Genomic DNA, 70,645 nt, shown 5'->3' with positions numbered 1-70,645 from the left:
CCTGGGGGTTACTAGGTGGACTCCCATCCAAGTACTATCCAGGGCTGACCCTGCTTAGCATTCAAGATTAGATGGGATTTGGCACCTTTAGGGTACTCAGCCCTAAGTCTTCCAAGGTCCATGTGTTGACCTTCAAGTTGCCAGTTCCTTCCTCTAAAAACAGAGCCTAAGAGCACCTGGGGGTTACTAGGTGGACTCCCATCCAAGTACTATCCAGGGCTGACCCTGCTTAGCATTCAAGATTAGATGGGATTTGGCACCTTTAGGGTACTCAGCCCTAAGTCTTCCAAGGTCCATGTGTTGACCTTCAAGTTGCCAGTTCCTTCCTCTAAAAACAGAGCCTAAGAGCACCTGGGGGTTACTAGGTGGACTCCCATCCAAGTACTATCCAGGGCTGACCCTGCTTAGCATTCAAGATCAGGTGGGATATGGCACCTTTAGGGTCACTCAGGCCTATGTCTTCCATGGTCCATGTGTTGACCTTCAAGTTGCCAGTTCCTTCCTCTAAAAACAGGGCCTAAGAGCACCTGGGGGTTACTAGGTGGACTCCCATCCAAGTACTATCCAGGGCTGACCCTGCTTAGCATTCAAGATTAGATGGGATTTGGCACCTTTAGGGTACTCAGCCCTAAGTCTTCCACGGTCCATGTGTTGACCTTCAAGTTGCCAGTTCCTTCCTCTAAAAACAGAGCCTAAGAGCACCTGGGGGTTACTAGGTGGACTCCCATCCAAGTACTATCCAGGGCTGACCCTGCTTAGCATTCAAGATCAGGTGGGACCTGGCACCTTTAGGGTCACTCAGGCCTATGTCATCGATGGTCCATGTGTTGACCTTCAAGTTGCCAGTTCCTTCCTCTAAAAACAGGGCCTAAGAGCACCTGGGGGTTACTAGGTGGACTCCCATCCAAGTACTATCCAGGGCTGACCCTGCTTAGCATTCAAGATCAGGTGGGACCTGGCACCTTTAGGGTCACTCAGGCCTATGTCATCGATGGTCCATGTGTTGACCTTCAAGTTGCCAGTTCCTTCCTCTAAAAACAGGGCCTAAGAGCACCTGGGGGTTACTAGGTGGACTCCCATCCAAGTACTATCCAGGGCTGACCCTGCTTAGCATTCAAGATCAGGTGGGATATGGCACCTTTCGGGTCACTCAGGCCTATGTCTTCCATGGTCCATGTGTTGACCTTCAAGTTGCCAGTTCCTTCCTCTAAAAACAGGGCCTAAGAGCACCTGGGGGTTACTAGGTGGACTCCCATCCAAGTACTAACCAGGGCTGACCCTGCTTAGCATTCAAGATTAGATGGGATTTGGCACCTTTAGGGTCACTCAGGCCTATGTCTTCCATGGTCCATGTGTTGACCTTCAAGTTGCCAGTTCCTTCCTCTAAAAACAGAGCCTAAGAGCACCTGGGGGTTACTAGGTGGACTCCCATCCAAGTACTATCCAGGGCTGACCCTGCTTAGCATTCAAGATTAGATGGGATTTGGCACCTTTAGGGTACTCAGCCCTAAGTCTTCCACGGTCCATGTGTTGACCTTCAAGTTGCCAGTTCCTTCCTCTAAAAACAGAGCCTAAGAGCACCTGGGGGTTACTAGGTGGACTCCCATCCAAGTACTATCCAGGGCTGACCCTGCTTAGCATTCAAGATCAGGTGGGATATGGCACCTTTAGGGTCACTCAGGCCTATGTCTTCCATGGTCCATGTGTTGACCTTCAAGTTGCCAGTTCCTTCCTCTAAAAACAGGGCCTAAGAGCACCTGGGGGTTACTAGGTGGACTCCCATCCAAGTACTATCCAGGGCTGACCCTGCTTAGCATTCAAGATTAGATGGGATTTGGCACCTTTAGGGTACTCAGCCCTAAGTCTTCCACGGTCCATGTGTTGACCTTCAAGTTGCCAGTTCCTTCCTCTAAAAACAGAGCCTAAGAGCACCTGGGGGTTACTAGGTGGACTCCCATCCAAGTACTATCCAGGGCTGACCCTGCTTAGCATTCAAGATCAGGTGGGATATGGCACCTTTAGGGTCACTCAGGCCTATGTCTTCCATGGTCCATGTGTTGACCTTCAAGTTGCCAGTTCCTTCCTCTAAAAACAGGGCCTAAGAGCACCTGGGGGTTACTAGGTGGACTCCCATCCAAGTACTAACCAGGGCTGACCCTGCTTAGCATTCAAGATCAGGTGGGATATGGCACCTTTAGGGTACTCAGGCCTATGTCTTCGATGGTCCATGTGTTGACCTTCAAGTTGCCAGTTCCTTCCTCTAAAAACAGGGCCTAAGAGCACCTGGGGGTTACTAGGTGGACTCCCATCCAAGTACTATCCAGGGCTGACCCTGCTTAGCATTCAAGATTAGATGGGATTTGGCACCTTTAGGGTACTCAGCCCTAAGTCTTCCACGGTCCATGTGTTGACCTTCAAGTTGCCAGTTCCTTCCTCTAAAAACAGGGCCTAAGAGCACCTGGGGGTTACTAGGTGGACTCCCATCCAAGTACTATCCAGGGCTGACCCTGCTTAGCATTCAAGATTAGATGGGATTTGGCACCTTTAGGGTACTCAGCCCTAAGTCTTCCAAGGTCCATGTGTTGACCTTCAAGTTGCCAGTTCCTTCCTCTAAAAACAGAGCCTAAGAGCACCTGGGGGTTACTAGGTGGACTCCCATCCAAGTACTATCCAGGGCTGACCCTGCTTAGCATTCAAGATTAGATGGGATTTGGCACCTTTAGGGTACTCAGCCCTAAGTCTTCCAAGGTCCATGTGTTGACCTTCAAGTTGCCAGTTCCTTCCTCTAAAAACAGAGCCTAAGAGCACCTGGGGGTTACTAGGTGGACTCCCATCCAAGTACTAACCAGGGCTGACCCTGCTTAGCATTCAAGATCAGGTGGGATATGGCACCTTTAGGGTACTCAGGCCTATGTCTTCGATGGTCCATGTGTTGACCTTCAAGTTGCCAGTTCCTTCCTCTAAAAACAGAGCCTAAGAGCACCTGGGGGTTACTAGGTGGACTCCCATCCAAGTACTATCCAGGGCTGACCCTGCTTAGCATTCAAGATCAGGTGGGATATGGCACCTTTAGGGTCACTCAGGCCTATGTCTTCCATGGTCCATGTGTTGACCTTCAAGTTGCCAGTTCCTTCCTCTAAAAACAGGGCCTAAGAGCACCTGGGGGTTACTAGGTGGACTCCCATCCAAGTACTATCCAGGGCTGACCCTGCTTAGCATTCAAGATTAGATGGGATTTGGCACCTTTAGGGTACTCAGCCCTAAGTCTTCCACGGTCCATGTGTTGACCTTCAAGTTGCCAGTTCCTTCCTCTAAAAACAGAGCCTAAGAGCACCTGGGGGTTACTAGGTGGACTCCCATCCAAGTACTATCCAGGGCTGACCCTGCTTAGCATTCAAGATCAGGTGGGACCTGGCACCTTTAGGGTCACTCAGGCCTATGTCATCGATGGTCCATGTGTTGACCTTCAAGTTGCCAGTTCCTTCCTCTAAAAACAGGGCCTAAGAGCACCTGGGGGTTACTAGGTGGACTCCCATCCAAGTACTATCCAGGGCTGACCCTGCTTAGCATTCAAGATCAGGTGGGACCTGGCACCTTTAGGGTCACTCAGGCCTATGTCATCGATGGTCCATGTGTTGACCTTCAAGTTGCCAGTTCCTTCCTCTAAAAACAGGGCCTAAGAGCACCTGGGGGTTACTAGGTGGACTCCCATCCAAGTACTATCCAGGGCTGACCCTGCTTAGCATTCAAGATCAGGTGGGATATGGCACCTTTCGGGTCACTCAGGCCTATGTCTTCCATGGTCCATGTGTTGACCTTCAAGTTGCCAGTTCCTTCCTCTAAAAACAGGGCCTAAGAGCACCTGGGGGTTACTAGGTGGACTCCCATCCAAGTACTAACCAGGGCTGACCCTGCTTAGCATTCAAGATTAGATGGGATTTGGCACCTTTAGGGTCACTCAGGCCTATGTCTTCGATGGTCCATGTGTTGACCTTCAAGTTGCCAGTTCCTTCCTCTAAAAACAGAGCCTAAGAGCACCTGGGGGTTACTAGGTGGACTCCCATCCAAGTACTATCCAGGGCTGACCCTGCTTAGCATTCAAGATTAGATGGGATTTGGCACCTTTAGGGTACTCAGCCCTAAGTCTTCCACGGTCCATGTGTTGACCTTCAAGTTGCCAGTTCCTTCCTCTAAAAACAGAGCCTAAGAGCACCTGGGGGTTACTAGGTGGACTCCCATCCAAGTACTATCCAGGGCTGACCCTGCTTAGCATTCAAGATCAGGTGGGATATGGCACCTTTAGGGTCACTCAGGCCTATGTCTTCCATGGTCCATGTGTTGACCTTCAAGTTGCCAGTTCCTTCCTCTAAAAACAGGGCCTAAGAGCACCTGGGGGTTACTAGGTGGACTCCCATCCAAGTACTATCCAGGGCTGACCCTGCTTAGCATTCAAGATTAGATGGGATTTGGCACCTTTAGGGTACTCAGCCCTAAGTCTTCCACGGTCCATGTGTTGACCTTCAAGTTGCCAGTTCCTTCCTCTAAAAACAGAGCCTAAGAGCACCTGGGGGTTACTAGGTGGACTCCCATCCAAGTACTATCCAGGGCTGACCCTGCTTAGCATTCAAGATCAGGTGGGATATGGCACCTTTAGGGTCACTCAGGCCTATGTCTTCCATGGTCCATGTGTTGACCTTCAAGTTGCCAGTTCCTTCCTCTAAAAACAGGGCCTAAGAGCACCTGGGGGTTACTAGGTGGACTCCCATCCAAGTACTAACCAGGGCTGACCCTGCTTAGCATTCAAGATCAGGTGGGATATGGCACCTTTAGGGTACTCAGGCCTATGTCTTCGATGGTCCATGTGTTGACCTTCAAGTTGCCAGTTCCTTCCTCTAAAAACAGGGCCTAAGAGCACCTGGGGGTTACTAGGTGGACTCCCATCCAAGTACTATCCAGGGCTGACCCTGCTTAGCATTCAAGATCAGGTGGGATATGGCACCTTTAGGGTCACTCAGGCCTATGTCTTCCATGGTCCATGTGTTGACCTTCAAGTTGCCAGTTCCTTCCTCTAAAAACAGGGCCTAAGAGCACCTGGGGGTTACTAGGTGGACTCCCATCCAAGTACTATCCAGGGCTGACCCTGCTTAGCATTCAAGATTAGATGGGATTTGGCACCTTTAGGGTACTCAGCCCTAAGTCTTCCACGGTCCATGTGTTGACCTTCAAGTTGCCAGTTCCTTCCTCTAAAAACAGAGCCTAAGAGCACCTGGGGGTTACTAGGTGGACTCCCATCCAAGTACTATCCAGGGCTGACCCTGCTTAGCATTCAAGATCAGGTGGGATATGGCACCTTTAGGGTCACTCAGGCCTATGTCTTCCATGGTCCATGTGTTGACCTTCAAGTTGCCAGTTCCTTCCTCTAAAAACAGGGCCTAAGAGCACCTGGGGGTTACTAGGTGGACTCCCATCCAAGTACTATCCAGGGCTGACCCTGCTTAGCATTCAAGATTAGATGGGATTTGGCACCTTTAGGGTACTCAGCCCTAAGTCTTCCACGGTCCATGTGTTGACCTTCAAGTTGCCAGTTCCTTCCTCTAAAAACAGAGCCTAAGAGCACCTGGGGGTTACTAGGTGGACTCCCATCCAAGTACTAACCAGGGCTGACCCTGCTTAGCATTCAAGATCAGGTGGGATATGGCACCTTTAGGGTACTCAGGCCTATGTCTTCGATGGTCCATGTGTTGACCTTCAAGTTGCCAGTTCCTTCCTCTAAAAACAGAGCCTAAGAGCACCTGGGGGTTACTAGGTGGACTCCCATCCAAGTACTATCCAGGGCTGACCCTGCTTAGCATTCAAGATCAGGTGGGACCTGGCACCTTTAGGGTCACTCAGGCCTATGTCATCGATGGTCCATGTGTTGACCTTCAAGTTGCCAGTTCCTTCCTCTAAAAACAGGGCCTAAGAGCACCTGGGGGTTACTAGGTGGACTCCCATCCAAGTACTATCCAGGGCTGACCCTGCTTAGCATTCAAGATTAGATGGGATTTGGCACCTTTAGGGTACTCAGCCCTAAGTCTTCCACGGTCCATGTGTTGACCTTCAAGTTGCCAGTTCCTTCCTCTAAAAACAGAGCCTAAGAGCACCTGGGGGTTACTAGGTGGACTCCCATCCAAGTACTATCCAGGGCTGACCCTGCTTAGCATTCAAGATCAGGTGGGATATGGCACCTTTAGGGTCACTCAGGCCTATGTCTTCCATGGTCCATGTGTTGACCTTCAAGTTGCCAGTTCCTTCCTCTAAAAACAGGGCCTAAGAGCACCTGGGGGTTACTAGGTGGACTCCCATCCAAGTACTATCCAGGGCTGATCCTGCTTAGCATTCAAGATTAGATGGGATTTGGCACCTTTAGGGTACTCAGCCCTAAGTCTTCCACGGTCCATGTGTTGACCTTCAAGTTGCCAGTTCCTTCCTCTAAAAACAGAGCCTAAGAGCACCTGGGGGTTACTAGGTGGACTCCCATCCAAGTACTATCCAGGGCTGACCCTGCTTAGCATTCAAGATCAGGTGGGATATGGCACCTTTAGGGTCACTCAGGCCTATGTCTTCCATGGTCCATGTGTTGACCTTCAAGTTGCCAGTTCCTTCCTCTAAAAACAGGGCCTAAGAGCACCTGGGGGTTACTAGGTGGACTCCCATCCAAGTACTATCCAGGGCTGACCCTGCTTAGCATTCAAGATCAGGTGGGATATGGCACCTTTAGGGTCACTCAGGCCTATGTCTTCCATGGTCCATGTGTTGACCTTCAAGTTGCCAGTTCCTTCCTCTAAAAACAGGGCCTAAGAGCACCTGGGGGTTACTAGGTGGACTCCCATCCAAGTACTATCCAGGGCTGACCCTGCTTAGCATTCAAGATTAGATGGGATTTGGCACCTTTAGGGTACTCAGCCCTAAGTCTTCCACGGTCCATGTGTTGACCTTCAAGTTGCCAGTTCCTTCCTCTAAAAACAGGGCCTAAGAGCACCTGGGGGTTACTAGGTGGACTCCCATCCAAGTACTATCCAGGGCTGACCCTGCTTAGCATTCAAGATTAGATGGGATTTGGCACCTTTAGGGTACTCAGCCCTAAGTCTTCCACGGTCCATGTGTTGACCTTCAAGTTGCCAGTTCCTTCCTCTAAAAACAGAGCCTAAGAGCACCTGGGGGTTACTAGGTGGACTCCCATCCAAGTACTAACCAGGGCTGACCCTGCTTAGCATTCAAGATTAGATGGGATTTGGCACCTTTAGGGTACTCAGCCCTAAGTCTTCCACGGTCCATGTGTTGACCTTCAAGTTGCCAGTTCCTTCCTCTAAAAACAGAGCCTAAGAGCACCTGGGGGTTACTAGGTGGACTCCCATCCAAGTACTAACCAGGGCTGACCCTGCTTAGCATTCAAGATCAGGTGGGATCTGGCACCTTTAGGGTCACTCAGGCCTATGTCTTCCACGGTCCATGTGTTGACCTTCAAGTTGCCAGTTCCTTCCTCTAAAAACAGAGCCTAAGAGCACCTGGGGGTTACTAGGTGGACTCCCATCCAAGTACTAACCAGGGCTGACCCTGCTTAGCATTCAAGATCAGGTGGGATATGGCACCTTTGGGGTCACTCAGGCCTATGTCTTCCATGGTCCATGTGTTGACCTTCAAGTTGCCAGTTCCTTCCTCTAAAAACAGAGCCTAAGAGCACCTGGGGGTTACTAGGTGGACTCCCATCCAAGTACTAACCAGGGCTGACCCTGCTTAGCATTCAAGATCAGGTGGGACCTGGCACCTTTAGGGTACTCAGGCCTATGTCTTCGATGGTCTATGTGTTGACCTTCAAGTTGCCAGTTCCTTCCTCTAAAAACAGAGCCTAAGAGCACCTGGGGGTTACTAGGTGGACTCCCATCCAAGTACTATCCAGGGCTGACCCTGCTTAGCATTCAAGATTAGATGGGATTTGGCACCTTTAGGGTACTCAGCCCTAAGTCTTCCACGGTCCATGTGTTGACCTTCAAGTTGCCAGTTCCTTCCTCTAAAAACAGGGCCTAAGAGCACCTGGGGGTTACTAGGTGGACTCCCATCCAAGTACTATCCAGGGCTGACCCTGCTTAGCATTCAAGATTAGATGGGATTTGGCACCTTTAGGGTTGTTGTTGTTGTTCATTCGTTCAGTCGTCTCCGACTCTTCGTGACCTCATGGACCAGCCTACGCCAGATCTCCCTGTCGGCCGTTACCACCCCCAGCTCCCTCAAGGTCAGTCCAGTCACTTCAAGGATGCCATCCATCCATCTTGCCCTTGGTCGGCCCCTCTTCCTTTTGCCTTCCACTTTCCCCAGCATCATTGTCTTCTCTAGGCTTTCCTGTCTCCTCATGATGTGGCCAAAGTACTTCAACTTTGTCTCTAGTATCTTTCCCTCCCGTGAGCAGTCGGGCTTTCTTTCCTGGAGGATGGACTGGTTGGACCTTCTCGCAGTCCAAGGCACTCTCAGCACTTTCCTCCAGCACCACAGCTCAAAAGCATCGATCTTCCTTCGCTCAGCCTTCCCTATGGTCCAGCTCTCACATCCGTAGGTTACTACAGGGAATACCACGGCTTTGACTAGGCGGATCTTTGTTGCCAGTCTGATGTCTCTACTCTTCACTATTTTATCGAGACTGGACATTGCTCTCCTCCCAAGAAGGAAGCGTCTTCTGATTTCCTGGCCACAGTCTGCATCTGCAGTAATCTTTGCACCTAGAAATACAAAGTCTGTCACGGCCTCCACGGTTTCTCCCTCTATTTTCCAGTTGTCAATCATTCTTGTTGCCATAATCTTGGTTTTTTTAGGGTACCTTTAGGGTACTCAGCCCTATGTCTTCCACGGTCCATGTGTTGACCTTCAAGTTGCCAGTTCCTTCCTCTAAAAACAGAGCCTAAGAGCACCTGGGGGTTACTAGGTGGACTCCCATCCAAGTACTAACCAGGGCTGACCCTGCTTAGCATTCAAGATCAGGTGGGATATGGCACCTTTAGGGTCACTCAGGCCTATGTCTTCGATGGTCCATGTGTTGACCTTCAAGTTGCCAGTTCCTTCCTCTAAAAACAGGGCCTAAGAGCACCTGGGGGTTACTAGGTGGACTCCCATCCAAGTACTATCCAGGGCTGACCCTGCTTAGCATTCAAGATTAGATGGGATTTGGCACCTTTAGGGTACTCAGCCCTAAGTCTTCCACGGTCCATGTGTTGACCTTCAAGTTGCCAGTTCCTTCCTCTAAAAACAGAGCCTAAGAGCACCTGGGGGTTACTAGGTGGACTCCCATCCAAGTACTAACCAGGGCTGACCCTGCTTAGCATTCAAGATCAGGTGGGATATGGCACCTTTAGGGTACTCAGGCCTATGTCTTCGATGGTCCATGTGTTGACCTTCAAGTTGCCAGTTCCTTCCTCTAAAAACAGAGCCTAAGAGCACCTGGGGGTTACTAGGTGGACTCCCATCCAAGTACTATCCAGGGCTGACCCTGCTTAGCATTCAAAATCAGGTGGGATCTGGCACCTTTAGGATACTCAGGCCTATGTCTTCCATGGTCCATGTGTTGACCTTCAAGTTGTCAGTTCCTTCCTCTAAAAACAGAGCCTAAGAGCACCTGGGGGTTACTAGGTGGACTCCCATCCAAGTACTAACCAGGGCTGACCCTGCTTAGCATTCAAGATCAGGTGGGATATGGCACCTTTAGGGTCACTCAGGCCTATGTCTTCCATGGTCCATGTGTTGACCTTCAAGTTGCCAGTTCCTTCCTCTAAAAACAGAGTCTAAGAGCACCTGGGGGTTACTAGGTGGACTCCCATCCAAGTACTATCCAGGGCTGACCCTGCTTAGCATTCAAGATCAGGTGGGACCTGGCACCTTTAGGGTACTCAGACCTATGTCTTCGATGGTCCATGTGTTGACCTTCAAGTTGCCAGTTCCTTCCTCTAAAAACAGAGTCTAAGAGCACCTGGGGGTTACTAGGTGGACTCCCATCCAAGTACTAACCAGGGCTGACCCTGCTTAGCATTCAAGATCAGGTGGGACCTGGCACCTTTAGGGTACTCAGGCCTATGTCTTCGATGGTCCATGTGTTGACCTTCAAGTTGCCAGTTCCTTCCTCTAAAAACAGAGTCTAAGAGCACCTGGGGGTTACTAGGTGGACTCCCATCCAAGTACTAACCAGGGCTGACCCTGCTTAGCATTCAAGATCAGGTGGGATATGGCACCTTTAGGGTACTCAGGCCTATGTCTTCGATGGTCCATGTGTTGACCTTCAAGTTGCCAGTTCCTTCCTCTAAAAACAGAGTCTAAGAGCACCTGGGGGTTACTAGGTGGACTCCCATCCAAGTACTATCCAGGGCTGACCCTGCTTAGCATTCAAGATCAGGTGGGACCTGGCACCTTTAGGGTACTCAGACCTATGTCTTCGATGGTCCATGTGTTGACCTTCAAGTTGCCAGTTCCTTCCTCTAAAAACAGAGTCTAAGAGCACCTGGGGGTTACTAGGTGGACTCCCATCCAAGTACTAACCAGGGCTGACCCTGCTTAGCATTCAAGATCAGGTGGGACCTGGCACCTTTAGGGTACTCAGGCCTATGTCTTCGATGGTCCATGTGTTGACCTTCAAGTTGCCAGTTCCTTCCTCTAAAAACAGAGCCTGAGAGCACCTGGGGGTTACTAGGTGGACTCCCATCCAAGTACTATCCAGGGCTGACCCTGCTTAGCATTCAAGATCAGGTGGGACCTGGCACCTTTAGGGTCACTCAGGCCTATCTCTTCCATATCTATGTCGTTACCTTCAAGTTGTCTGTGGATTTGTAGTGCCCCATGAATGTTGTAGGCTTTCCTTAGGCAAGGAATGGCCAGAGATGTCTTTGGTCAGCTCCTTCCTTCCTTCCTTCCTTCCTTCCTTCCTTCCTTCCTTCCTTCCTTCCTTCCTTCCTTCCTCTGCAGTTCTACAACATGTTTTCCTGCGTGATGCGCTACCTGCCCGGGAGGCACAACCGCCTCTATGACCTGTTGGAGGAGCTGAAGGCCTTCGTTGCAGAGAGAGCCCAGGCCAACCTGGAGACGCTGGACCTTGACCACCCTCGGGACTTCATCGACTGCTTCCTCATCCAGATGGAGAAGGTGACCGCCAGGGGTCTGAGGAAGGGGTCTTGCCATAGGACTTGATGGGCAGGCAGGGAGGACGCCACTTGCACCTGGAAGAGAGCTCCAAAGGCCGTCTTCTAGTCCAATCCTTTTCTGCCCAGGCAGGGAGGCACCATCCGATCACTCCTGACCGATGGCCATTCAGACTCTACTTTATTTATTTATTTGTCGTGTCAGGACAACCAGTCAAATTATATTACATTTCTAACAGAACAAAGCAGACAAACAGACAAAATACAAAATTTGTGAGTTTGGTAGTGGATTAAATGTCCTTTGACCCGTATCTGGCCACTTGGAGTGCCAGAAGGTCCTCCAGGGTGCATGTGGCAGGTTGCATTGCAGCAGGTGGTCAGTGGTTTGCTCTTCTCCGCACTCGCATGTCGTGGATTCCACTTTGTAGCCCCATTTCTTGAGGTTGGCTCTGCATCTCGTGGTGCCAGAATGCAGTCTGTTCAGCGCCCTCCAAGTCGCCCCGTCTTCTGTGTGCCCAGTGGGGAGTTCCTCATTTGGTATCAGTTCTGGGTTTGAGCCTGCCACTTTTGGACTCTTGTTTGCTGAGGTGTTCCAGCGAGTGTGTCTGTAGATCTAAGAAAACTATGTCTTGATTTAAGTCGTTGACGTGCTGGCTGATACCCAAACAGGGGATGAGCTGGAGATGTCTCTGCCTTGGTCCTTTCACTATTGGGTGATCCTTCCCGGCAGATGTCAGGTGGTGCAATACCGGCTAAGCAGTGTAATTTCTCCAGTGGTGTAGGGCGCAGACACCCCGTGATATTGCGGCATGTCTCATTAAGAGCCACATCCACTGTTTGAGCGTGGTGAGATGTGTTCCACACTGGGCATGCATACTCAGCAGCAGAGTAGCACAGCGCAAGGGCAGATGCCTTCACTGTGTCTGGTTGTGATCCCCAGGATGTGCCAGTCAGCTTTCGTATGATATTGTTTCTAGCGCCCACTTTTTGCTTGATGTTCAGGCAGTGCTTCTTGTATGTCAGATCATGGTCCAGAGTGACTCCCAGGTATTTGGGTGCACTGCAATGCTCCCGTGGGATTCCTTCCCAGGTGATCTTCAGAGCTCGGGATGCTTGTCTGTTCTTAAGGTGAAAGGCACATGTCTGTGTTTTAGATGGGTTAGGGATCAGCTGGTTTTCCCTGTAATAGGCAGTAAGAGCACCTAGAGCTTCAGAAAGCTTCTGTTCTACCATCTCAAAGCTTCCTGCTTGAGTGGTGATGGCATGATCATCAGCATAGATGAAACTCTCTGTCCCTTCTGGCAGTGGCTGGTCATTTGTGTAGATGTTGAACATGGATGGAGCAAGCACGCTCCCCTGAGGCAGGCTGTTCTTCTGTTTCCGCCATCTGCTTCTCTGGCCCTGGAACTCAACAAAGAAGCTCCTGTTTTGTAGCAGGTTTCCTATGAGGCGGGTGAGGTGGTCGTCCTTTGTGATACTATACATTTTTCCCAGGAGGAGGCAGTGGTGGTTCACAGTCTCATAGGCTGCTGAGAGGTCTATGAAGACAGCTCCTGTGATCTGCTGCCTTTCAAAGCCATCTTCTATGGGCTGAGTCAGGTTCAGCACTTGCGATGTGCAGCTTTTGCCTTTACTTTAAAACCTATATTCCATTAGACCTCTTGAGGTTCCTTGGTGAAGTGTGTCTGTTAGGAATTGTGGGATTTGAAGTCAAAAACACCTGGAGGACCCAAGTTGGCCCATGCGTTTGAGTCCCTGCTCAAACTCTCCTCTTCCTCTCCCCAAAAGGAAAAGGGCAACCCTTCCAGCGAATTCAACATGGAGAACTTGGTGCCGACGGCCCTGAACCTCTTCTTTGGTGGGACGGAGACAGTCAGCTCCACCTTGCGCTATGGATTCCTCCTCCTGATGAAACACCCGGATGTGGAAGGTCAGTCGTGGGAATGGGTTCTTCACTCCGCACAGGTGTTGTGCTGGTACAGCTGTACCAGGAGCTCCAATTCTGTTTGCTCTGCATTAAATGTTTGTTTGCAATCCCAGGCTTGGGATTTTGCAGCAGGGTGGCTTCCTGTTATAGTTTGCAATCATAGGGCAAGCCACCTGTCAATTATCGTTAGGTTCCCTGGTCCTACCCCTTTTTGAGTTTTGGAGGGAATAGGAGCCTTTTTGAGTCCAGTCCACGCAGAGAAGCTTTCCATGCAGGACATAATACCAAGAGCTCCTGTAGAAAGCTTCGTCTTCTACGGTTTGGCCGGGGAGATATACAGTCTACAGCTTGGCCGAGGAGAAAAGGCCCCACAGCTTGGCTGAGGATTTTACAGCCTTACAGCTCCTTCGCTGAGGGACTTCAGCCAGCCATCACAGCAACCTGAACTCCTTCTTTTTCCCCTGGAAGTCTACAAAGCTCTGCTTGGTAAGGGTCGCTCCCGGAAGCCAGACACAGTTGGTACCGGGTGCAGGGGCTCCACGCCAACAGAGGCAAAGACAGACTGCCCAGATTAGAAGTTAAGCATTTCCCCATTAGTTAGTATACAGTTGTGAAGATAGTGCCTGTTCCCTGTGGACAAGATTGCAAGAGCCAATCGACTGTTAAGAAAGCTTGAAAGTACCTGTTTGTTTTCATCAATAAATAACTTTGTTGGGCTTACTTTAAGCCTCTACAGAACTTTGTTTTGGGGAGGTCCAAGGGCCTTTAATCTGAGGCAGCCCCGGCATCCCGTTGGGCACACAGAATTTATGTCCTGTCTACAGTCTGATGCACAGGCCCAGCGTGCGACAGCACAGGTGTTGTTGAACAATTTGGAATAGCTGTGGATAGGCCCAAGACATTGTGGGTTGCCTGGTGAGAAAGAGAAGCCAATATTACAGAATGAATCTCACCAAGTTGAAGAGAAAGCCACCAAGGTTTTTCATTCCAGCTGGAAAGGATGACAATTGCGGTAGTCTGCCAACAAAATCGACGTGCCCATTGGGCAGAGAGATACAATATATATAGCCTTCAGATTCAAAAGTTCCCATGCCCACCCCTCTCCCACCCCCTTCCGAGCTGGCTTTGTTATGATTGGCTGTGACATCAGCAAGCCAACAGGAGAGCCAATGGCGGCCTGAGCCCTGCTTTAGCCTCTCAGCCAATGAGGTGGAAGGGAGGTGGGCACAGGGAGACAACAACAACAACAACAACAACAACAACAATAGACTTTATTTATACCCCACCACTATCTCCCCGATGGGGCCAAGCCCAAACAACAAATTACAACAGAGTAAAACCGAAAATGCAATCCGAAAATGTGAACAATAAACAACATAATTACATAAAACATGTGAATACATAACAACATTATGGAGAGCCAATGGTGGCCTGAGCCCTGCTTTGGCCTCTCAGCCAATGAGGTGGAAGGGAGGAGGGCCACAGGGAGACATGAAATGTCTAGTTGACTGGATTTGCCAAATGACTGGGTGATAACCTTTAGGCTCTCAAGCCTAGCCAAGGTTATTGTTTGATTCTTTGGATTAATGTCTTGGCCTAGCCCCTAGAGGCTACGTTCTTTGTTTTTACAGTCCTGAGATATGGAGTCCATTGAAGAAGTTTGAAGCTGGTTTTGGCCAGTTGGGTTGACACAATGAGAAGAAGCTGTGGTGAAATCCTAGTTCCTCGCAGACAGGAAGACACCCTTTATGTTGGGTGATTAAAATGTCCATAGAGCCTATCATTCCAGGTGGTCTGGCCTTGCCCTCCGCAGCCTGATTTTGATAAGAGCCGTTTATTTATTGTCCATGCAAGTGGGCTTGGTGAAACCTTTTGTTAAGGGATTACCAGCTCAAGGGTCGTGGAAGGACTTCCTGAGCCATGAGAGTTGCTGGTCTTACGAAACAGTGGGTTTTCCTTCATTTTTCAAAATATAGACACACTCACATATAATGATATGGGGAAGGGGGACATACAAGGAATTCATAAGGGATAGATCATGCAAAGTCAGCCCTCCCTCCCTCCAAAGTTCATCAAAAGTCCATAAAGATGGGTGAAAATCATATGAATCCATAGGATTTTGGCAAGAGGGTTCCCAAGAGTTCCAAAGTCCTTTAAAAGTGGGTTAAAGTTTCATAAGGTTTATGAAATTGGGGGAAAGTTCATAAGAGTTGGGCCATGGGGCCATGGAAAAAGCCTTAGGTTCCAACATAGGGAGAGATAGGGGATTATAGGATCATTCCAGCCTGGTGTCCTTGGCAAAACGGCTCCTGTGGAAAAGGAATATTCTGCTGATGTCATCCCAAAGTTGTAAATTATTGATAGACATCTTCCATCCTGGCTCCATCTCAGTTTCCTGGCCAGATGTTGATCTTCTTGATTGGTGTTGATCATATGTTGACTTCCTTCCTAACATAAGGAATGTTGCAAACATTTCCTTAACTTGAAATAATCATTGTCACAATTCTTTTCAGTTCTCATTAGCAACTTTTAATTACAGTCCAGCAAGCAGGTAGTTAGTCATTGTCGGCCTTAATATTATACTTTCGGTTCTCATTAGCAACTTTTAATTGCAGTCCAGCAAGCAGGTAGTTAGTTATTGCAGGCCTTAATATCATACTTTCAGTTCGCATTAGCAACTTTTAATTACAGTCCAGCAAGCAGGTAGTTAGTCATTGCAGGCCTTAATATTATACTTTCAGTTCTTATTAGCAACTTTTAATTACAGTGCAGCAAGCAGGTAGTTAGTCATTGCAGGCCTTAATATTATACTTTCAGTTCTCATTAGCAACTTTTAATTACAGTGCAGCAAGCAGGTAGTTAGTCATTGCAGGCCTTAATATTATACTTTCAGTTCTTATTAGCAACTTTTAATTACAGTGCAGCAAGCAGGTAGTTAGTCATTGCAGGCCTTAATATAACACTTTCAGTTCTCATTAGCAACTTTTAATTACAGTCCAGCAAGCAGGTGGTTAGTCGTTGCAGGCCTTAATATTACACTTTCAGTTCTCATTAGCAACTTTTAATTACAGTCCAGCAAGCAGGTGGTTAGTCATTGCAGGCCTTAATATTACACTTTCAGTTCTCATTAGCAACTTTTAATTACAGTCCAGCAAGGAGGTAGTTAGTCATTGTAGACATTAATATTATACTTTCAGTTCTCATTAGCAACTTTTAATTACAGTCCAGCAATGTCAGGTTTTACAATGTATTGTAATGTAATATAGCTGAGTCATGCACTGCTAAAGGGCTTCTATTGGAAATGCTGAGTCATGCATTAACTGTATATATGGAATCATTTGGGGAATGTGTTCTAGCCTATTCCAGGTGATTGTGAATGATGTAATCCTGGGTCTGAATTAAGTTAATGAGTTGGGAACCAATCAGAGATTGTTATGTGTAATTGTATAGAATTGTCTATAAGGAAGTCATGTACAGTGTATATTCCTCCTTGTGCTGTGATGTTGTTCGTCAAAGGCTACATGTGATTAAAAGAACCTGTCTGCTAAGACAAGATACAACTGTATGCTGTGGTAAGTTTGTAATATCATCTAGACTGGGGGAAAGACAATGGTAAAACTGACAATGGCCGGGCATGTGCTCAAGTGTCTGTAAGAGGTTCCAGAATGATTGCAGGCTGTGGGAGCAGTTGACTGAAAATACTGTGCTGGAAGAAGCTACTGGAAAGTGCTGAAGTTGTGCAACTGATCTGCTGCTGAATTGTGAAGTTAATCTCAACAAGCAAGCAGGTAGTTAGTCATCGCAGGCCTTAATATTATACTTTCAGTTCTCATTAGCAACTTTTAATTACAATCCAGCAAGCAGGTAGTTAGTCATTGTAGATCTTAATATTATACTTTCAGTTCTCATTAGCAACTTTTAATTACAATCCAGCAAGCAGGTAGTTAGTCATTGCAGGCCTTAATATTATACTTTCAGTTCTCATTAACAACTTTTAATTACAGTCCTGCAAGCGGGTAGTTAGTCATTGAAGACCTTAATATTATACTTTCAGTTCTCATTAGCAACAGTCCAGCAAGCAGGTGGTTAGTCATTGCAGGCCTTAATATTATACTTTCAGGTCTCATTAGCAACTTTTAAGTACAGTCTAGCAAGCAGGTAGTTAGTCATTGTAGCAATAACTAACTGACACAACTCTCCGCTCTTTTGGGTTCCTAACTTCCTCCCGTTCCACAGTGCATGTGAGAACGAGTCTGAACTTTATTTCGTCTGGTAATTTTCTAATTTTGCCTAGCTCTGGCCTCTTCACTGGAACCCATTTTGGGAGTCTTTTCTTGCAGAGAAGGTCCACCAGGAAATTGACCGGGTCATTGGGCGCGAACGCCTCCCCAGCATCGAGGACCGGAAGAGCATGCCCTTCACGGATGCGGTCATCCACGAGATTCAGCGGGTGACGAACATCGTGCCCCTCGGGATGCCCCACAGCGTGGTCCGGGACACACACTTCCGGGGCTTCCTGCTCCCAAAGGTGAGGCCAGGGCCAAAAGTTGGATGGAGATGCACCTGGGTGAGGTGTGCAACGCTGTATCATAATTTACAACTTTTAATTACAGTCCAGGAAGCAGGTAGTTAGTCATTGTAGGCCTTAATATTATACTCCATTCCTGGTCTCTTGCAGGGCACCAATGTCTTCCCTTTGCTGGGCTCCGTTCTGCGGGACCCCAAATACTTCCGCAACCCTGATAAGTTTGACCCGGGTCACTTCCTGGATGCTGACGGATGCTTCAAGAAGAACGAGGCCTTTGTGCCCTTTGCCTCAGGTATGGCTCCGAATTTCCCAGCGTGGCAAGGGACCCACAGAGGCCATCTAGTCCAAGCCCATTCTTCCAAGCACAGCTCAGCTCTATCTTTCTGTTAATGGGATGAGCTCAGAGCAGGGAGACCTGGGTTCGAATCATGACTCCGTTCAAAAAACTAGACTTGGGCAAGCCACTCCCTTTCCACTTAAGCTTAATGGCTGGGAATGAAATTGGAGGATTATGAACTTATATATTATTTACTAGCTGTACCCGCCATGCATTGCTGTGGCCAACATTTCCTTAACTTGAAATAATCATTGTCACAATTCTTATCAGTTTACTTTTCAGTTCTAATTAGCAACTTTTAATTACAGCCCAGCAAGCAGGTAGTTAGTCATTGCACGCCTTAATATTATACTTTCAGTTCTCATTAGCAACTTTTAAGTACAGTCCAGCAAGCAGGTAGTCATTGCAGGCCTTAATATTATACTTTCAGTTCTCATTAGCAACTTTTAAGTACAGTCCAGCAAGCAGGTAGTCATTGCAGGCCTTAATATTATACTTTCATTTCTCATTAGCAACTTTTAATTACAGTCCAGCAAGCAGGTAGTTAGTCATTGCAGGCCTTAATATTATACTTTCAGTTCTCATTAGCAACTTTTAATTACAGCCCAGCAAGCAGGTAGTTAGTCATTGCAGGCCTACTGGGAGGGAAAATGAGAAGAGGGGGAGATGGGCAGGAAAGGCGTATAAAAGGAAGTGGTGGTGGGAAAAAGTCAGCAGTGTCTTTCTTTGCTGCAGAGATACAAGCAATATATCCATTTCAAAGCAAAAACGACTTGTGAGTGGCTATTTAATATTGCTATATAGATCCTACAGTCTTACATGGAAGCAGTGCATTTGGATCATCCTCCTCTCCTAAAGGGCCTGGACTAGGGGATGCTGGGAGCTGTAGTCCAGAAGAGAGTGTGGAGATGCTATTGTTTGCTTTGTTTGCCGGGGGAGTCATTTTTGTGCATGCACTATAGCGTCTTTTTGCTTTTTTGGCCGTTTAAGTCCTTTCTGCTGTGTTTTTCAGTGTTTTAATGAGTGATGGTCTCTTGTTGGCCTGAGAGGTGTCTTGTGTCCAAATTTGGTGTCAGTTTGTCCAGTGGTTTTTGAGTTACGTTAATCCCACAAACAAACATGACATTTTTATTGATATAAATTATTATTATATTTTAATTCCCACTTTTACCTCTTTATTGAGACTCGAAGCGACAATCCCCTCCTCCCAATGCATGCTAAGTCAATGTTGGGGTTCAGCCTGAGTTTGAACTCGAACCTGATTCTCTGTTTGTTCCTCCTGATGCTAATGAAAATATATTTACTGATGCTAATGGAAATGTACCTCTTGATGCCAATGCTCCTGAAATTAGTGAGGAAGAAACTGCTGTAGATTTGGAAAATGCCAATGTTCCTGAAATTAGTGAGGAAGGAACTTCTGTAGATTTGGAAAATGAAAGTACCACCTCACCCTCTGAGGATGCCTGCCATAGATGCAGGCGAAACGTCAGGAGAAATGCCTCTAGAACATGGCCATATAGCCCGAAAAAACCCACAAGAACTGAGTGATTCCGGCCATGAAAGCCTTCGACAATACATTGAAAGTACCAGTGTTCATGAGAATGTTTCAGAGGGAAGCCATGACCTTTCACTCCCTTCTGCACCTGGTAACTCTAATGAGAACAGAAGGGGCCAGATTTGGCAAGACAGAAGTAAATCACTCAGCTTGCGTCGGTCTTCCCGATTAAGAGAAATACAAACAATGGCTTCAAAGCAGGGGGGCGGTTCACGGAACCAATTCTTCGGCTTTAATTGCCTTCCGCCGGGCTGACTTTCTCAGTTCAGGCATCGTTTCAGATTGATGAAGACCTTGGCAGTTCTCCCGGTTTCCCTGGCCATGGTCTTGAAAGATTTCTAGGATATCAAGCACGGTTAGTGGATTGCTAACAGGTTCCAGTATTTTACAGTGTGGCTTTGGGTTTTGTTTTGTCCATTTAAATTCATGTTTGCTGATTTTGCTGTGGCTTTTGACTTGCATTTTTCCTTTATTTTGTAATCATTTTTCTTCAATAAAAAAGGATTGTTTTTCACAGTCAAGTGTGATGGATGGTTATCTTAGGGCCTCGTTCCCTGCTCTGGATTGCAACAGTCAATGGGATGAGTGAGCATTTCACTCTCCTTTTATGTAGCCACCAGGTGACTTGCCATCACTAAGGGACAAATCAATGATGCAACTTCCAATCACACAACTCACATGAATGTGACTCATTGATTTCTGCAATGCCCTCAGGAATTTCATCCTACCTCTCAGTCCTTCCCCAGGGGTTCATCACATGTCCAGCAGAACGGTATTTTACACATGGATCAAATGCTCAGGCATTTTCTAGCAAACATGCAATTCAAAGGAGTTTGGAAAAAGAATGAAGTAGCAATCATTGCTCCTTTCCTTCTCTCGTTCCCTCAGGGAAGCGCATTTGCCTGGGAGAAGCCATGGCCCGCATGGAGCTCTTCCTCTACTTGGCCACCATCCTGCAGAACTTCAACCTGAAGGCCTTGGGCCCCCCAGAGGACATTGACCTGACCCCCCAGGTCAGCGGCTTTGGAAACATCCCCCCGGACTATCGGATGCGCCTGGTGCCCCGCGGTTGAACCTGTGCCCATTGTTCTGGTACGGCTGTACCAGGAGCTCCAGCTTCTTTTTCTTTCTTTGAGTGTTTGCATGTATTCCAAGGTTCCATGCATTTTGCAATAAGGTGGCTCCCCTTGGTTTGCAATCATAGGGCCAATGACCCATCAATCATCATTAGGTTCATTAGTTCCGCCCCCTTTTCTGGGTTAAGGAGGGGAAAGGGAGACCTCTAGTTCAGTTCACACTGAGAAGCCTTTCGTACAGGGTGTGAATCAGTTCCACCTGTAGAAAGCTTTGTCTTTTACAGCTTTGCTGGGGGAATTCAGCCCCACAGCTCCACAGAGAAGCATAGCCTTTGCTGGGGGATCCAGTCCCACAGCTCTACAGCCAGCCTTTGCTGGGAATTGAAGACCTTCTTTCCTCTTGGAAATCTACAAAAGGACTCTGTTTGGTAAGGATCACTCGCGGCAGCCATAACACAATTTGGAACCAGGTGTAGAGGCCCACACCAGTAGAGCCTAAGATAGATTGCCCAGGTAGAGGTCAAGGATTTCCCTGATAGTGAAGAAACAGTTCATGAAGATAGTTGCCTGTCCCTTGTGTACAAGATTAAGAAAGCCACCAGTTGATTCAAAGCCTTGAAGTATTTGTTTGATTTGTTGAAGACCTAAGCAATAATAAAGAACTTTGTCAAACTTTCCAAGTTTCTAAAGACTTTGTTTAGGGAAATCCAAAGGGCCTCTCAGCCGAGGCACCCCGGTGTCCTGCTGGGCATACGGAAAACACGTCCTGTCTACAGACCTTTTCACAAGCCCAGCGCGTGACAGCACACCCATTTTGAGGCCGGAGTCACTTTTCTTCCCCAGGAGAGGTGCCTTCCTCTTGTGCAAAGTCCTACCTCACAACTACACATGAAACACACAATTTTGGAGATGCTTTAGGTCAGTGGTTCTCAACCTGTGGGTCCCCAGGTGTTTTGGTCTACAACTCCCAGAAATCCCAGCCAGTTTATCAGCTGTTAGGATTTCTGGGAGTTGAAGGCCAAAACATCTGGGGACCCACAGGCTGAGAACCACTGCTTTAGGTCAACCAATACTCAGGTAGATTCATAGACTCAGAAGGGACTCCCATGTGCTGTCTAGTCCAAATCCCCTAACATGTCAAAAGCGTGATAAGGTGCATGATTTAGAGTTTTCTCATTCCTCAATCATGTTGTCCTTGAATATGCTGCACATCGGACTGATTGTCTCAGAGGCAAGCTATGAAAATAAACCCACGCATAGCAGAGTCCTGATCAGTTGAATGGCAGAGTTTTGCTGCACAGCCTGACCTTGTGCCACTTACTGTTTAATAAAACTCTTTGACTCAGATTTCATCCAAACTCACAGTGGGGCTTTTAATCTTGATATATTGTTTTATGTACAGCTATATACACATGTCAGGATTCCCTGATGCCCTGTCAATCACAGTGGCAACAACAACAACAACAACAACAACAACAACAACAACTACAACAACTACAACAACAGCAACAACAGCAACTTCTTTATTTATAGACTGCCCTCTCTCCCCAAGGGGACTTAGGTCAGTTTACACACAAAGAAGGCAAACATTCAATGCCCGAACTCAAATGCAAATATTTTAAAACAAACAGAATAATACAAAAAACGCACGCAACTCTCGTCATGCCTATCACATGGTCATGACTCAGCTTCTTTGCATGTCCCTTCAGTTCCACATCATCACCCACTTAACTCTTTAGTGGGTGTGTGACCACATGTCCATTAGAATGGTACTTTCCAAACAGTTTTGCACAATAGGACAACACAGGCTCCTTTGGCTTGGAAATGGAGAAGAGCACCATCTCCAGAGCCAGAAATGAAAGGAGAAGCCTTTGCCTGTGTACTTGTGTCTCGTTTTATCTTATTGTAACAAGACATTGAATGTTTGCCTGTGACTGTTTATATGCTGTAATCTGCTCTGAGTCCCTTGGGGAGAAGGGTGGAATATAAATAAAGTGTTATTAATAGGGTTACAGCCAATGCATTCCTGCCTAACAGTGCACTATCTATCTATCTATCTATCTATCTATCTATCTATCTATAATAATTATTATAATAATAGGCCTAGGCACTTGAGAAATGTCCGAGATGTGAATGCGCACAGACTATGTTATCATCAGCATACTGGAGTTCTATAATAGAAACGTGGACTCTTTACAGATGTCACATGCAACTCCTGGAACGATTCCATCACCGAATAATCCTGCAAATCTATTGGGAAGAGAAGCGGACAAAGGTCAGCATGCTGGGAGAAGCAAAGACCACTAGCACTGAAGCGATGCTCCTCCTCCATCAACTCCACTAGAGTTTTGAATTACGGCCACTGGGGGAGCTGTCGCTTCACCGTCCACTTGTGACATTGATGGAGAACTTCTTCATTCTTTTGCACGCTGCTGGAGAGCTTTATGGTGTTGTAAATTAGTTAAATTAGCCTCCTGCATAAGTGGTACCTAAATTTCCTACTTGACAGATGCAACGGTCTTTTGGGCTGCAAAGGTCAACAGCAAGCTAGACAGATGGTTGGGAGCTTACTCCGACCTGAGCTGGCTTCCAACTCATGATTTTTCAGTCAGTAGTGATTTTAATGCAGCCGACTCTCAACCAGCTGTGTCACAACCCAGTGTGGTTAGGAGGAGAGGAGAGAGACAAGGGTTTAAGGGTGGAGGGGCCTGGGAGGCTTTATGCAAAGAAGAGGATGCTGCAGATCTCATTCTGTGTTGTTGTCTTTGAAAAACTATAAATTCCTAACTATAAATCCATTTTTATTAGGGGTGGGGGTGGCAGTGTTTGATAGCAAGAGTAGATCAGATGCAGTCTGACATGAGTTACTGCAAAGTACCCAGATAATCAGGAAAGTCACTCTGGACCATGCTCTGACCTACAAGGAGCACTGCCTGAACATCAAGCAAAAAGTGGGCGCTAGAAACAATATCACACGAAAGCTGACTGGCACAACCTGGGGATCACAACCAGACACAGTGAAGACATCTGCCCTTGCGCTGTGCTACTCTGCTGCTGAGTATGCATGCCCAGTGTGGAACACATCTCACCATGCTCAAACAGTGGATGTGGCTCTTAATGAGACATGCCGCATTATCACGGGGTGCCTGCGCCCTACACCACTGGAGAAATTACACTGCTTATCCGGTATTGCACCACCTGACATTGGCCGGGAAGTAGCAGCCAATAGTGAAAGGACCAAGGCAGAGACATCTCCAGCTCATCCCCTGTTTGGGTATCAGCCAGCACGCCAACGACTTAAATCAAGAAATAGTTTTCTAAGATCTACAGAGACACTTGCTGGAACACCTCAGCAAGTGAGAGTCCAAAGGTGGCAGGCTCAAACCCAGAACCTCAACCAATGGCTGATACCAAATGAGAGACTCCCCCTTGGGCACACAGAAGACTGGGCGACTTGGAAGGTGCTGAACAGACTGCGCTCTGGCACCACGAGATGCAGAGCCAACCTTCAGAAATGGGGCCACAAAGTGGAATCCACGACATGCGAGTGCGGAGAAGAGCAAACCACTGACCACCTGCTGCAATGCACCCTGAGCCCTGCCACATGGACAAGGGAGGACCTCCTTGCGGCAACACCAGAGGCACTCCAAGGGGACAGATACTGGTCAAAGGACATTTAACCAACTACCAAGCTTGCAAACTTTGTGTCTTGTTTGTTTGTTTGCTAAAAAAATGCTATGCAACTGTTTGATTTGCTCCTGACACGATAAATAAATAAAAATCAGGAAATGTTACCAAGCCTGAGGATGGATTGCCTGTATTTGGCCCGACTTTGCTGTGAAGTGAGCATTTGCGCGCACACAGATGTACCTTTGGGGGTTCTGCCCTTGCTTCCGCTGCTTCCTCTTCCGTATACTTTCCTGCATCCTGAGTTATGGAGCCTGTCATCGGAATTGCAGGTGTTTATCCTCCGTTTGTGAGAATTTCCACCTTTTTGAAGCAGGCTGTTATATTTTAATCACAATGTCTTTTTTAAGATATACATGGCAGTGGATGCAGAGCATGTCAGTTCAACACACAAAGACATCCATCAGTTTTGAAGAATGTAAACAGTAAGCCTCAAAGCCCATAATGGCTTATGGGACCCCTTGCAGACTAAACCTAGTGGTGGTCCCAGACTCAAGTATAGTATAGTAGTATAATTATAGTATAGTATAGTAAATAATAGTATTGAAAGGGTCTTTGAGTGAAATTTGCAAATGCTAAGCAAAGGGCTTTAAATGAAATTAGCAGCACGGAAGAACATGTTTTTGAGAAACAAGATGTGACATGTAGAGGTCATACAAAGTTTGAACTTACATAGGAAGTTGTGTTGTGGTTAAGCCAAAGGTTGTGGTTAAGCGCAGAGTCTGCAGGTACAAGAAGGTACTTTCCATCAAGAGGCTGATGGAGCAGGAAGAATAAAGGTCAAAATACTTTCCATGACGAAAATATTGTTGTTTACTTGAAGGTATATAACAGTGTACAAAAGCCAAGGGGCGCGCAACAGTCTTTGAAAGCACAAACAGAAGTGCTTCTGTCCGTCTCATGTTGATCAGCTTGATTAAATGGTGTCTTACATGAACCAATTGGACTCTGTGGATTTCTTCAAAAAGGGACCCTGCACCCTAAACCCGTGATCCCTTACAGTATAGTATAGTATACTATGGTATAGTATAGTATAGATACAAATATTGCCTGGGTTTGCATTTCCCTTGAGTTTGTATGTATGCATGTTTGTATGGATGGGTGGATTTTGCAAGATGGCCCCAACTTTCAGACAAACTATAATTTCCACTAATAACGGATACAGACCAAACTTGGCACACAGACCCCACATGACCAACAGAACATAGTGGAGGGGTTTGGGGCACATGGACCCTAGATTCTGGGAGTTATAGTTCACCAACATCCAGAGACCATTCTGAACCCAACTTAGAAATCAAGAGTTGGAAGAGACCTCATGGACTATCCAGTCCAACCCCATTCTGTCAAGAAGTAGGACAATCACATTCAAAGCACCCCCAGCAGATGGCCATCCAGCCTCTGTTTAAAAGCCTCCATAGAAAGAGCCTCCCTCTACTACACTACAGAGCAGAGAGTTCCACTGCTGAACAACTCTCAAAGTCAGGAAGTTCTTCCTTTCCTGTAGTTTGAAGCCATTGATCCATTGCATCCTAGTCTCCAAGGCAGCAGAAAACTAGCTTAATCCCTCCTCCCTATGACATATTCCCCTCACATATTTATACATGGCTCTCCTCATGTCTCCTCTCAGCCTTCTCTTCTGAAGGCTAAACATGCCCAGCTCTTTAAGCCACTCCTCATAGGGATTTTTCTCCAGACCCTTGATTATTTTAGTCGCCCCCCTCTGGACACATTCCAGCTTGGCACACACCACTTACATGGCCAATTATGAATACTGGTATGGTTTTTCTTTTGGGGGGGGGGGGTGTGACCTTGAATTCTGGGAGTTGTAGTTCACTTACACTCAGAAAGCACTCTAAACCCAACCGACGAGATAAAACTGAACCAAACTTGGCACACATACCCAACATGCCAACCTTTGAATATTGGTGAGGTTTTTAGGGAACTGGCCTAAGAGGTTGGGAGTTATAGTTCACCCACAATCGACAGAGTGCTGTGCATCCAGCTGATGCTGGGCACAAATATATTACCAACTTTGAATACTGTTGGGGTTTGGGCGGATTGACCCAATGTGATGGGAGTTGTTGTTCTCCCTGCATCAAAGAGCCCACTGACACCCCACAGATGATGGATATGAACCAAAGTTATCACGCAAACCCAACATGGCCAATTTTGAATATTACCAGGCTTTTGGGGGGATTGACCTTGATTTATGGGAGTTATAGTTCACCCACTTCCAGAGAGCACTGAACCCAACCCTCAATGGATCGGAGCCAAACTTGGCACTCAGACCTAACATACCCAACTTTGAATACTGGTGGGTTTGGGGGAGAATTGACCTTGGATCCTGGGAACTGTAGTTTACTTGTACCCAGATAGCATTGAATTCAGCCATTGATGGATCTGAACCACACTTATCACAGAGACCCAACATGGCCAACTTTGAATATTGGCAGCGTTTGGTGGGGAATTGACCTTAGCTTCTGGGAGTTGTAGTTCACTTGCATCCGGATAGCACTGAACCCAACCATCGATGGATCTGGGCCAAACTTGGCACAGAGACCCAACACGGCCTGTTTTGAATACTTTTGGGGAGGATTGACCCACAATCTTGGAAATTGTAGTTGACCAACATCCTTATGCATTTACTAACGGGAACATGCACAAAAAGACAAAAGCTTGGATTGACATTTTTTCTAATAAATAGCTTTACAAATTGCCAGACGGATATTACTTAACACCCAAAAATAAATAATTGCAAGCTAGTCCTACAAGAAAGGTCCAAGGGGTCAACTGGGCTTTTCCTGGGGCTGTTTTGGAGAGAAGGGCGCCCTCCAGTGGCGAAAAGGAAACCCACTCCTCTCATCAGAGCTTTTCCTTGCTTGTGATGCTTGTTTATGCTTGGTTAAAGGGCTGGAACAAGGGAAAAGGGTTTATATATCTGTGGAATGACCAGGGTGGGACAAAGGATTCTTGTCTGCTGGAGCTAGGTGTGAATGTTTCCACTGACCACCATATAATGGCCTGACAGTGCCTAGGGCAAACTTTTGTTGAGAGGTTATTAGATCCCCTTGGTCATTCCACAGATATATAAACCCATTTTTCTCACTTCCAACAGACCTCACTCCCTCTGAGGATGCTTGCCATAGATGCAGGCGAAACGTCAGGAGAGAATGCCTCTAGAACATGGCCATGTAGCCCAAAAAAACCTACAACCCAATAATAATAATAATAATAATAATAATAATAATAATAATAGAATAATTATGCTTGGCAGAAAGAAGGTGCTGGACTGGATGACCTTTGGGGTTTCCTTCCAACTATCTGAGTGTTCTAACAACAACAACAACAACGACAATGACAACAACAACAATGCATAATAATAGAATGAAAATTCTTCTGGGCTACTGGGCACAATTCAAAGTGCTGGCTTTGGCGGAACATAAATGCTGTAAATAATAAATGAATAAATAGATAAATAAATAAATAATGCCTAGTCATAGAATCATGGAATGGTAGGGTTGGAAGGGACCCCAAAGGCCATCCAGTCCCACCCCATTCTGCCTCCCCACATGGCACAAAAACCCATTGCCTTTCCAGCTTCTTTGCAAAGGCATGGCCGGCCCTCTCTTGCCTTGCTCAGTCCATCATTAAGTTGCAAACGGGCTCGCTTTCTCTTCTGGGGAAGGGACCTTTCGACCTCCCTCCATCCCAAAAAGTGATTCTTTGCACCGAATGGAGACCGGAAGGGCCATGACTTCACTGCTGGAGCATCCAAAAGGGTCAAAACTGACCCACCCAGTTGCCTATTCTGACCCTAAACCGACATTTCCCAAAATCCAAAGAGCTAAACAAACTGCGAGGGATTAAGTGGCTCTCGGAAGGAAAATAACTGGAATATTTCTCCCAGCGAAGAAAGGAGTTTCGGGAAGCAAAGATAGCTTTGCATCATTTGTGAGAAGCGCCCTTGGGATGGACGTCCAGAGTCTCTTTCTCATTATGTTTTTATGCAGAGGCTGGGTGGCCATCCGCTGGGAGGGGTTGGATTGTGTCTTCCTTCCAGGCAGAACGGGGATGGACTGGATGGCCCTTGGGGATCCCTCCCAACACTAATGAATTATAGTTTTCAATGGTGGATGAATTACATGATCTCTGGGGGTCCCTTTTCCACATAGGCTGGATGGCCACCTGTCTGGAGGGATTGGATGGTGCCTTCCTTAATGGCGGAAAGGAGGCTGGACTAGATGACCTCTGGTCCTTTTCTACATAGGCTGGATGGCCATCTTTCAGGAGGGATTGGATGGTGACTTCCTTCATGGTGGAAAGGAGGTTGGATTAGATGACTTCCGAGGTCATTTTTCTACATAGGCTGGATGGCCATCTGTCAGGAGGGATTGGATGGTGCCCTCCTTCATGGCAGAAAGGGGGCTGGACTAGATGACCTTTGGTGTGTCCCTCTTCTACATAGGCTGGATGCTCATCTGTCAGGAGGGATTGGGTGGTGTCTTCCTTCATGTTAGAAAGGAGGTTGGACTAGATGACCTCTGGGTGTCTCTTTTCTACATAGGCTGGATGGCCATCTTTCAGTATGGATTGGATGGTGACTTCCTTCATGGTGGAAAGGAGGTTGGACTAGATGACTTCTGGGGGTCCTTTTTCTACATAGGCTGGATGGCCATCTGTCTGGAGGGATTGGATGGTGCCTTCCTTCATGGCGGAAAGGAGGCTGGATTAGATGACCTCTGGGGGTCCCTTTTCTACATAGGCTGGATGGGCATCTGTTGGGAGGGATTGAATGGTGCCTTCCTTCATGGCGGAAAGAAGGTTGGACTAGATGACCTCTGGGTGTCCCTTTTCTACATATGCTGGATGGCCATCTGTTGGGAGGGAGTGGATGGTGTCTTCCTTCATAGTGGAAAGGAGGTTGGACTAGATGACTTCCGGGGTGTCTCTTTTCTACATAGGCTGAATGGCCATCTGTTGGGAGGGAGTGGATGGTGTCTTCCTTCATAGTGGAAAGGAGGTTGGACTAGATGACTTCCGGGGTGTCTCTTTTCTACATAGGCTGGATGGCCATCTGTTGGGAGGGAGTGGATGGTGTCTTCCTTCATAGTGGAAAGGAGGTTGGACTAGATGACCTCCGGGGTGTCTCTTTTCTACATAGGCTGGATGGCCATCTATCAGGAGGGATTGAATGGTGCCCTCCTTCATGGTGGAAAGGAAGTTGGACTAGATGACCTCCGGGGGTCCCTCTTCTACATAGGCTGAATGGCCATCTGTCAGGAGGGATTGGATGGTGCCTTGGACTGCATGACCTCTGAGGTTCTCTTCCAACACCAGGATTCTATGATTTCAGCCCTAATGGTGACTTGAACCAAAACAAGATTCCTTCCAGTGCACTCGGTGGACATGGTCAGCCCAATAAATCAACATTCTCATCATTTTAATGGTCACTTTTGCAGAAAAACAGAAGCTTGTTCCTCTCGCAAAGCAAGGTGGCTCCTGGCCCTGAGCACTTGGTTGTCTGTGTTTGTGTTCCAGGATGATCATGATGCTTCTGATGTGGGCAATGCTGTGAGAAAGGATGAGGGAAACGATGGTGCCGAGGCTGAGGGACAAGATGGAGATGGTTTGGTCAATGATTTTCTTGCAGACAATGACAGAGAGGCCCCAGTGCAAAGGGCAGTTTCTCATGAGAATATCCCCGCTGGGCCTAGCAATGATGGTCCTGTTCCTCTAACACTCTCTGCTTCATTTGGGAAAATGCTGCGCTCGCAGAGCTCAGGCGGTGTTGTATTTCAGTGTCAATGATGATGTTCTGCAGGCGTAGAGCAGGGTTGGGAGGAGAATAGCTTTATAAACAAGCCCCTTGGTCTCCCTACGGATGTCCCGTTCCTCAAACACTCTCTGCTTCATTTGGAAAAATGCTGCACTTGCAGAGCTCAGGCGGTGTTGTATTTCAGTGTCAATGTTGATGTACTGTAGGCTTATAGCAGGGTTGGGAGGACAATGGAGTTATAAACAAGCACCTTGGTATCCCTACGGATGTCCTGTTCCCCAAGCGCTCTCTGCTTCATTTGGAAAAATGCTGCACTCGCAGAGCTCAGGCGGTATTGTATTTCAATGTCAATGTTGACATTCTGTAGGCTTATAGCAGGGTTGGGAGGAGAATAGCTTTATAAACAAGCCCCTTGGTCTACCTACGCATGTCCCGTTCCTCAAACACTCTCTGCTTCATTCAGAAAAATGCTGCACTTGCAGAGCTCAGGCGGTATTGCATTTCAGTGTTAATGTTGGGATAACCTACAAAGCCCTAAATGACTCTGGCCCAGTTTACCTGTCCGAACGGATTCTCCCCTATGAGCCATCAAGGCTATTAAGATCTTCCGGGGGGTAGGGGGGGCTGCTCTCGGTCCCACCACCCTCGCAGTCACGCATGGTGGGGACGAGAGACAGGGCCTTCTCAGTGGTGGCTCCCCAGCTCTGGAACTCCCTTCCACTGGAGATTCGATCTGCCCCCTCCCTCCTGACTTTCAGGAAATTACTAAAGACCTGGCTCTGGAAGGTGGCTTTTGAGGACTGAATCTTTAATGAACTGTGACTACGACTACGACTGTGATTGTATTGACGTTTTGGCCTGGGTAATTGTAATGATGATGTTTTATTGTATTTTACTGTGTTGTTTTAACCCTTAATGATGTTGTACTCGGTTGTATTTGTATATTTCCTGTGTAATTGTGCATCAGTAGTTGTTCTCCTCCAGAAACGTTGTTTTTGTGGTTGCCACAAACTGGGTTGAATTGGCCGAGACTCGATGAGGAGATCTTCGTTGGAAAACGAGGGCCAAAGGTGTCTCTAGCGGGATGCTTTGCAAATACTAAGTGTTTGCAGTGGAATCAACTTTCCCCATGTTTTCTGTGATGGAACGCATTAGGAAAGGACATTTATCACCCAGGAACCAGGATCGTGTTACAGACGCAGTAGAGATGCAACCTCAGATACATCCCCCACTCCCCCTATTTTGGCCCAATGGGGACGGGCAGCCGGTTTGACCGGTCCTCTGTCCAGATCCATCCCCGGCTGTCCTTCTGTCAACCTCCTCCTGCCTGAGAAGCTCCCAGCCAGGGCTCTTGTTTTGGTTTCCCTTCCAAAAATAAAGGGACAGAGTCCATCTGCTCTTCTACTTTAGGGTGGTTTTTAGTCCCTTTTTTGCCTAAGGTTGCATTCCCTATTTTGGGAAGGAATTTTCCTCTTTCGGAGAGAGCGGGGCCGGCTCTCTCGCTTCTCTCCTGGGTTCCCATCCAAAGGGATCTGGGCAGGGATCCACTCCAGGAGATGGTGCACTCCCACCCACTTCTGGGATCCAGAAGATCCACTGAAATGACCGAGGAGACCCTCACAGGTGAGGTTCAGTTTCTCTTTCCTTCTTTACCTGGTTTGAGTTCGCTTTCGATCCAGTCTCCTGGAAGAGTCAAATTGCATATCAGGTGTGGGCAAAGTTTGACTTTCCCTCCAGGTGTTTTGGACTTCAACTCCCACAATTCCTGGCCTCAGGCCCCTTCCTCAGGGGTCTGAGGCCAGGAATTGTGGGAGTTGAAGTCCAAAACACCTGGAGGGAAAGCCAAACTTTGTCCATGCCTGTTGTATATTGATGTATATTGCAGTTCCTCGTGTTGTGGTGACCCCCAACCATAACATCTTAATGCAGATCCATCATTGTTTGAGTCTACAGTGCTCTCTGAATGCAGGTGAACTACAACTCCAAAACCAAAGGACAGTGCCCACCAAACCCTTCCAGTAGTTTCTGTTGGTCATGGGAGAACTGTGTTCCAAGTTTGGTTCAATTCCATCGTTGGTGGAGTTCAGAATGCTCCTTGATGGTAGGTGAACTATTAATCCCAGCAATTACAACTCCCAAATGTCAAGGTCTATTTCCCCCAAACTCTATCAGTGTTCACAAATTGGGCATATTGAGTATTTGTGCCAAGTTTGGTCCATATCTGTCACTGTTCGAGTCCACAGTGCTCTCTTGATGTAGGTGAACTACAACTCTCAAATGCCCACCAAACTCAGTATTTTCTCTTGGTCATGGGAGAACTGTGTGCTAAGTTTGGTTCAATTCCATTGTTGGTGGAGTTCAGAATGCTCCTTGATGGTAGGTGAACTACAAATCCCAGCAACTACAACTCCCAAATGTCAAGATTCTATTTTCCCCAAACTCCACCAGTGTTCACATTTGGGCATATTGAGTATTTGTGTAGAGTTTGGTCCAGATCCATCATTATTTGAGTCCACATTGCTCTCTGAATGCAGGTGAACTACAACTCCAAAACCAAAGGACACTGCCCACCAAACCCTTCCAGTATTTTCTGTTGGTCATGGGAGAACTGTGTGCCAAGTTTGGTTCAATTCCATCGTTGGTGGAGTTCAGAATGCTCCTTGATGGTAGGTGAACTATAAATCCCAGCAATTACAACTCCCAAAGGTCAAGGTCTATTTCCCCCAAACTCTATCAGTGTTCACAAATTGGGCATGTTGAGTATTTTTGCCAAGTTTGGTCCAGATCTGTCACTGTTCGAGTCCACAGTGCTCTCTTGATGTAGGTGAACTACAACTCCCAAACTCAAGGTCAATGCCCACCAAACTCTTTCAGTATTTTCTCTTGGTCATGGGAGTTCTGTGTGCCAAGATTGGTTCAGTTCCATCGTTGGTGGAGTTCAGAATGCTCCTTGATGGTAGGTGAACTATAAATCCCAGCAATTACATCTCCCAAAGGTCAAGGTCTATTTTTCCCAAACTCTACTAGTGTTCACATATTGGGCATATTGCGTATTTGTGCCAAGTTTGGTCCAGATCTGTCACTGTTTGAGTCCGCAGTGCTCTCTGGATGTAGGTGAACTACAACTCCCAAACTCAAGGTCAATGCCCACCAAACTCTTTCAGTATTTTCTCTTGGCCATGGGAATTCTGTGTGCCAAGATTGGTTCAATTCCATCGCTGGTGGAGTTCAGAATGCTCTTTGATTATTGGTGAACTATAAATCCCAGCAACTACAACTCCCAAATGTCAAGGCTTATTTTTCCCAAACTCTGTGTTCACATTTGGGCATATTGAGTATTCGTGCCAAGTTTGGTCCAGATCTGTCCACAGTGCTCTCTTGTTGTAGGTGAACTATAACTCCCAAACTCAAGGTCAATGCCCACCAAGCCCTTCCAGTAATACCTGGTGCTTGTGGGAGTTCTGTGTGCCAAGTTTGGTTCAGTTCCATCATTGGTGGAGTTCAGAATGCTCTTTGATTGGAGGTGAACTATAAATCCCAGCAATTACAACTCCCAAATGTCAAGATCTATTTCCTCCAAACTCTACCAGTGTTCACATATTTGGCATATTGAGTATTTGTGCCAAGTTTGGTCCAGATCCATCATTATTTGTGTCCAAAGTGCTCTCTGGATTAGGTGAACTACAACTCCCAAACTCAAGGTCAATGCCCACCAAACCCTTCCAGTATTTACTCTTGGTCATGGGAGTTCTTTGTGCCAAGATTGGTTCGTTGCTACTTCGTAACTCTAATTTTGCAACTGTTATGAATCGTGATATAAATATCTAATACACAGGATGTATTTTCATTCACTGGACCACATTTGACACAAATACCCGATACGTCCAAATTTGAATACTGGTGAGGTTTGGGGGGGGATTGAGTTTGTCATTTGGGAGTTGTAGTTGCTGGGATTTATAGTTCACCTACAATCAAAGAGCATTCTGAACTCCACCAACGATGGAACTGAACCAAACTTGGCATACAGAAAACCCATGACCAAAAGAAAATACTGGAAGAGTTTGGTGGGCATTGACCTTGAGTTTGGGAGTTATAGTTCACCTACATCCAGAGAGTACTGTGGACTCAAATAATGATGAATCTGGACCAAACTTGGCATGAATCCTCAATATACCCAAATGTGAACATTGGTGGAGATTGGATAAAATAGATCTTGACATTTGGGAATTGTAGTTGCTGGGATTTATAGGTCACCTATAATCAAAGAACATTCTGAACCCCATCATTGATAGTATTGGGCCAAACTTCCCACACCAGAACCCTCAAATAATGATGGATCTGGACCAAACTTTGCATGAATACTCAATATGCCCAAATGTGATGGGGTTTGGGGAAAACAGACTTAACACTGGGAGTTGTAGTTGCTGGGATTGAGTGTTAACCTACACTCAAAGAGCATTCTGAACTCCACCAATGATGGAATTAAACCAACCTTGGCACACAGAACTTTCACGACCAACAGAAAATACTGAAAGGGTTTGGTGGACATTGACCTTGAGTTTGGGAGTTATAGTTCACCTACATCCAGAGAGTACTGTGGACTCAAATAATGATGAATCTGGACCAAACTTGGCATGAATCCTCAAAATGCCCAAATGTGAACACTGGTGCAGTTTGGGGAAAACAGACCTTGACATTTGGGAGTTGTAGTTGCTGGGATTTATAGTTCACCTACAATCAAAGAGCACTCTGAATGCCAGCAACAATGGAATTGAATTAAACTTGGCACACAGAACTCCCATGACCAACAGAAAATACTGGAAGGGTTTGGTGGACATTGACCTTGAGTTTGGGAGTTATAGTTCACCTACATCCAGAGAGTAATGTGGACTCAAATAATGATGAATCTGTACCAAACTTGGCATGAATCCTCAAAATGCCCAAATGTGTACACTGGTGGGGTTTGGGGAAAACAGACCTTGACATTTGGGAGTTGTAGTTGCTGGGATTTATAGTTCGCCTACAATCAAAGAGCACTCTGAATCCAGCCCACAATGGATCTGCACGAAATTTGGCACACTACCTACATGGCCAACATTGAATACTGGTGTCGTTGGGGACGGGGGGCTGTTTTTGAATTCTGGGAGTTGTAGTTCACCAACACCTTCTCTGCCAAAAGGGTTCCTATGACCATAAATTTGTGTTTTCTGATGGATGTTCGTGACCCCTCTGAAACCCACTCGTGACCCCCCCCCAGGGGTCTTGACCCTCAGGTTGAGAAACACTGCCCTAGACTGAAGGCTATTTTAAATATAGGTTTATGTTGCTGTTCTTGATAGATTGCGTTGCAAATTCATAGTACAGCACACACACACACATTGGGAAGATCCCCCAGTTGTGTGTTTGAAGTTTGCAGTTGGGACTTCTGCTGTCCGTCCTTTTGTTCTGCAATGCGAGGATGGACAACTGACCACCTGGCTGCCCCAGTCCCTCTGTGTCTGCAGACATGGCATTTTGCTGCACCGAGGAGTCAGACTTTGACCCAGCTGACCTTTGCTCTCACCCTACAGCCACCAAGGTCCCACTGGTCAATTCAAACTAAATCCTGGTACGGATCCATTGCCCCGCTGACCCTGGCAGCGCGCAAAAGCCCCCATTCAGCCTGTCCTTCTGTCCTGCAGCTGACCCCAACCCACTGTCCAGGTCCATTTGCGTCTGTGTATGTTGTGTTTTACTGTAGCAGGGAGTCCCACCTTTCATAGAAACATAGAATCAAAGAGTTGGAAGAGATCTCCTGGGTCATCCAGTCCACCCCCATTCTGCCAAGAAGCAGGAATATTGCATTCAAACCACCCCTGACAGATGGCCATCCAGCCTCTGTTTCAAAGCCTCCAAAGAAGGAGCCTCCACCACACTCTGGTGCAGAGAGTTCCACTGCTGAACGGCTCTCACAGTCAGGAAGTTCTTACTCATGTTCAGATGGAATCTCTGAACATGAGGAAGAACTTCCTTACTGTGAGAGCCGTTCAGCAGTGGAACTCTGCCCAGCAGACCTTGGTTCTCTTCTTTTGAGGCTTGGTGCCCCCCAAAACCGCTAGTAAGCAGACCTTTGGAATCACTGGGAACTTAAATTTGGCCCACTTATCACATTCCTGTTGATTGAATGCGCTAACTCCAGTTTGAGCCCCCACCTGGATAGACAAAGGTGGGGTATAAATAAGGTAAATAATTTATTTACTAGCTGTCCCCTGCCACGCGTTGCTTTGGCCCACATGGGGGTTCTCTGTGGGAGGTTTGGCCCAATTCTATCATTGGTGGGGTTCAGAATGCTCTGTGATTGTAGGTGAACTATAAATCCCAGCAACTATAACTCCCAAACGTCAAGGTCTATTTTCCCCAAACTCCACCAGTGTTCACATTTGGGCATATTGATTACTCATGCTAAGTTTCGTCCAGATCCATCATTGTTTGAGTCCACAGTGCTCTCTGGATGGAGGTGAACTACAACTCCAAAACCAAAGGACACTGCCCATGAAACCCTTCCAGTATTTTCTGTTGGTCATGGGAAAACTGTGTGCCAAGTTTGGTCCAACTCCATCGTTGGTAGGGTTCAGAATGCTCTTCGATTGTAGGTGAACTATAAATCCCAGCAACTACAACTCCCGAATGTCAAGATTCTATTTTCCCCAAACTTCACATTTGGACATATTGAGTCTTTGTGTAGAGTTTGGTTCAGATCCATCATTGTTTGAGTCCACAGTGCTCTCTGGATGTAGGTGAACTACAACTCCCAAACTCAAGGTCAATGCCCACCAAACCCTTCTAGTGTTTTCTGTTGGTCATGGGAGTCCTGTGTGACATGTTTGGTTCAATTCCATCATTGGTGGAGTTCAGAATTCCCTTTGATTGTAGGTGAACTATAAATCCCAGCAACTACAACTCCCAAATGTCAAGGTCTATTTCCCCCAAACTCCATCTGTGTTCATATTTGGGCACATGGAATATTCATGCCAAGTCCCAAGTAGAGGATCTGTAGTCAGATGAAGCATCATTTGGAATCAAGTCAAGATCTCATCCCTGTTTCTTGGAAGCTTTGCTTGGGAAAGATTCATGTTTAAGTGCCTTTGTTCCATGGTTTTAATGCGTGGATTTTATGATTTTGTGTTCAAGTGCCTGGAATTCATGTTTCTAGTTTTTTGGATTTTAATCTAGAAGTTTCTGCCTTTGTTTTTCATGAACTTTGATGGACAAATTTATTTATTTATTTATTATTTAAACTTATATGCCGCCACTCCCCTGGGGCTCGGAGCGGCTTACAAGTCCAAATACCCTGGACTATTTTGTTCCGGCTTATCTTCCTACCTAATTTGATTTACTTATTCCTTTAAGTAAATAGGGTTACGTAAATAGGGTATAGGGTTACAGCCTGTGCTGGATGGGGTCGCACTCCCCTTGAAGGCGCAGGTTCACAGCTTGGGTGTGACCCTGGATTCTTCGTTGAGCCTGGATCCCCAGGTTTCAGCGGTGACCAGGGGAGCATTTGCACAGCTCAGGCTCGTGCACCAGCTGCGCCCATACCTCGGGAAGTCTGACTTGGCCACGGTAGTACACGCTCTGGTCACATCCTGCCTTGACTACTGCAACGCTCTCTACGTGGGGCTGCCCTTGAAGACGGCCTGGAAGCTTCAGCTAGTCCAGCGCGCGGCAGCCATGTTACTAACAGGAGCGGGACGCAGGGAGCACACAACGCCCTTGTTGTTCCAGCTCCACTGGCTGCCGATCTGCTACCGGGCCCAATTCAAGGTGCTGGTGTTGGCCTACAAAGCCCTAAACGGTTCCGGCCCAAAATACCTTTCTGACCGCATCTCGGCCTACGAGCCCACGAGGACCTTGAGATCGTCTGGGGAGGCCCTTCTCTCGATCCCGCCTGCCTCACAGGCACGTCTGGCGGGGACGAGGGAGAGGGCCTTCTCGGTGGTGGCCCCCCGGCTGTGGAACACCCTCCCTGTAGACATCAGACAGGCGCCCTCCCTTATGTCATTCCGCAAGAGCCTAAAGACATGGTTATTTGAGAAGGCATTCGACTAAGTGCTACAACAATTGGCAATGATGACTGGACCGGAATAGGGATAACGAGATTGGTTTATGATTCTACGATGAGACGGCACGGATGATTTAGTGTAATTGTATTAATGATTGTTATGTTGATATTATTGTTGTGATATTCCCTTTTGTAAACTGTTTTTATATGTTGTACACCGCCATGAGTCGCCCTAGGGCTGAGAACGGCGGTCAACAAATGCAGTAAATAAATAAATAAATAAATAAAATAAAGTGCTTTTTACTTTGCTGCTTTTGCATTATCTTCAATAAAGGGATTGCATTTCTACTCAACTGTGTGATGTTTAAAGTCAGAGGGCTTTTCCTGGTCTGGAGTGCAACACTGACAAGGCAAGAGAGTGAGGTAACACAGAAACATAGAGGCCGCAGAACCATTTCAATGTGCATGCAAGATTGTTAGTTTTTCCAACAGTTTTGCCTTGCAAAAGAGTTTCAGCTTTCTTTTCAACTTCTCTATTTTCCCCTTCCCTTCTTTCTTAATCTTCTGTGGCAGCTGTTAGGAGAAAATAAAATAGAAGGTTTAAGTTCTCACTTGATCCTTTGAAAGGAAAAGACCATTTCTCTATGAGTGAATTTGCAAGCATGAGAAACCTACAGATGTTATTGATCATCTCTGGACCTTGGTCAGTCAGAAGTGTTTGCTGTAGCCGATGTTTACTTGGATATGAAGTCAACAAGAGAAGTTTGGCACGACAAAGAGATCAATAGTATCGATCTAAGACTTGGAACATCTAAGGTCATATGGTGAGAGAGCGCCATCCTCTGACCACTTAATGTAAATAGCAGGCAATTTCAGAAAAGCTTTATCCTAAGTAATTTCCTTCATGGTCTTCATATTAAGAAATAAGTGATAATGAAGTTATTAAGGCTGAATTAACTAAAGGAGATTGCCTTGATCAAATCTTATGTTATAAGCATATAAAAGTTATAATTCAATTAGAGATTTAAGGAATTGAACATATAAGAGTCATCTTAAGGTAACAGGTGAAGGTTGGGATAAGTTACATAATCAAGCAGATGTTTGGGTTCACAACGTGGCTGCCAAGACCTGATAAAGATGTTTTTGGGAACTATATATGGATACACCTGTTAATGATTGTATGGTGTAAATGCCAGACTCTTTCTGCGCATGTGTGGAAAGGTTGATATTATGCTATAAATACTGAAGTGATTCTGACCTCCAACGTGTTAGCCCTTTTTTTGCTGAACACCCGATACTCTGCAGAGGTAGAAATAAACGCCTGGAAATCAGACATGCTGTCTCTCCATCTTCTACCTTCTCCAAAAGCACTCTAAAGAATCTCGGGTAACGTATATTCCGCAACACTTCCTTTCTTAAAATGCCGCCTTCTTCCCTTCTCTTGCAGCTCCTGAGGCCTCCGTCCAGCGCCTCTTTCTCCGGACATGACCTCCCCCTCCGTGAACGTGACCTGTGTCCTGCGGCCGCCGTCTTTCACCCTGCGCGGCCTCCCCGGCCAGGAGGACGTCCACTTCTGGCTAGCCTTCCCCTTGCTGACCTTGTACCTGGTGGCCGTGGTGGGCAACGCCACCATCGTGTGGGTGGTCAGGGCGGAGGCCACGCTCCATACACCCAAGTACCTCTTCCTGGGCATGCTGGCCGGCGTGGACCTGGCGCTGGCCACTTGCACCGTACCCCGCATGCTGTCCCTCTTCTGGCTGGACGACCGGACCATCGGCTACGGCGCCTGCCTGCTCCAGATGTTCTTCATCCACTCCCTCTCGGGGGTGGAGTCCACAGTGCTGCTGGCTATGGCCGCTGACCGCTATGTGGCCATCTGCCGCCCGCTCCAGTACTCGGCCCTGCTGACCTGCTCGCGGGCAGCCAAAGTGGGTCTGGGGGCTGTGGCCCGGAGCCTGGCCTTCTTCCTACCACTGCTACCAATGGTTGACCGGCTGGCCTTCTGCGGCCCCACCCAGCTGGTGCACCCCTTCTGCCTCCACCAGGACTTGATGACCTTGGCTTGCGAGCATCCTCCCACACTGCCTAATCGGGTCTACGGACTGGTAGCCATCCTTCTGGTCATGGGTCTGGACGGCCTGCTGGTCTTCCTCTCCTACCTGCTCATCCTGGCCGCCGTCCTGCGCCTGCCCACCCGAGAGGAGCGCTGCCGGGCCGCCTCCACCTGCCTGGCTCACGTCTGCATGGTGCTGGCCTTCTACTTCCCGCTGGTGGGGCTCTCCATTGCCCACCGCCTGGGAGACGGGAGACATGACCCCGTTCTCCACGTCACCCTCAGCTGCCTCTACCTTCTCCTGCCCCCCGTCCTCAACCCCATCGTCTACGGGGCGCGCATGACTGAGATCCGGCGCAGGGCCCTCAAGATGGTGGGCAGGAGACCGTCGGCCCCCCAAGCCCACTGACCACAGGGAGAAGAAGCCTGGGTGGTCTGTGTGGGAGAGTACAGCAGGGATACCCGGGCTCATAGCATTTAGGGAGAGCAGAATGCAAGGAAAGAGGGCTGGGCCCACAACCTATAATAAGACTATTCGGTATCTACAGAAGTGTTGGGGTTCAGCCTGATCCTGATCTGTGTGAACCGGATACTCTGATAGTTTTTCCAACTGAGCAAGCTCTCCCTGACCCTGACAGTGTGGAATCTGTTGTTGATACAGAGGTCAACGGTGTTGAAAATGAAACTCAACAGCTGGAGGAAAATGTTTTGGAAACTAGCCGTGATATCTCTCCACTTGGGGTTTTTAATGAGGACCAAAGAGAACAGATAGTTAGAGACAGAAATATTTCCTAGTTTCTACGAAGGTCACTTCGTTTACAGGAGAAACAGGCCCAGACGTCAAAGTCAAGGGGCATTTCAAAGAATAGCTTCTTTGGTTTAAGAGGCCTCCTGCCGGGTGGCTCTTTAGATCAAGCAACGTTTGGGACTGTGGCTGTGCCTTGGCAGAATTCCTGTGTTTCATGGCCGGTAATCCCAGAGGCTTGTATTTATCAAGTTCCTGGTTAGTAAAAGACTAACAAGTTCCTGGTTATTGTATTGTGGCTTTTGAAATTTTGCTCAAGTTCAGAGATTCTACTGACTGCTGTGTTTTTTCTGTGGCTTTTTGACTTTGCAATTAATTTTTCATCAATAAACAAGGATTGCTTTTCCTACAGTCCCCCAGTGTGGTGGATTTAATCTTATGGTCTCGTTTCTTGAACTGGGATGCAACAAGAAGAGTAGAGTGCAATGGAACTATTCTGGGACCATAACCTGTGTGAGGAATATTTGGTATCTATAGCAGAGCAGAATGCAACGGAAGAGTGCTGGGCCCATAACCTATACAAAGACTATTTAGTAAGAGTAAAGTGCAATGTGTTGTGACTCAGCTGGAACCACAGACTGATAATGTTGTGACTCAGATGGGGTCTCAAAGTGACTCTGACGAGGATGATGGGATTCAGGTTCACAATCATGTTCAAAATGTTCCTGTTGTAGACAATGAGGAACAGGGTGTGCAAGTTCAGTTTCCCATAGCAGGGAATGATGTTTTTGATACTGAAACTAGCCAGGTGCAAATTGACTCAGAAAAGGAGGACAGTTCTCAGCCTGATAGTAAGCAGGAAGGCAACCAGGCTGACACTAATGAGCAGACTGACCTTGATGAAATGGGAATCTTAGATTGGGCTAACCGTTTGTAATTCAGGGTTCGAAGGAGTGTGAGAATAGCCAACAAGAAGGTCAGCAGCCTGGCCTTGATGAAATGGGAACCTTAGATTGGGCTGACCGTTTGGAATTCAGGGTTCGAAGGAGTGTGAGAATAGCCAACAAGAAGGAGATCAGCAGCCTGGCCTTGATGAAATGGGAACCTTAGATTGGGCTGACTGTTTAGAATTCAGAGTTCGAAGGAGTGCGAGAATAGCCAACAAGAAGGAGGTCAGCAGCCTGACCTTGATGAAACAGGAATCTTTGATCGGGCTGACCGTTTGGAATTCAGGGTTCGAAGGAGTGTGAGAATAGCCAACAAGAAGGAAGTTAGCAGCCTGACCTTGATGAGACGGGAATCTTAGATCGGGCTGACCGTTTGGAATTCGAAGTTCGAAGGAGTGTGAGAATAGCTAACAAGAAGGAGGTCAGAGGTGTTGCAACTCTGAGTAAGCTTCACCATGCTTCCAAACACCACCACACAAGAGCTGTAGTTTTATAGTTTCTTGAGGAAGAAATCCAAGTCAAAATAAAGAATAAGCATTGCAAAGTTCCAAAGATTAAATGCAGAATATAGTTCCAAAGATCTTCAGGTAAAAGCAGGAGACACAATCCTATTGGCAAAGTTCAAACCAGAGTCCCAGGTACAAGCAAGGAAACAATTGCCCCATGAATCACAATGCAAGAAATCCCAAGTGTACTGCTTTCCAGGCTAAGATTATTCCATGAAGCTGTCAGGCTAATAAGTTACATTGAACTGATGATTTCCCTTGGTTTGCAAGAAGCCTAAATACCTTGCTAACATGAAAACATTACATGAAATCATTGCGATGACCTTTCACTGAGCTGGCCTCTCGTTTGCTGGCCAGGCGAGAACTCTGCCTGACACGGAGACCAAGATGAGCTTGCCGGTCAGGTCACTGTCAAGGCTTTCAGTACTTTCAGTATCAGCGTGGGAAGGAGGCAAATGCCTCCCTACCTGTTCGCTATCTCCTTCGTTAAAATTCCTTTCTCTTGGAAACCGCTGTGTTGATGTTGACTCTGCACTGTTTGTGCTGTCTGTGGGAGCCACAGGCCCAGAGAGCTGAGGCACAGCAAAAGAGCCAGAAATCTGAATCCCATCATCCTCATTATCACAGAACATCTCAGCCACAACAAGAGACCAAAGAAACGCCTTCATGTTTTGCAAAGGGTATTAAGCAGTGTGTTTGAAAACAAACTTTTTTGTTTTGTTGGTGCCTCTTGGAATATGTTTTATTGATCTTTTGGAACATTACTTGCTTTTAAGAACTTTTTATCTTTTACTTTTCAATAAACTACAAAGACTTTAGTTTGTGTGCAGTTTGGTGATTTCAGCAAGGTGCATCTACTCTGAGGTGCGACACAATGGAGCTATTCTGGAACCATTGCCTGTGTGAGGAATATTGGGTGTCTATAGCAGAGCAAGACGCAATGGAAGAGGGCTGGGCCCATAACCGATCAAAAGACTATTCAGTATCTATAGAAGAGTAAAGTAACTTTTCTGGGACAATGTACAATGCTTGAGTCTCCTTGTGGAGTGAAAAAGTGGGGTATGGATCTATATAAATAAAAATGTCATGTTCGTTTGTGGGATTAACAGAACTCAAAAACCACTGGGGGAATTGACACCAAATTTGGACACAAGACACCTAACAGTCCAATGTATGTCCTTCACTCATGAAAACACTGAAAAACCACAGCAGAAGAGACTTAGAAAGCCCCCAAAAGCTAAATGACAAAAAACTAAATGACAATACAGAAAAAAGGGAAGAAAGAGGGAGGGAAGGGGAGAAAAAGAAAGAAAGAAAGAAGGAAGGAAGGGAGGGAGGGAGGAAGGAAGGAAAGAGGGAAGGAAAGAAAGAAAGAAAGAATAGGGAGGGAGGGAAAGAAGAAAAGAAAAAAATAAAAAAGGAAGGAATGAAGGAAGCAAGAGGGAGGGAGGGAAAGAAAGAAGAAAAGAAAGAAATAAAGAAGGAAGGAAGGAAAGAAAGAAGGAAGGAAGGAAGGAAGGAAGGAAGAAAAAAGGAAGGAAGAAAGGAAGGAAGGAAGGAAGGAAGGAAAGAAAGAGGGAGGGAAAGAAAGAAGAAAGAAAAAAAGAAAGAAAGAAAGAAAGAAAGAAAGAAAGAAAGAAAGGAAAAAAGGAAGGAAGGAAGGATGGAAGGAAGGAAAGAGGGAGGGAAAGAAAGAAAGAAAGAAAGAAAGAAAGAAAGAAAGAAAGAAAAAAAGAAGGGATGGAGGGAGGGAGGGAGGAAAGAAGGAAGGAAGGAATGAAAGAGGGAGGGAAAGAAAGAAAGAAAGAAGGAATCATAGAATCATAGAATCAAAGAGTTGGAAGAGACCTCATGGGCCATCCAGTCCAACCCCATTCTGCCAAGAAGCAGGAATATTGCATTCAAATCACCCCTGACAGATGGCCATCCAGCCTCTGCTTAAAAGCTTCCAAAGAAGGAGCCTCCACCACACTCCGGGGCAGAGAGTTCCACTGCTGAACGGCTCTCACAGTCAGGAAGTTCTTCCTCATGTTCAGATGGAATCTCCTCTCTTGTAGTTTGAAGCCGTTGTTCCATTGCGTCCTCGTCTCCAAGGAAGCAGAAAACAAGCTTGCTCCCTCCTCCCTGTGGCTTCCTCTCACATATTTATACATGGCTATCATATCTCCTCTCAGCCTTCTCTTCTTCAGGCTAAACATGCCCAGTTCCCTAAGCCGCTCCTCATAGGGCTTGTTCTCCAGACCCTTGATCATTTTAGTCGCCCTCCTCTGGACACATTCCAGCTTGTCAATATCTCTCTTGAATTGTGCTGCCCAGAATTGGACACAATATTCCAGATGTGGTCTAACCAAAGCAGAATAGAGGGGTAGCATGACTTCCTTAGATCTAGACACTAGGCTCCTATTGATGCAGGCCAAAATCCCATTGGCTTTTTTTGCCGCCACATCACATTGTTAAACATGAGTAAAACGCAATGGAAGAGTGCTGGGCCCATAACCGATTGAAAGACTATTCAGTATCTATAGAAGAGTAAAGTGCAATGTAACTTTTCTGGGACTATAACCTGTATGAGGAACATTTGGTGTCTATAGCAGAGCAAGACGCAATGGAAGAGTGTTGGGCCCATAACCTATAAAAGACTATTCAGTATCTACAGAAGTGTAGAATGCAATGGAACTATTCTGGGACCATAACCTGTGTGATCCCCCGGTGGCGCAATGGGTTAAAGCTCTGAGCTGCTGAGCTTGTTGACTGAAAGGTTGCAGATTCGAATCTGGAGAGCTTCTGCTGTCAGCCCCAGCTTCTGTGCCCTTAGCAGTTCGAAAACATGCAAAATGTGAGTAGATCGATAGGTACTGCTCTGGCGGGAAAATAACGGCGCTCCATGATTCAGAACGATCTTGACAGAGTAGAGAGATAGGCCAAAACTAACAAAATGAAGTTCAACGGGGACAAATGCAAGATACTCCACTTGGGCAGGAAAAACGAAATGCAAAGATACAAAATGGGGGACGATGAGGCCTGGCTCGAGGCTTCATTTTGTGAATGAAAATCCATCCTGCATATCGGATATTTACATTACGATTTATAATCGTACTAAAAGGACAGGTATCAAATAGAAATGAAAAAAAATATTATGGTTGGGGGTCACCACAACATATGGAACTGTATTTAGGGGTCCCGGCATTAGAAAGATTGAGAACCACTGGTCTAGAGGGCTTTGATGATGGAACGGGGTTGGACTGGATGGCCCCTGGAGACCCCTTTCCAAGCTCTGAATGCTAGATTTGAGGCCTAAGAGGAGAAGCCTCCCTTCTCAATAGGATACTCTCTTCCAGCTCCAGGGTCTGGAGAACAAGCCCTATGAGGAGCGGCTTAAGGAGCTGGGCATGTTTAGCCTGAAGAAGAGAAGGCTGAGAGCAGATATGATAGCCATGTGTAAATATGTGAGAGGAAGCCACAGGGAGGAGGAGGGAGCAAGCTTGTTTTCTGCTTCCCTGGAGACTAGGACGCAATGGAACAATGGCTTCAAACTCCAAGAGAGGAGATTCCATCTGAACATGAGGAAGAACTTCCTGACTGTGAGAGCCGTTCAGCAGTGGAACTCTCTGCCCCAGAGTGTGGTGGAGGCTCCTTCTTTGGAAGCTTTTAAACAGGGGCTGGATGGCCATCTGTCAGGGGTGCTTTGAATGCAATATTCCTGCTTCTTGGCAGAATGGGGTTGGACTGGATGATGGTCCAGGAGGTCTCTTCCAACTCTTGGATTCTATGATTCTATGCCAGCCACATGACCTTGGAGGTGTCTATAGACAACGCCGGCTCTTCGGCTTAGAAATAGAGATGAGCACTACACCCAAGAGTGACTGTGAGAGCTGTTCAGCAGTGGAACTCTCTGCCCCGGAGGGAGTGTGGTGGAGGCTCCTTCTTTGGAAGCTTTTAAGCAGAGGCTGGATGGCCATCTGTCAGGGGTGATTTGAATGCAATATTCCTGCTTCTTGGCAGAATGGGGTTGGACTGGATGATGGTCCAGGAGGTCTCTTCCAACTCTTGGATTCTATGATTCTATGCCAGCCACATGACCTTGGAGGTGTTTATGGACAACGCTGGCTCTTTGGCTTAGAAATAGAGATGAGCACTACACCCCAGAGTGACTGTGAGAGCTGTTCAGCAGTGGAACTCTCTGCCCCAGAGTGTGGTGGAGGCTCCTTCTTTGGAAGCTTTTAAACAGAGGCTGGATGGCCATCTGTCAGGGGTGATTTGAATGCAATATTCCTGCGTCTTGGCAGAATGGGGTTGGACTGGATGATGGCCCAGGAGGTCTCTTCCAACTCTTGGATTCTATGATTCTATGCCAGCCACATGACCTTGGAGGTGTTTATGGACAACGCTGGCTCTTTGGCTTAGAAATAGAGATGAGCACTACACCCCAGAGTGACTGTGAGAGCCGTTCAGCAGTGGAACTCTCTGCCCCGGAGTGTGGCGGAGGCTCCTTCAATGGAGGCTTTGGAGCAGAGGCTGGATGGCCATCTGTCAGGGGTGCTTTTAATGTGATTGTCTTGCTTCTTGGCAGAATGGGGTTGGACTGGATAGCCCATGAGGTCTCTTCCAGCTCTAGGATTCTAGGATTCTCACTGCTTTTCCCAAGCGGCGCAACTGGCTGTTTCAGGGAAGCTCTCTTGAACTTCCAGCATTGTTTACATTTTGTTTCCTTGACTCATTTGGATGATTCACGAATGAATGGGGAAATGGGGGTTGGATGGGTTTTGCTTCATGGGGGATCAAGCCCCATCACACTGCCCCCTGTCAAGAAGCAGGAATATTGCATTCAAATCACCCCTGACAGATGGCCATCCAGCCTCTGTTTCAAAGCTTCCAAAGAAGGAGCCTCCACCACACTCCGGGGAAGGCAGAGAGTTCCACTGCTGAACGGCTCTCACAGTCAGGAAGTTCTTCCTCATGTTCAGGTGGAATCTCCTCTCTTGTAGTTTGAAGCCATTCCTCCATTGCGTCCTAGTCTCCAGAGAAGCAGAAAGGAAGCTTGCTCCCTCCACACTGCGCTTGGAGCTATTCTGGAAGGGAGGATTGAGGGCCGTGGGGTTGCTCCCGGCCTCTCCCTCCCTCTTGGGCCTCCTTCCAAGGCGTTGGGCTTCTTTCCCGCTGGAGCATCTGGCCTTCTTCAAGGAGGTTTTCCTCTTCCCAGGGAAAGGGAGACATCCGGAGATTAGAAGCCGCATTTCACTCCTCTCCCAGGCTCAAAAATAGGGAGACATTGAGCAGAACGCCCTGGGACCCGGTTCCTAAATAGCCTCCCGGGAGAGTTCTGCGCATAATGCTCCGAGGAGCTTCTGGGGTTACGCATCCGCTCCATACAAGGACACAAGGGAGCCCGCCTTTCCGGTCTCTTTCTGGTTCCCTATTTATTTGTCGTGTCAATTGTATTCCATTTCTAACAGAACAAAACAAACACACAGGCAAAACACAAAATTTGCAAACTTTGGCATTTTATTAAATGTCCTTTGACCAGCCTCTGGACACATGAAGTGCCTCTGGTGTTGCTGCAAGAAGGTCCTCCCTTGTGCATCATGTGGCAGGGCTCAGGTTGCATTGCAGCAGGTGGCCAGTGGTTGGCTCCTCTCCACATTCACATATCGAGGATTCCACTTTCTGAAGATTGGCTCTGCATCTCGTGGTGCCAGAGCACAGTCTGTTCAGCGCCTTCCAAGTCGCCCAGTCTTCTGTGTGCCCAGGGGGGAGTCTCTCCTTTGGTATTCTGGGTTTGAGCCTGCCACTTTTGGACTCTCGCTTGCTGGGGTGTTCCAGTGAGTGTCTCTGTAGATCTAAGAAAACTATTTCTAGATTTAAGTTGTTGACGTGCTGGCTGACACCCATACAGGGGATGAGCTGGAGATGTCTCTGCCTTGGTCCGTTCACTATTGGCTGCTACTTCCCGGCGGATGTCAGGTGGTGCAATACCGGCTAAGCAGTGTAATTTCTCCAGTGGTGTAGGGCACAGACACCCCGTGATAATGCGGCATGTCTCATTAAGAGCCACATCCACTGTTTTAGCGTGGTGAGATGTGTTCCACACTGGCATGCATACTCAGCAGCGGAGTAGCACAGCGCAAGGGCAGATGTCTTCACTGTGTCTGGTTGTGATCCCCAGGTTGTGCCAGTCAGCTTTCGTATGATGTTGTTTCTAGCACCCACTTTTTGCTTGATGTTCAGGCAGTGCTTCTTGTAGGTCAGAGCACGGTCCAGAGTGACTCCCAGGTATTTGGGTGTGTTGCAATGCTCCAGTGGGATTCCTTCCCAGGTGATAATCCTCAGAGCTCGGGATGCTTCTCTGTTCTTAAGGTGAAAGGCACATGTCTGTGTTTTAGATGGATTAGGGATCAGCTGGTTTTCCCTGTAATAGGCAGTCAGAGCACTTAGAGCTTCGGAGAGCTTCTGTTCCACCATCTCAAAGCTCCCTGCTTGAGCGGTGATGGCACGATCATCAGCATAGATGAAACTCTCTGATCTGTATCTAAGCAGGCCTGGGCAAACTTGGGCCCTCCAGTTGTTGTTGGACTTCAGCTCCCACAATTCCTACTTCAGAATGGGGGAGAATGATGCCTGGCTCAGGAGTAGGACATGGGAAAAAGATGTGGAGTCCTCGTGGACATCAAGTTAAACATGAGACAGGAATGTGATGCTGCAGCTAAAAAAGCCAATGGGATTTTGGCCTCTATGGTGTCTAGGTCCAGGGAAGTCATGCTCCCCATGCTCTGTTCTGCCTTGGTTAGACCACACCTGGAATATTGTGTCCAGTTCTGGGCAACACAATTGAAGGGAGATGTTGACAAGCTGGAATGTGTCCAGAGGAGGGCGACTAAAAGGATCAAGGGTCTGGAGAACAAGCCCTACGAGGAGTGGCTGAAAGAGCTGGGCATATTTCGCCTGAAGAAGAGAAGGTTGAGAGGAGATATGATGAGAGCCATGTATAAATACGTGAGAGGAAGTCCTAGCGAGGAGGGAGCAGATCAAGGGTCTGGAGAACAAGCCCTATGAGGAGCGGCTTAAGGAGCTGGGCATGTTTCGCCTGAAGAAGAGAAGGCTGAGAGGAGATATGATGAGGGCCATGCATAAATATGTGAGGGGAAGTCATAGGGAGGAGGGAGCAGCTCAAGGGTTTGGAGAACAAGCCCTATGAGGAGCGGCTGAAAGAGCTGGGCATGTTGAGCCTGCAGAAGAGAAGGCTGAGAGGAGACATGATGAGAGCCATGTATAAATATGTGAGAGGAAGTCATAGGGAGAAGGGAGCAAATCAAGGGTCTGGAGAACAAGCCCTATGAGGAGTGGCTGAAAGAGCTGGGCATGTTTAGCCTGAGGAAGAGAAGGCTGAGAGGAGACATGATGAGGGCCATGTATAAATATGTGAGAGGAAGCCACAGAGAGGAGGGAGCAGATCAAGGGTCTGGAGAACAAGCCCTATGAGGAGCGTCTTAAGGAGCTGGGCATGTTTAGCCTGAAGAAGAGAAGGCTGAGAGGAGATATGAGGAGGGCCATGGATAAATCATCATCAAGATCATCACTTTATTTCTTAATTAGTCGCTCTCCACCAAGGTGCTCTGAGCGACTTACAATTTAAAACAGTTTATACACAATATAAAACATTCAATATAAAAACGTTCAATATAAAAACATTCAACATAAAAACATTCAACATAAAACATTCAACATAGAAACATTCAGCAGTGATTATGGCAAAATTTGATCCACGTGAGAGGAAGTCCTAGGGAGGAGGGAGCAGATCAAGGGTCTGGAGAACAAGCCCTATGAGGAGTGGCTGAAAGAGCTGGGCATGTTGAGCCTGCAGAAGAGAAGGCAGAGAGGAGACATGTGGAGGGCTGTGGATAAATACGTGAGAGGAAGTCCTAGGGAGGAGGGAGCAGATCAAGGGTCTGGAGAACAAGCCCTATGAGGAGTGGCTGAAAGAGCTGGGCATGTTGAGCCTGCAGAAGAGAAGGCAGAGAGGAGACATGTGGAGGGCCATGTATAAATTCGTGAAAGGAAGTCATAGGGAGGAGGGAGCAGATCAAGGGTCTGGAGAACAAGCCCTATGAGGAGCGGCTTAAGGAGCTGGGCATGTTGAGCCTGAAGAAGAGAAGGCTGAGAGGAGACATGAGGAGGGCTGTGGATAAATACGTGAGAGGAAGTCCTAGGGAGGAGGGAGCAGATCAAGGGTCTGGAGAACAAGCCCTATGAGGAGTGGCTGAAAGAGCTGGGCATGTTTAGCCTGCAGAAGAGAAGGCAGAGAGGAGACACGATGAGGACCAGGTAGATCATGGAGAACAAGCCCTAGGAGGAGTGGCTGAAAGAGCTGGGCATATTTAGCCTGAAGAAGAGAAGGCTGAGAGGAGACATGATGAGGGCTGTGGATAAATATGTGAGAGGAAGTCATAGGGAGGAGGGAGCAGATCAAGGGTCTGGAGAACAAGCCCTATGAGGAGCGGCTGAAAGAGCTGGGCATATTTAGCCTGAAGAAGAGAAGGCTGAGAGGAGACATGAGGAGGGCCATGGATACATACGTGAGAGGAAGTCATAGGGAGGAGGCAGCAGATCAAGGGTCTGGAGAACAAGCCCTATGAGGAGCGGCTTAAAGAGCTGGGCATGTTTGGCCTGAAGAAGAGAAGGCTGAGAGGAGATATGATAGCCATGTATAAATATGTGAGAGGAAGTCCTAGGGAGGAGGAAGCAGATCAAGAGTCTGGAGAACAAGCCCTATGAGGGGCGGCTGAAAGAGCTGGGCATGTTTAGCCTGAAGAAGAGAAGGCTGAGAGGAGACATGAGGAGGGCCAGATATAAATATGTGAGAGGAAGTCATAGGGAGGAGGGAGCAGATCAAGGGTCTGGAGAACAAGCCCTATGAGGAGCGGCTGAAAGAGCTGGGCATGTTGAGCCTGCAGAAGAGAAGGCTGAGAGGAGACATGTGGAGGGCCATGTATAAATTCGTGAAAGGAAGTCATAGGGAGGAGGGAGCAGATCAAGGGTCTGGAGAACAAGCCCTATGAGGAGCGGCTTAAGGAGCTGGGCATGTTTAGCCTGAAGAAGAGAAGGCTGGGAGGAGACATGATGAGGGTCATGTATAAATTCGTGAAAGGAAGTCATAGGGAGGAGGGAGCAGATCAAGGGTCTGGAGAACAAGCCCTATGAGGAGCGGCTGAAAGAGTTGGGTATGTTGAGCCTGAGGAAGAGAAGGCTGAGAGGAGACATGATGAGAGCCAGAATGGGGTTGGACTGGATGATGGTCCACCAGGTCTCTTCCAACTCTAGGATTCTATCATAGGAGCCAAGCCTCCTCTTTGCGCCCGGAGCCTTATCTCTCCCGCTCCACCTGGGCGGCCCCACCAATGGCCAAGCCAAGAGCAGCAGCAGGTGGTCAAGGACGATAAGACCGATGGATGTTTTCTCCTCTTCTCACCAAGGAGACAAACGCTTAATGGACACAGAGTTACAGAATCATAGGCTTGGAAGGGACCCTCAAGGCCATCCAAACCAGCCCCCTTCTGCCACAAAGGAAGGCACAACCCAAGCCATCCCAACAGATGGCCATCCAAACCTCAAAAGAAGGAGTCTCCACAGAATCCTAGAATCCAAGAGTTGGAAGAGACCTCATGGGCCATCCAGTCCAACCCCATTCTGCCAAGAAGCAGGAATATTGCATTCAAATCTAAGCAGTCCATATTCCAATGTCAAACATCCCCAAACATCAGGGGATGATAATTTTTAAGTGGGATCTCTTTCCCCGCCGTTGGAATGCAAGTCTTCATGGTGTCCAGAAAGCAGCAGAAAGCACAGGCTTTGAGGTGCCACTGGATTGCAACCCCCATCAGCCCCAGAAAGCATAGCATAGGCTTGGGTGTGATGCTGGACTCATCGCTGAGCTTGGAACCCCAAGTTTCGGCGGTGACCAGGGGAGCATTTGCACAGTTAAAACTTGTGCGCCGAATGTGCCCGTACCTTGAGAAGTCTGACTTGGTCACAGTGGTCCACACTCTGGTTAAATCCAGGATAGACTACTGCAACGCAATCTACATGGGGCTGCCTTTGAAGACTGTTCGGAAGCTTCAAATAGCCCAAAGGGTGGCAGCCAGGTTACTAACAGGAGCAGCGTATAGGGAACACGCTACTCTTCTGTTGCATCAGCTCCACTGGCTGCCAATTTGCTACCGGGCACAATTCAAAGTGGGTTGTTGTAGGTTTTTTCGGGCTGTATGGCCATGTTCTAGAGGCATTCTCTCCTGATGTTTCGCCTGCATCTATGGCCAGCATCCTCAGAGGTAGTGAGGTCTGTTGGAAGTAGGAAAAAGGGTTTATATATCCGTGTAATGACCAGGGTGGAACAAAGGACTCTTGTCTGCTGGAGCTAGGTGTGAATGTTTCAACTTTAATTAGCATTTGATGGCCTGGCAGTGCCTGGAGCAAACTTTTGTGGAGAGGTGATTAGATGTCCTTGTTTGTTTCCTCTCTGTTGTTGTGCTGTTGTAATTTTAGAGTTTTTTAATACTGGTAGCCAGATTTTGTTCATTTTCATGCTTTCCTCCTTTCTGTTAGTATTAATATTAATATTTCAGTATTAAAAAACTGTAAAATTACAACAGATGATCTTAACGTCCTAGCTGGTTCATAGGAGGAGATGCGTTCAGACAGGTAAGTTGGGCCAGAACCATTTAGGGCTTTATAGGCTAATGCCAGCACTTTGAATTGTGTCTGGTAGGAGCTGTAGAGCTGGTGCAACAGAGGAGTTGTACGCTCCCTGAGCGCCGCTCCTGTTAGTATCCTGACTGCCAAATAGTGGACTATTTGAAGCTTTCAGACAGTCTTCAAAGGCAGCCCCACGTAGAGAGCGTTGCAGTAGTCTATATGGGATGTAACCAGAGTGTGGACCACCATGGCCAAGTCAGACTTCCCAAGGACTTCCCAATTTTAACTGTGCGAATACAGCTTAACATCTCTTTAATGGCCCTGGCTCAATGCTTTCTGTAGGAAGGGCATTCCACAGCCGAGGGGCCACCACTGAGAAGGCCCTGTCTCTTGTCCCCGCCAAGTGGGCTAGGCAAAACTACAGTGAGATGGGTCTGTAACTGGTTAGTTGGAACCCAGAGAGTGGTTCTCCCCAAGGCTTCCTCTTCTTCATCCTGGAAAGAAGTGACGAGTGGAGTGCCACAAGCAGGGTTCCGTCCTGGGCCCGGTCCTGATCAGGATCTTTACTAATGACTTAGATGAAGGGCGAGAAGGCAGGATCATCAAGTTTGCAGAAAGGACCAAATGGGGAGGGAGAGCCAAGACTCCAGGAGACAGGAGCAGAATGCAAAAACCATCTCCACAGATGAGAGAGATGATGGGCCAAAACGAACACAATGAAATTCAACAGGGGCAAATGCTAGATACTCCACTTTACCTGGAATCACACTATGTCCCATTCTGGGCACACAATTGAAGGGAGGTATGGACCCTCAGCTAGAATGTGTCCAAAGGAAGAGGGAGACTCCAAGGATCCAGGGTCTGGAGAACAAGCCCTATGAGGAGCGGCTGAAAGAGATGGGCATGTTGAGCCTGAAGAAGAGAAGGCTGAGAGCAGACATGGTGAGGACCAGGGGTCAAGATGGGAGGGGAAGTCCTAGGGAGGAGGGAGCAGGCTTGTTTTCAGCTGCCTTGGGGACTAGAACTCAATGGAGCAATGCCTTCAAACTACAAGGAAGGAAGGAGATTCCACCTGATTCCACCTGAGGAAGAACTTCCTGTCTGTGTGTGAGAGAGAGCTGTTCAGCAGTGGAACTCTCTCTCTCTCTACCCCGGAGGGAGTGTGGTGGAGACTCCTTCTTTTAAAGAGAGGCTCGATGACCACCTGTTGAGGGAGCTTTGAATGTGATTTTCCTGCTTCTTGGCAGAATGGATTTGGATGGCCAACGAGGTTGCTCTCAACTCTAGGATTCTATGATTCTATGAGATGACCATAAGTTGAAGATACCTTGAGATGTTTTAGATGACCATAAGTTGAAGATACCTTGAGATATCTTAGATGGCTTCAATGGCTTTAAACTACAAGAAGGAGTTGGACTGGATGGGTCATGAGGTCTCTTCCAACTCTAGGTAAAGGTTTCTCCATGACATGAAGTCTAGTCATGTCCAACTCTGGGGAGTTGGTGCTCATCTCCATGTCTAAGCTGAAGAGCTGGCGTTGTCCGTAGACACCTCCAAGGTCATGTGGCCATAGGCATGACTGCATGGAGCACCCTTATCCTCCCACAGAAGGGCTACCTGTTGTTTACTCTGTATGTATTGATGATGTTACTTGGAAACCGCTTGGGAAGATAGTTGTTGTTCATTTGTTCAGTCGCTTCCGACTCTTCATGACCTCATGGACCAGCCCACGCCAGAGTTCCCTGTTGGCCGTCACCACCCCCAGCTCCTTCAAGGTCATGGGAAGATAGAGCAGTATATAAATAAAGTTATTATTATTATTATTATTATTATTATTATTATTATTATAACGTATTGATCTATTCACATTTGCATGTTTCTGAACTACTAGGTTGGCAGAAGCTGGGGCTAACAGCGGGAGCTCACCTCCCTTGTTTGAATAATAGAATCATAGAGTTGAAAGAGGGTCATCCAGTCAACCCACTACCAAAAAGCAGGACAATCGTGTTCAAAGCAGCTGGATTCGAACCGCCGACCTTTTGGTCAGCAAAGTCAGCAGGTCAGCAATTTAACCTGCTGCACATCCAGGGTCTCCTCCTCCAACTCCAGGATTCTAGGATTCTAATAATAACAATCCCAGTCAACTGCATGGACATTTTTGGTGCTGCATCACACCGTTGTCTGATGTCCAGCTTGAGGCCTCCTAAGATGCCGGGAGAACTTGGGTGGTGTCCTCCTCCTCCTCCTTCCCGGCAGGAAGGGGCTGGACTGGATGGCCTCCGTGGGTTCTCGAGGCTTCTCTGGTGGAGATCTCCTGGCCATGCTGATAAAGTGGGAGGGAGCGCCTGCCGCCCGCCCAGCCCCACACCCCTGGGTCCACCTCGCAGGGCTGGTTGCTATCTCGTCCCACCCGATGGAGCACCCCACCTCGGAGGGCCCCACCCTTGGAGGCGCCGGGTATAAAGACCGGCCTGGGAGGAGACCCTGGGCTCAGTTCCCTCGAGAGAGAGAGAGACCCCCGTGCCTGTGACCCCTCCAGCCAACGCAGACCCCACCAACACCGCTTCAACCATGGTGCACTGGACCGCAGAGGAGAAGCAGCTCATCGCCAACTGCTGGAGCAAAGTGGACATCGCCCAGATGGGCGGAGATGCCCTGGCCTGGTAATGACCACCACTTAGTATGACCACCACTAAACATTAGGTCCTGAGGAATGTCCAATCTATGGTCTATGTTTACGGGATGGGATGGGTATGACCACCACTGAGCAGTAGGTCCTGAGGAAGGTCCGATCTATCCCTCTATGTTTACGATGCTGTCCTTGATGGATGGGATGGAGTTTGGGAGGTCCCTCTAGGGCACGTATGACCACCACTGAGCAGTAGGTCCTGAGGAAGGTCTGATCTATCCCTCTATGTTTACGATGGATGGGATGGAGTTTGGGAGGTCCCTCTAGGGCAGGTATGACCACCACTAAGCAGTAGGTTCTGAGGAAGGTCCGATCTATCCATCTATGTTTACGATGGATGGGATGGAGTTTGGGAGGTCCCTCTAGGGCAGGTATGACCACCACTAAGCAGTAGGTCCTGAGGAAGGTCCGATCTATCCATCTATGTTTACGATGCTGTCCTTGATGGATGGGATGGAGTTTGGGAGGTCCCTCTAGGGCAGGTATGACCACCACTAAGCAGTAGGTCCTGAGGAAGGTCTGATCTATCCCTCTATGTTTACGATGGATGGGATGGAGTTTGGGAGGTCCCTCTAGGGCAGGTATGACCACCACTGAGCAGTAGGTCCTGAGGAAGGTCCGATCTATCCGTCTATGTTTACGATGCTGTCCTTGATGGATGGGATGGAGTTTGGGAGGTCCCTCTAGGGCAGGTATGACCACCACTAAGCAGTAGGTCCTGAGGAAGGTCTGATTTATACCTCTATGTTTACGATGGATGGGATGGAGTTTGGGAGGTCCCTCTAGGGCAGGTATGACCACCACTAAGCAGTAGGTCCTGAGGAAGGTCCGATCTATCCATCTATGTTTACGATGCTGTCCTTGATGGATGGGATGGAGTTTGGGAGGTCCCTCTAGGGCACGTATGACCACCACTAAGCAGTAGGTCCTGAGGAAGGTCTGATCTATCCCTCTATGTTTACGATGCTGTCCTTGATGGATAGGATGGAGTTTGGGAGGTCCCTCTAGGGCAGGTATGACCACCACTAAGCAGTAGGTTCTGAGGAAGGTCCAATCTATCCCTCTATGTTTATGATGCTGTCCTTGATGGATGGGATGGAGTTTGGGAGGTCCCTCTAGGGCAGGTATGACCACCACTGAGCAGTAGGTCCTGAGGAAGGTCCGATCTATCCATCTATGTTTACGCTGTTGTCCTTGATGGATGGGATGGAGTTTGGGAGGTCCCTCTAGGGCAGGTATGACCACTACTGAGCATTAGGTCCTGAGGAAGGTCCGATCTATCCGTCTATGTTTACGATGCTGTCCTTGATGGATGGGATGGAGTTTGGGAGGTCCCTCTAGGGCACGTATGACCACCACTAAGCAGTAGGTCCTGAGGAAGGTCTGATCTATCCCTCTATGTTTACGATGGATGGGATGGAGTTTGGGAGGTCCCTCTAGGGCAGGTATGACCACCACTAAGCAGTAGGTTCTAAGGAAGGTCCGATCTATCCCTCTATGTTTACGATGCTGTTCTTGATGGATGGGATGGAGTTTGGGAGGTCCCTCTAGGGCACGTATGACCACCACTAAGCAGTAGGTCCTGAGGAAGGTCTGATCTATCCCTCTATGTTTACGATGGATGGGATGGAGTTTGGGAGGTCCCTCTAGGGCAGGTATGACCACCACTAAGCAGTAGGTCCTGAGGAAGGTCCGATCTATCCATCTATGTTTATGATGCTGTTCTTGATGGATGGGATGGAGTTTGGGAGGTCCCTCTAGGGCACGTATGACCACCACTAAGCAGTAGGTCCTGAGGAAGGTCCGATCTATCCATCTATGTTTACGATGCTGTTCTTGATGGATGGGATGGAGTTTGGGAGGTCCCTCTAGGGCACGTATGACCACCACTGAGCAGTAGGTTCTGAGGAAGGTCCGATCTATCCCTCTATGTTTACGATGCTGTTCTTGATGGATGGGATGGAGTTTGGGAGGTCCCTCTAGGGCAGGTATGACCACCACTAAATATTAGGTCCTGAGGAAGGTCAGATCTATCCATCTATGTTTATGATGCTGTTCTTGATGGATGGGATGGAGTTTGAGAGGTCCCTCTAGGGCAGGTATGACCACCACTAAGCAGTAGGTTCTGAGGAAGGTCCGATCTATCCATCTATGTTTATGATGCTGTTCTTGATGGATGGGATGGAGTTTGGGAGGTCCCTCTAGGGCACGTATGACCACCACTAAGCAGTAGGTCCAGAGGAAGGTCCGATCTATCCATCTATGTTTATGATGCTGTTCTTGATGGATGGGATGGAGTTTGGGAGGTCCCTCTAGGGCAGGTATGACCGCCACTAAGCAGTAGGTCCTGGGGAAGGTCCGATCTATCCCTCTATGTTTACGATGCTGTCCTTGATGGATGGGATGGAGTTTGGGAGGTCCCTCTAGGGCAGGTATGACCACCACTAAGCATTAGGTCCTGAGGAAGGTCCGATCTATCCATCTATGTTTACGCTGTTGTCCTTGATGGATGGGATGGAGTTTGGGAGGTCCCTCTAGGGCAGGTATGACCACTACTGAGCATTAGGTCCTGAGGAAGGTCCGATCTATCCATCTATGTTTACGATGCTGTCCTTGATGGATGGGATGGACGTTTGGGAGGTCCTTCTAGGGCAGGTATGACCACCACTAAGCATTAGGTCCTGAGAAATGTCCGATCTATCCCTCTATGTTTATGATGCTGTCCTTGATGGATGGGATGGACGTTTGGGAGGTCCCTCTAGGGCAGGCTTGGGCCAACTTGGTGTTTTGGACTCCAACTCCCATAATTCCTGGCCTCAGGCCCCTTCATTTCCCCCTTCAGCTGCTTAAGTGGGGATGTATCTGGGAGTAGGACTCTAGTTGACGCAGCAAGACCATCAATCTTCTCATAGAGGATGGGAACAAACTAGGAGGCTCATTAGCTAGCACTAAATAATGATGTCCTTGCTTAATGTGGGCATGGGCAAACTTGGACTCCAACTCCCAGAATTCCTAAGAGCCTTTCCTTTACCCCCTCAGCCACTTAAGTGGGGATGTATCTGGGTGTAGGAATCTGGTTGACCCAGCAAGGCCATCAATCTTCTCATAGAGGATGGGAAAAAGCTAGGAGGCTCATTAGCTAGCACTGACACAATGCAGTTGAAGTCCAAAACACCTGGACGGAGGACCCAAGTTGGCTAAGACCTGGGCCATGTTGACCCTTGACCTCTGCTTGACCCCTCCTCCCCCTCCCCCTCCTCCCTTTCCCGCAGCCTGCTGGTGGTCTACCCCTGGACCCAGAGGTTCTTCCCCGACTTCGGCAACCTCTCCAACGCGGCGGCCATCTGCGGCAATGCCAAGATCAAGGCCCACGGCAAGAAGGTGCTGACCGCCTTCGGCGAGGCGGTCAAGAACCTGGACAACATCAAGGACACCTTCGCCAAGCTGAGCGAGCTGCACTGCGACAAGCTCCACGTGGACCCCGTCAACTTCTCTGTGAGTGGGTCAGGGAGCGCCGTCCTTGCGAGGAAGGGCAAGCCTGGATAGTGTGCGTGGATAGAGTGGATAGTGTGGTCCAATGAGGCAGGACACTCAATATCCCATTATTCTCTGGGATTTGGTTGCAGCCACTTCCTCCTTTTCTAAGGCAGGAAGAGAACTCACAACTGTATAATTTCAATCTACAGCTAGAGGGCCATCTGTCGGGAGGGATTGGGTGGTGTCCTTCATTTATAACAGAATGGGGTTGGAGTGGATGGCCTCTAGGGTCCCTTCTGATTCTCTCTCTCTCTCTGTATGTCTGTGTATGTATGTGTGTATATATATATATATTCTTTCATATCCGTCATAGCTATGGTTGGAGGGCTATCTGTAGGGAGGGATTGAATTGTGTCCTTTTTAACAGAATGGGGTCAGAGTGGATGGCCTCTAGGGTCCCTTCTGACTCTAGTCTCTCTCCATATATTTATGTATATATGTGTGTTTGTGTACATATATATAATATGCATCATAGCTATGGCTGGAGGGCCATCTGTTGGGAAGGATCAGATGGTGTCCATCATTTAAACAGAAGGAGATTGAAGTGGGTGGCCTCTAGCGTTCCCCTCTGACTTTAGTCTCTCTCCACACACACACACACACACACCTATATATTCTATCACATCTATCACATCTATGGCTGGAGGGCCATCTGTCGGGCGGGATCAGATGGTGTCCTTTCCTTTATACCAGGTTGGGGTTGGAGTGGATGACCTCTAGAGGCCCCTTCTGACTTTAGACTCTCGCTCTCTCTTTATATATATATACACACACACACACACACACACACACACACACACACACACATCACACATTCCTAAACGCTTGGGAAGTATTCAACTTGTGATTTTGTGATATGAAATCCAGCATATAGATCTCATTTGCTGGGTCATACTGTGTTTTTGTGGCAGAATAATAATAATAATAATAATAATAATAATAATAATAATAATAATAATAATGTTTCAGTAAAATAACAACAACAACAACAATGCCAGGATTCCCTGTTTGATTGTGTGTGTGTGTGTGTGTGTGTGTGTGTGTGCATGTTGCCCACTATGGCCGGCTAAGGGGGGCTTGTGATGGTGCCTGGACCCCAGTCTCACAAAGAGGGGTCTTTGTCTCTTAAAGCCATTGGAACCACAGGGTTGGAAGGGACCCCCAAAGGTCATCCAGTCCAACCTCTTTTCCACCAGGCAAGGAGGCACCATCCAAGCCCTCCCCATAGATGGCCATCCAGCCTCTGTTTATATAATCAAGGGATCCGGGAGTTGGAAGGGACCCCCAAAGGTCATCCAGTCTAACCCTTTTCTGCTAGGAAAGGCATGCACAACCAAAGCACCCTCAACAGATGGCCTCTTTTTAAAAGCCTCAAGCAGAGAAGACTCCAGGCAGCCTATCTCCCATTAGAGTTGGAAGGGACCCCCAGAGGGCATCTAGTCCAGCCTGATTCAGCCAGTGGAAGGGACCTCCAGAGGGCATCTAGTCCAGCCTGATTCAGCCAGTGGAAGGGACCTCCAGAGGGCATCTAGTCCAGCCTGATTCAGCCAGTGGAAGGGACCTCCAGAGGGCATCTAGTCCAGCCTGATTCAGCCAGTGGAAGGGACCTCCAGAGGGCATCTAGTCCAGCCTGATTCAGCCGGTGGAAGGGACCTCCAGAGGGCATCTAGTCCAGCCTGATTCAGCTAGTGGAAGGGACCTCCAGAGGGCATCTAGTCCAGCCTGATTCAGCCAGTGGAAGGGACCCCCAGAGGGCATCTAGTCCAGCCTGATTCAGTCAGTGGAAGGGACCTCCAGAGGGCATCTAGTCCAGCCTGATTCAGCCAGTGGAAGGGACCTCCAGAGGGCATCTAGTCCAGCCTGATTCAGCTAGTGGAAGGGACCTCCAGAGGGCATCTAGTCTAGCCTGATTCAGCCAGTGGAAGGGACCTCCAGAGGGCATCTAGTCTAGCCTGATTCAGCCAGTGGAAGGGACCCCCAGAGGGCATCTAGTCTAGCCTGATTCAGCCAGTGGAAGGGACCTCCAGAGGGCATCTAGTCTAGCCTGATTCAGCCAGTGGAAGGGACCTCCAGAGGGCATCTAGTCCAGCCTGATTCAGCCAGTGGAAGGGACCTCCAGAGGGCATCTAGTCCAGCCTGATTCAGCCAGTGGAAGGGACCTCCAGAGGGCATCTAGTCCAGCCTGATTCAGCCAGTGGAGGCTTAAGCCTTTCCTTCCTGACCTCTGCTTTCTCCTGTGACACCCCCCCCCCCCCATCTCTTGCAGCTGCTGGGCGACGTCCTGATCGTGATGCTGGCCTCCCACTTTGGGAAGGACTTCACTCCGGCCTGCCACGCCGCCTGCCAGAAGCTGTGCAACTCCGTGGCCCACGGTCTGTCCCGCCGGTACCACTGAGGAGGAGGAAGAGGCCAAGCCCCCCTGATGCCCCACCAGCCTGGTGACCCCCAAACTCTAATCCCACCCCTGGAAAAGTGACACCACCAACACCACCATCAATATCAATAAACGTCACCCAATGCAACACTGTGCTGACTCTGCCTCTCTCTTGGGGGACATGGGGGTCTAGGGGGGAGAGAAAGGGGGTGGCTAAAAGGGTGGCCTGGCCTGGAGGAGGGGCTCGTGGACCCTATGCGGGGACCCCCAATTGTCCACAAGCTGCTCTGAGTCTCCTTTTGTGTAGGGTGTAGGCCGCCCCCAAGTTGCAAACATCCAACTGAGAAATGGCTCCTAGTTGGGAATGGAGGTGAGACAACAAGGAGTGAGTGGGACAGAGGTCCTGCTGGTCAGTTGTGGGGCCGAGCAGGAGTGAGTGGGACAGAGGTCCTGCTGGTCAGTTGTGGGGCCGAGCAGGAGTGAGTGGGACAGAGGTCCTGCTGGTCAGTTGTGGGGCCGAGCAGGAGTGAGTGGGACAGAGGTCCTGCTGGTCAGTTGTGGGGCCGAGCAGGAGTGAGTGGGACAGAGGTCCTGCTGGTCAGTTGTGGGGCCGAGCAGGAGTGAGTGGGACAGAGGTCCTGCTGGTCAGTTGTGGGGCCGAGCAGGAGTGAGTGGGACAGAGGTCCTGCTGGTCAGTTGTGGGGCCGAGCAGGAGTGAGTGGGACAGAGGTCCTGCTGGTCAGTTGTGGGGCCGAGCAGGAGTGAGTGGGACAGAGGTCCTGCTGGTCAGTTGTGGGGCCGAGCAGGAGTGAGTGGGACAGAGGTCCTGCTGGTCAGTTGTGGGGCCGAGCAGGAGTGAGTGGGACAGAGGTCCTGCTGGTCAGTTGTGGGGCCGAGCAGGAGTGAGTGGGACAGAGGTCCTGCTGGTCAGTTGTGGGGCCGAGCAGGAGTGAGTGGGACAGAGGTCCTGCTGGTCAGTTGTGGGGCCGAGCAGGAGTGAGTGGGACAGAGGTCCTGCTGGTCAGTTGTGGGGCCGAGCAGGAGTGAGTGGGACAGAGGTCCTGCTGGTCAGTTGTGGGGCCGAGCAGGAGTGAGTGGGACAGAGGTCCTGCTGGTCAGTTGTGGGGCCGAGCAGGAGTGAGTGGGACAGAGGTCCTGCTGGTCAGTTGTGGGGCCGAGCAGGAGTGAGTGGGACAGAGGTCCTGCTGGTCAGTTGTGGGGCCGAGCAGGAGTGAGTGGGACAGAGGTCCTGCTGGTCAGTTGTGGGGCCGAGCAGGAGTGAGTGGGACAGAGGTCCTGCTGGTCAGTTGTGGGGCCGAGCAGGAGTGAGTGGGACAGAGGTCCTGCTGGTCAGTTGTGGGGCCGAGCAGGAGTGAGTGGGACAGAGGTCCTGCTGGTCAGTTGTGGGGCCGAGCAGGAGTGAGTGGGACAGAGGTCCTGCTGGTCAGTTGTGGGGCCGAGCAGGAGTGAGTGGGACAGAGGTCCTGCTGGTCAGTTGTGGGGCCGAGCAGGAGTGAGTGGGACAGAGGTCCTGCTGGTCAGTTGTGGGGCCGAGCGGGGTCTAGGGTGGCTACTTGTGCTCAGTGTGGTCCCACTCCCCCTGAGGGCGGAGGTCCATAGCTTGGGGGTCCTCCTGGATTCAACGCTATCGCTTGACACTAAGTTCAAGCTTGTGCACCAACTGCAACCATGCCTCGAGAAGCTGGACTTGGCCACAGTGGGGCTCGTGGACCCTATCCCCCCCCCCCAATTATCCACAAGCTGCTCTGAGTCACCTTTATTTATTTATTTGTTTGTTTGTTTGTTTGTTTGTTTATTATTTGAACTTCTATGCGGCCACTCCCCTGGGGCTCGGAGCGGCTTACAAGAATGGCTAAAATCTAACACAATTTAAAAGCAATTTAAAACCATTTAAAAACAGAAATATCAAAGATCAAAGGCCTGTCGAAACTATGTCTTACATGCCCTTCGGAAAGCTGGTAAGTCCCGCAAGGCATGGACTTCGGGTGGCAGAGTGTTCCAGAGTGAGGGTGCCACTGCTGTGAAGGCTCTGCGCCTGGTTGCTGTTAGACACAAGGTCTTGACACTGGGGACTTCCAAGAGATCCTGGTCCTCAGAACGGAGGGATCTCTGGGGTTGGGAGGGGGTGAGGAGGCGGTCCCTCAGGTCCATCGGCCCCAGACCATGCAAGGCCTTCAAGGTGAGTCCCATCCCTTTGAAAGTGATCCGGTGCTCAATGGGGAACCAATGCAACTGCCATAAGATTGGGGTGATGTGGCATCTCATCGGAATTCCCGCAAGAAGCCGAGCGGCTGCATTTTGTACCAGTTTGAGCTTCCGGATCCCCAACAGAGGTAGGCCAATGTAGAGGTCGTTGCAGTAGTCCAGTCTTGAGATGACCGTGGCCTGGATGACCATAGCTAGGTCGTCCCTGGACAGGGAGGGGCCAGCCGTCTAGCCTGCCGCAGGGGAAAGCTCACGGCGGAGACCTGGGCCCCCATCCTCAGCAGAGGGTCCAAAAGGACTCCCAGACTCTTGACCAACGATGATGGGCGTAGCGCCTGGCCATCCAGGGTAGGCCGCTGGACATCCCCACTGCCCGGTCGACCCAGCCATAGGATCTCCGTCTTTGCTGGATTCACCCTCAACCTGCTGGCACGCAGCCATCCAGTCACGGCCTCAATGAGGCACAGATGGAAACAATCAGGTACAGAGTCCGGTCGGCCTTCCATCTTCAGCACCAGCTGAGTGTCATCGACGTACTGGTCACACTCCAGCCCAAAACCTCGAACCAGCTGAGCAAGGGGTCGCATAGAGATGTTAAACACCAGAGGGGAGAGAATGGCCCCCTGAGGAGGAACCCCACCAGAGAGAGAGAGGGGACCTCTCAGAGACCAGGCCTCCCCTCTCCACTCGCTGTCCACGGTTGTGGAGAAAGGAGGACAGCCTGACTCCAACATGAGGAAGAACTTCCTGACTGTGAGAGCCGTTCAGCAGTGGAACTCTCTGCCCCGGAGTGTGGTGGAGGCTCCATCTTTGGAAGCTTTTAAGCAGAGGCTGGATGGCCATCTGTCAGGGGTGATTTGAATGCGATGTTCCTGTTCTTGGCAGAATGGGGTTGGACTGGATGGCCCAGGAGGTCTCTTCCAACTCTTTGATTCTATGATTCTATGATTCTATAAGGCAGTGGGTCCAAAGATTGTGGTCAACTGTGTGCAATGCTGCTGTGATTTTGCGTAAGGTTTAGGCCGCCCCCAAGTTGCAAACATCCAACTGAGAAATGGCTCCTAGTTAAGAATGGAGGTGAGATAACAAGGAGTGAGATGGACAGAGGTCCTGCTGGTCAGTCGTGGGGCCAAGAAGGGTCTTCTTGTGCTCAGCATGGTTCCACTCCCCTTGAGGGCAGAGGTCCGCAGCTTGGGGGTTCACCTGGATTCAACACTGTTGCTTGACACTCAGGTGTTGGCAGTGGCCAGGAGGACCTTCTTTGCAGAGCTCGTGCTGTGACCATGCCTCGAGAAGTTGGACTTGGCCATGGTGGTCCACGCTTTGGTGTCATCCAGACTGTATTATTGCAATGCACTCTACGTGGGGCTGCCCTTGATGGCCTGGAAATTCCAACCGATGCAAAGGTCAGCAGCAAGGCTTCTAACAGGAGCCAGTTATACGGAGTCTACAACGTCCCTATTAAAGTAGGTTTTTTCGGACTATAAGGCATTTAAATGCCTCAACCTGGGGGTCAGGACCCCTGTGGGGGTCGCGAGGGGGTGTCATAGGGGCCGCTGAAGACCATCAAAAATACAGTCTTTTCTGTTGATCATGGGGGTTCTGTGTGGGAAGTTTGGCTCAATTCTATCATTGGTGGGGTTCAGAATGCTCTTTGATTGTAGGTGAACTATGAATCCCAGCAGGTACAACTCTCAATGTCAAACTCCAGCAGTGTTCACATTTGGGCATATTGAGAATTCGTGCCAGTTTGGTGGTGATCCGTCATTGTTTGAGTCCACAGTGCTCTCTGAATGTAGGTGAACTACAACTCCAAAACTCAAGGGCAATGCCCACCAAACCCTTCCAGTATTTCCTCTTGGTCATGGGAGTTCTGTGTGCCAAGTATAATTTAATTCCATCATTGATGGAGTTCACAATGCTCTTTGATTGTAGGTGAACTATAAATCCCAGCAACTACAACTCCCAAATGACAAAATCAACCCCCCCCCCCCCCAAACTCCACCAGGTATTTGTGCCAAATTTGGTCCGGTGAATGAAAATACATCCTGGGTATCTGATATTTACATTACGATTAATAACAGTAGCAAAATTACAATTATGAAGTAACAACAAAAATAATGTTATGGCTGGGGGTCACCATAACATGAGGAACTGTATTAAGGGGCGAAACGTCAGGAGAGAATGCCTCTAGAACATGGCCATATAGCCTGAAAAAACCTACAACAACCCAGTGATCCTGGCCATGAAAGCCTTCGAAAATATGTCCCTATTAAAGCAACTCCACTGGCTGCCGATAAGTTGCCGGTCCCAATTCAAGGTGCAGGTCTTGTCCTATAAAGCCCAAAAGCAGTGTTTCTCAACTTGGGGGTCGGGACCCCTGAGTGGGTCGTGAAGGGGTGTCAGAAGGGTCGCCAAAGACCATCAGAAAACACAGCATTTGTGTAAGAAGTTTGGCTCCATTCTATCATTGGTGGGGTTCAGAATTCTCTTTCATTATAGGTGAACTATAAATCCCAGCAACTCCAACTCCCAAATGACAAGGTCTGTTTCCCCCAAACTCCACTAGTGTTCCCATTTGGGTGTATTGAGTATCCGTGCCAAGTTTGGTCCACATCCTTCATTGTTTGAGTCCACATTGCTCTCTGGATGCAGGTAAACTACAACTCCCATACTCAAGGTAAATGCCCACCAGACCCTTCCAGTATTTTCTGTTGGTTATGGGAGTTCTGTGTGCCTAGCTTTCATTCAATTCTGAACTCCAAATTCAGAATGTTCTTTGGTTGTAGGTGAACTATAAATCCCAGCAACTACAACTGCCAAATGACAAGGTCCATTTTCCCCAAACTCCACTAGTGTTCACATTTGAGCATATTGAGTATTTGTGCCAAGTTTGGTCCACATCTATCATTGTTTGAGTCCACAGTGCTCTTAGGATGTAGGTGAACTACAACTCCAAAAGTCAAGGTCAATGCCCACCAGACCCTTCCAGTATTTTTTTGTTGCTTATGGGAATTCTTTGTGTGCCAATTCCATAATTAGTGGAGTTCAGAATGTTCTTTGGTTGTAAGGGAACTATAAATCCCAGCAACTACAACTCCAAAACTCAATGTCAATGCCCACCAAACCATTCCAGTATTTTCTGTTGGTCATGGGAGTTCTGTGTGCCAAGGTTGGTTCAATTCCATCATTGGTGGGGTTCAGAATTCCCTTTCATCATAGGCGAACTATAAATCCCAGCAACTCCAACCCCCAAATGACAAGGTCTATTTTCCTCAAACTCCACTAGTGTTCACATTTGGGTATATTGAGTATTCATGCCAAGTTTGGTCCAGATCCATCATTGTTTGAGTCCACAGTGCTCTCTGGATGTAGGTGAACTACAACTCCAAAACTCAAGGTCAATGCCCACCAGACCCTTCCAGTATTTTCTGTTGGTCATGGGAGTTCTGTGTGTCAAGGTTGGTTCAATTCCATCATTGGTGGGGTTCAGAATTCCCTTTCATCATAGGTGAACTATAAATCCCAACAACTCCAACCCCCAAATGACAAGGTCTATTTTTCCCAAACTCCACTAGTGTTCCCATTAGGGCATATTGCGTATCCGTGCCAAGTTTGGTCCACATCCATCATTGTTTGAGTCCACAGTGCTCTTAGGATCTAGGTGAACTACAACTCCAAAACTCAAGGTCAATGCCCACCAGACCCTTCCAGTATTTTCTGTTGGTCATGGGAGTTCTGTGTACCTAGCTTTCATTCAAATCTGAACTCCAGATTCAGAATGTTCTTTGATTGTAGGTAAACTATAAATCCCAGCAACTCCAACTCCCAAATGACAAGGTCTGTTTTCCCCAAACTTCTCCTGGGCCACCCATTTGGGTGTATTGAGTATCCGTGCCAAGTTTGGTCCACATCCTTCATTGTTTGAGTCCACATTGCTCTCTGGATGCAGGTAAACTACAACTCCCATACTCAAGGTAAATGCCCACCAGACCCTTCCAGTATTTTCTGTTGGTCATGAGAGTTCTGTGTGCCAAGGTTGGTTCAATTCCATCATTGGTGGGTTTCAGAATTCTCTTTCATTATAGGTGGACTATAAATCCCAGCAACTACAACCCCCAAATGACAAGGTCTATTTTTCCCAAACTCCACTAGTGTTCCCATTAGGGCATATTGCGTATCCGTGCCAAGTTTGGTCCACATCCATCATTGTTTGAGTCCACAGTACTCCCTGGATGCAGGTGAACTACAACTCCCATACTCAAGGACAATGCCCATCAGACCCTTCCAGTATTTTCTGTTGGTCATGGGAGTTCTGTGTGCCTAGTTTTCATTCAATTCTGAACTCCAAATTCAGAATGTTCTTTCGTTGTAGGGGAACTATAAATCCCAGCAACTCCAACTCCCAAATGACAAGGTCTGTTTCCCCCAAACTCCACTAGTGTTCCAATTTGGGCGTATTGAGTATCCGTGCCAAGTTTGGCCCACATCCATCATTGTTTGAGTCCACATTGCTCTCTGGATGCAAGTGAACTACAACTCCCATACTCTGCTATGGCTGACTTCTCTGGTTGAAGGAGTCTGCAGTGCCTTTCGTGTTCAGATCTAGCTCTAATCACCTCTCAACAAAAGATTGCCCCAGGCACTGCCAGGCCATCAAATGCTAATGAAGGTGGTCAGTTGAGACATTCACACCCAGCTCCAGGAGACAAGAGCCCTTTGTCCCACCCTGGTCATTCCACAGATATATAAACCCTTTGTCCTAGTTCCAACACACCTCGCTACCTCTGAGGATGCTTGCCATAGATGCAGGCGAAACGTCAGGAGAGAATGCCTCTAGAACATGGCCATATGGCCCGAAAAAAACCCTACAACAACCCAAATTCAGCTTAAATTCAGCAAACCTACAGAAACTACTTTTGGCCCAACTCTCTAATCTGTTGAAATTCAAAACCATCTCCACAGATGAGAGAGATGATGGGCCAAAACCAACACAATGAAGTTTAACAGGGAAAAATGCAAGAGATAGGTCTGGAGAACAAGCCCTATGAGGAGTGGCTTAAGGAGCTGGGCATGTTTAGCCTGAAGAAGAGAAGGCTGAGAGGAGATATGATGATAGCCATGTCTAAATATGTGAGAGGAAGCCACAGGGAGGAGGGAGCGAGCTTGTTTTCTGCTTCCCTGGAGACTAGGACGTGGAACAATGGCTTCAAACTACAAGAGAGGAGATTCCACCTGAACATGAGGAAGAACTTCCTGACTGTGAGAGCCGTTCAGCAGTGGAACTCTCTGCTGTGGGGGAGGCTCCTTCTTTGGAAGCTTTGATACAGAGGCTGGATGGCCATCTGTCAGGGGTGCTTTGAATGCAATATTTCTGCTTCCTGGCCGAATGGGGTTGGACTGGGTGGCCCAGGAGGTCTCTTCCAACTCTTTGATTCTATGATTCTATATGCTCTCTTCTGCCTTGGTCAGACCACACCTGGAATCACACTGTGTCCAGTTCTGGGCACCACAATTGAAGGGAGGTGTTGACTCTAAGATGGAATGGGTCCAGAGGAAGGCAACTCAAATGATCCATGGTCTGGAGCCGCTCCTCATAGGGCTTGTTCTCCAGACGCTTGATCATTTTGGTCACCCTCCTCTGGACACATTCCAGTCAACATCTCCCTTCAATGGGGGTGCCCAGAATTGGACACAATATTCCAGGTGTGGAGCACCACCTGCCCAAGAGTCAGGGCCTCCAACTAAACCAGCTGCATGGGTGTTCATTCCTGGCTTGAATAATAAAATCATAGAATCATAGAAGAGACCTCGTGGGCCATCCAGTCCACCCCCTGGCAAGAAGCAGGAAAACCTCAAGGTATCTACAACTTAGGGTCCTCCAAAATATCTCAAGTTATCTCCAACTTATGGCCATCTAAAATATCTCAAGTTATCTCCAACTTATGGTCTTCTAAAACATCTCAAGGTATCTCCAACTTATGGTCCTCTAAAACATCTCAAGGTATCTCCAACTTATGGTCCTCTAAAACATCTCAAGGTATCTCCAACTTATGGCCATCTAAAACATCTCAAGGTATCTCCAACTTATGGCCATCTAAAACATCTTAAGTTATGTCCAACTTATGGTCTTCTAACATCTCAAGGTATCTCCAACTTATGGTCTTCTAAACATCTCAAGGTATCTCCAACTTATGGCCATCTAAAACATCTCAAGGTATCTCCAACTTATGGTCTTCTAAACATCACAAGGTATCTCCAACTTATGGCCATCTAAAACATCTCAAGTTATCTCCAACTTATGGTCTTCTAAACATCACAAGGTATCTCCAACTTATGGCCATCTAAAACATCTCAAGGTATCTCCAACTTATGGTCTTCTAAACATCACAAGGTATCTACAACTTATGGCCATCTAAAACATCTCAAGGTATCTCCAACTTATGGTCTTCTAAACATCTCAAGGTATCTCCAACTTATGGTCTTCTAAACATCTCAAGGTATCTCCAACTTATGGTCTTCTAAACATCACAAGGTATCTCCAACTTATGGCCATCTAAAACATCTCAAGTTATCTCCAACTTATGGTCACATAAAACATCACAAGTTATCTCCAACTTATGGCCATCTAAAACACCTCAAGTTATCTCCAACTTATGGTCACATAAAACATCTCAAGGTATCTCCAACTTATGGTCCTCTAAAACATCTCAAGGTATCTCCAACTTATGGTCCTCTAAAACATCTCAAGGTATCTCCAACTTATGGCCATCTAAAACATCTCAAGGTATCTCCAACTTAT

At 48.1% G+C, this 70,645-nt stretch overlaps 3 protein-coding genes and 1 long non-coding RNA gene across 4 annotated transcripts in view; all 4 read left to right on the top strand.

The window, feature by feature from the left end:
• Nucleotides 1–21,251, top strand: part of LOC132772341 (cytochrome P450 2G1-like) — a 29,288-nt gene extending 8,037 nt beyond the window's left edge. Inside the window, exons 5-9 of the mRNA XM_060771338.2 lie at nucleotides 10,981–11,157; nucleotides 12,942–13,083; nucleotides 17,421–17,608; nucleotides 17,759–17,900; nucleotides 20,389–21,251. Of these exons, the coding sequence (XP_060627321.2) occupies nucleotides 10,981–11,157; nucleotides 12,942–13,083; nucleotides 17,421–17,608; nucleotides 17,759–17,900; nucleotides 20,389–20,573 (834 nt within the window). The 3' untranslated portion in view covers nucleotides 20,574–21,251. The remainder of the gene's footprint in view (nucleotides 1–10,980; nucleotides 11,158–12,941; nucleotides 13,084–17,420; nucleotides 17,609–17,758; nucleotides 17,901–20,388) is intronic.
• A 10,003-nt stretch (nucleotides 21,252–31,254) lies between these two features.
• LOC132770111 (olfactory receptor 51E2-like) lies at nucleotides 31,255–41,252 on the top strand. Its single transcript, XM_060766994.2, has 2 exons — nucleotides 31,255–31,662; nucleotides 39,528–41,252. Exon 2 carries the CDS (start codon nucleotides 39,565–39,567, stop codon nucleotides 40,540–40,542), a length of 978 nt encoding a protein of 325 aa, XP_060622977.2. The 5' UTR covers nucleotides 31,255–31,662; nucleotides 39,528–39,564; the 3' UTR covers nucleotides 40,543–41,252.
• A 14,240-nt stretch (nucleotides 41,253–55,492) lies between these two features.
• Nucleotides 55,493–61,765, top strand: LOC137096688 (hemoglobin subunit beta-1). Its single transcript, XM_067466394.1, has 3 exons — nucleotides 55,493–55,680; nucleotides 58,979–59,201; nucleotides 61,510–61,765. The coding sequence occupies exons 1-3, from the start codon at nucleotides 55,589–55,591 to the stop codon at nucleotides 61,636–61,638; spliced, it is 444 nt and encodes a 147-aa protein (XP_067322495.1). The 5' UTR covers nucleotides 55,493–55,588; the 3' UTR covers nucleotides 61,639–61,765.
• On the top strand, nucleotides 56,459–58,177 carry LOC137096689 (uncharacterized). Its single transcript, XR_010909613.1, has 2 exons — nucleotides 56,459–57,087; nucleotides 57,187–58,177. It is a non-coding gene; the product is annotated as an uncharacterized lncRNA (long non-coding RNA).
• Nucleotides 61,766–70,645: the final 8,880 nt, after the last annotated feature.

Source organism: Anolis sagrei, chromosome 3 (genome assembly GCF_037176765.1).
Source record: "Anolis sagrei isolate rAnoSag1 chromosome 3, rAnoSag1.mat, whole genome shotgun sequence".
NCBI lineage: Eukaryota > Metazoa > Chordata > Lepidosauria > Squamata > Dactyloidae > Anolis > Anolis sagrei.
Note: the sequence above shows the minus strand (reverse complement) of the source record. Positions and strands in the feature narration are given on the sequence as shown.

What these genes read in the sequence shown, in the direction of transcription:
- LOC132770111 (XM_060766994.2), top strand. Translation starts at nt 39,565, where the DNA reads ATGACCTCCCCCTCCGTGAACGTGACCTGTGTCCTGCGGCCGCCGTCT.
- LOC137096688 (XM_067466394.1), top strand. Translation starts at nt 55,589, where the DNA reads ATGGTGCACTGGACCGCAGAGGAGAAGCAGCTCATCGCCAACTGCTGG. An exon ending in GGCGGAGATGCCCTGGCCTG is followed by an intron (nt 55,681 to 58,978) that starts GTAATGACCACC and finishes CCTTTCCCGCAG; the next exon opens with CCTGCTGGTGGTCTACCCCT. An exon ending in TGGACCCCGTCAACTTCTCT is followed by an intron (nt 59,202 to 61,509) that starts GTGAGTGGGTCA and finishes CATCTCTTGCAG; the next exon opens with CTGCTGGGCGACGTCCTGAT.